General features: G+C 38.3%; 2 pseudogenes; both read left to right on the top strand.

The window, feature by feature from the left end:
- Window positions 1–35,896: 35,896 nt before the first annotated feature.
- On the top strand, window positions 35,897–36,344 carry LOC144294358 (large ribosomal subunit protein eL31 pseudogene; annotated as a pseudogene).
- A 31,129-nt stretch (window positions 36,345–67,473) lies between these two features.
- Window positions 67,474–67,761, top strand: LOC144294357 (large ribosomal subunit protein eL43 pseudogene; annotated as a pseudogene).
- The last annotated feature ends 4,328 nt before the right edge of the window (window positions 67,762–72,089 follow it).

Below are 72,089 nucleotides of genomic sequence, written 5' to 3'. Positions count from 1 at the left end.
GCTGAACATTGAGAACATTACGCTAAGTAAAATAAGTCAGGCAGAGAAAGACAAATATTATATAATCTCACTTATATGTGAGACATTAAAAAAAAAAAAAAGAACTCGTAGTAAAAGAGAGAAGATTGGTGGTTGCCAGGATGGGGAGTTGAGAAGTGAGAGAAATGGGTGAAAATAGTCAACTTCCAGTTATACATGATGAATAAGTTCTGGGGACGTAATGTACAGCATAGTATACAGTATTTATAGTTATTTGTATATATAATTAACAATATTGTATATTTGAAAGTTGCTAAGAGAGTAGATTCAGAAAGTTCTCACTACAAAAATAAAATGTAATTTTCAAGTAATGGATGTTAACTTATCTTATTTTGGTGACCATTTTGCAATATGTACATATATCAAATAATTCCATTGTACACCTTAAACCTACACAATGTTATATGTCAATTTTATCTTAGTAAAAAAAAAATTCCCAACTTCTCCATAAATGAAGAAGAAAGGAGTTTCCTCTTTCTTGAATTGTAGACCTGGCACCCAAGCTACAATCAAATCAATCCAGAGGAATTTCTTAGAGATTCAAATTTAGACTGCCTAGGAAAAACAAGAGCTAAATTGAGCAATTCTCCACTGAATTTGCTAAGTGCAGACAGCAAAGCTGTCATTCACTTTATAAAATGCTTCTTTTTCTTTAAACTATTGTATATTTCCTTGGATATTCTGGTATCCTTTCTATATACTTCATTTTCTCTGCATAAAATAAGCCAAATTAGGCAGTTCTATTTAAAATATAGCAGTAATTGCTACCATGTCTGTAAGTTTTCCCCAGCCATCTTTGCTAAGAAAATGTTCATCTAGCAGCTTCTTAGTGACCAAAATTAAAAAGAATTCAGGTAATTCCAAAGCAATCTTTTAGTACTTGTCAGGGACTGCCAGATTTTTTTTAAGTCTTTATGCCACACACTCATGCCTGCATTAAACTTCCACTAGCCTTGGAGTACCATATAAATTAAAATGGACAAAACTCAGGAATTTTAGTGACTGGCACAGCAAAGTTTCATTTTATTCATATTTCATTCATCTAATGTCTGCTAAAGGGCTACTTTTCTCCATGCAATGACATAGAAATCCAAGATGCTGAAATGTGTGGTTCTACAATCTCAATATATGACCTCTAGAGCCCTTTGGCCAGAACTAGTCATATGTCCAGCCTAATGGCTAAGGAGGCTGTGAATGCCTGAGAAATACCATCTCTGCTACAGATGAAAAAAATAACCAGGTATTATTCATTGGTCTAGCATTTAAAAATAATTATTTTCTTTAGTAGCTGATGTAGGTCTGAAACTTTGTATGCACCAGGGCTATGAACTTGAGCTGTACATGGGTCTTTCCTCCAGAAAATTATAATTTAAGGAAATGGGGAAAGGTGAAAAATAAATCAAACCATTTACAATACTGTATATTAAGTACAGTACACAGGTTACTGTTAAAGCACACACACAAAAAAGAAAACAGGGTAAGATTTTTAGGGGAGGTGATTTTTAAGCTGGGTTTTTAAGGATCTAGTTTAATTTTTTATTTATTTTTTTAGAGAGAGGGAGAGAAAAGAGAGTGTGTGCACAGTGGGGGATGAGGCAGAAAGAGCGGGAAAGAATCTCAAGCAGACTCTCAACTGAGCATGGAGCCTGACATGCGGCTCCATCCCAGTATCCCAAGATCATGACCTGAGCCAAAATCAAGAGTCAGAGGCTTAACAGATGGTTCCACCCAGGGGCCCCAAAGATCTAGTTTAAATTAAGCAGATGAAGGGAAAAGAACATTCTAGGCAGAAAGGCCAAGATGTGAGAACACTTAGAAAATGGTAATAGCATAATGGTTTCAGAGACAAGTTGGATCAGAAAATAGAGGAGACATAGTCACAGAAGTTAAGAGTCCAGTATTCATAAGAATTATGAGTCTCCTGAAATCCTCTGTGATGAAGGGATTCAATGGTTAAATGTGTAAAATGTTTGGAAAATATAGCAGATTATATGCACATTTTAGCATATTGAAAGTTCTGAGAAACCCTACGATATTCAAAGCAACTTGACCTAACTTTTGACTAGTATTTATCAAACTCAATGTGAAATTTTATTAACAGTTCATAAAATTGGTAGTTTATGGAATGGAGAAAATCTGGGACTAGATGGATAGGTGTATGTTGGATCAAAAAGGGTATAATTGAAGGCACTAGAATTTTATCCTGAATATTATAGGGACAGTAAATGTTTCTAAATGGAGGAAAAATTTGAAGATGCTATGGTGTATGGTAATCCAAGCATGTGGTTACATACATTCCAAGCCCAGGACTTTACACATAGTAGAACCTCCACAAGTTGACGAGTGTTTGGGTGCTTTAGACAGCTTCTGAAATGATTCACAATGACCCCTGCTCTCTTGGCCTCCACGGCCTTTCTGTAATCCCCTCCCCTTTAGCTATGCCAGACCTAGTGACTTGCTTCTAACAAACAGAATACAGCATAGGATGCCACTCCTGCAATTAGGTGACAGAAGATTGTGACTCTCCATCTTACTTCCCACTCTCTCTTGCTGGAATTCACTCCTGTACTTTTGCTGGCTCTATGTTCTAATACATTGTACAGAGAGGCTGCCATGGCAGGAAGCTGAGAGAGACCTCCAGCCAACAACTCATGGGGAACATAAGCCTCAATTTAACAGACTACAGGAATTAATTCCTATCAACAACCATGGAAGTAGATTCTTCTCAGTCAAACCTTGATATGACTGCACGATCATATCCAGAGCCAGGAGACCCAGCCAAGTGTGATTCCTGACCTACAAAAACAATGAGATAATAAAGTGTATATTTTGAACTGCTAAGTTTTGGGATAATTTGTTATGCAGCGATACATTACTAGTACAGTAAATGAGCAGATGAATCAATCAATACATGTATTTTTCTCTATTTTATGGCCTTGATATTTATCAAGCCTTTGTTCTTCCTCTTTTATATTTGAATGACAGAAGAATTGTGCACTTGATGGTATAATTAGCCCCAAATGTTTACCTTTTTCTATGTTTCTGCTTTTTCCCATCTGACTTGGCCATTTTTCACATCAAAAAGGTAAAATATATTTTCCAATCTCTTGACATTGGGATTAGCTACATAATTTGCTTTAGCAAACTGAGCAAGGCAGAAGCAACAGAGTGTCAACTATGAGCGTAGGTTTAATAGACTTTGAATTTTTTCATTTCAATTTTCTTGCAATTCTTTTGTTGCTACAAGAAGAATGCATTAAAACTAGTATGTTTATCCCAAAAGGAAGATGAGAGGCATGTGGAACTGAGCCACATGGTCAAGTCTGCTGTCGGTCAACTGACTCCCAGACCATCCACTGAATCATGAGCTAGATAGATGCTAGTTGTGTGTGCTATTGAGATTTTGTGATTTTGTTGTGGTGGTGCTTACACTGTTATACCCATAGTTGACTCGTATATACTATGTTCAGAAAAGGGTGATGGGAAATCACCTACTGAAGAACTGGTCTGATTAAGTAAACCTTAAACCTAGCATGTGCTCAAATAAAAAGAAAAAAGTATACATAGCTAAACTTTCAGGCAATAGGAAATAATTTGAGCAATTTTTCTAAACTCTGAAATTTCTAGATCCTATTATTATTTGTGGCTTGCTAACACCCTCAGCAAGTTGTGGAGAAAAAAAGTAGATTCCAGTTTATCACTTACCTTAATGAGTTACAGAAATATATGGAACACTTTACTTAAGTCTGCCTTTTCCATTACCATGGTTCATAAATCTGATGCTTTTGAAGAACTCATTAGCTCTTTGGGATCATACTTAGATGGAAGCTGTAAGAATGTACAGTGACTTTTATTTTTTCACTTTTTTTTCCCCATTAAAATAGTGAACATAGGGAGGACAAAGTAGTCAATTGAAGGGAAACTTAGTCCATGAATGTTTTAAGTGTAGTCTAAGAAAATTCAACCTTTGGTGGACTGAATCGTATTGGAACTAGACTCCTATTTGAGCTTAATTGCCTTTAAGTTATTTGAAAGAAATCACTATGATTTGCATGTTACTATTTTTCTTTCCAATTTTTATCCCATTACACTTACTTAGTTTGCATTTCCTATTTCTCTGCTCAAATTGCCAGATCCCCTTCCTAAGATAGCTGAATCACACTATAATATTTTATATAGTAAACTAGAGCCTTTCTGGTTGTTTATACTCTGGTCGAATGCATTATCATAAGCTATACATTTTCCAGATTTCTGTAGCACTGACAGTAGAATGTTTTGAAATTCACAATATTGGAAAAAAAGTGTTTACCTCTCAAATCACATGGCAAATTGAACCAATTTTAACAATGATGTGGAAATACTGCTTCCTTGAAATACTAGTCTAGGCTTTAATTGCTGTAATTATCCCTCAGCAGGGGGATGGTATAGATTTCCCAGCTGCACCAGCTGCATGGCATGCTGGGACTTACAGGAAGAAAACACTGAAGGGATCATGGAGTTTTTGGAATAAACAAAAATGCAGCTTCAAGAAGGAGATGGTCCCAAAAAGTCCAAATTTGAACAGAGACAGCAAAATCAAACTATATTTATTACTGAGGATCAGTAGAAATGAAATATGTCATTCAAGAGTACAAAGTACAGATCTTTCATAGCCAGTTGTGAGAGAAAACACACAGTTATCAGTTTGGGTCTTTCCAAGAATTTCATTAAAACAGAACAGAGAAAAGCCTGAACCGTGTGAGCCAGATTCCAGGTGTGATAGAATAATATTATGAAGAATTAGCTCATGTGTCTCATATTCTTTACTCCCCTTAGGAGTAACCTTACCATCCCCTTCTGATGCCCCAGGAATAAGAATTTCTCAAATTAGGCCAGTTAACAGTACATACAATGCTTTGTCCTTAAATATTTAAGTCAATGCAAGACCAAAGTGAATATAGTAGATATGTAATCCAACAGAATGGATCCTTGCTCCTGAGTATTTAAGCAGGGGACAAATAGAAGAAGAAGATGAAGAAGACGAAGATGAAGACGAAGAAGGAGGAGGAGGAGGAGGAGGAGGAGAGAAGAGGGGAAGGAGGGGGAGGAGGAGGAGGAGGGGAAGGAGACTTTAGATAGTGGTCCATCTCTGTGCCACAGCTTCTATTTCCAAGTCCCAGAGCTGATAAAAAGGAGAAGTGATGGAATCTCCTAGATAGATTTGAGGAATACCAGACTAGGAGACCCGTGCTTCTTGTGTCTTTCCTAAAACATGGTAAGTTGGCTGCCTTGCTGATATCCCTCATGAAACAATGGCATGAGTTTAACACAGCAGGGATAGCTGGCAGGGGTGTCTATGTCAAGGTAGGAACCAGGTGACCACACAGGCTTTTCCATGGATGCCCATGAAGAACAGCTGTAACTTCCATATGCCCTTGAAAATAACAAATAAGGGCCAAGCAAGGCCTAACAGAACATGCCCTCTTCCTCCTTCAAAACAAAAACAAAAAAACAAAACCTAGTGTTTGGAATAAGAAGTAAGCCAGGTGATCTATGCTGACCTGATGGCTAGAGACCATGGAAGATTAGACACTTAAATCCTCTATGAGATGATTTCTATATCTTGGTAGGCACCTTGTAGAAGAAGGTCAAACCTAAGGACCAGATTGGATGGGCTCTAAATGGAGCAGGAGGCCAGTAGAAGAATGAAAGAAATGGAGAAAAGAAAGACATCTATTTCCATCATTGGCTCGTTGGCCTTTTAAACCTCATGGAGATACTGGCAAAAGCCAGATCATTAAGATCTTGTTAGAGTTTTAACTTTACTTACGAGCAGTGAAAAGCCTTTGAACATACAATTTTTTTTACAAATGAAAAAAAATTCAACTAATATTGTTATAGACAGGTATCTCTCATTGTTAATGTCCAGAAGTCTATAGAGAGATAATTCTGGGCTGGTACAGCAACTCAAACATGTTGTCAAACACTCAAGTTTTTTCTATCTTCCTGCTACACTGCTCTTTGTATGTTGCTTTCATCCTCATGCATGAAAAGATAGTTGCAATACATCCACTAGCCCAGCCTGCATTCCAGCCACAAAAAAGATAGAAGGCCAAAGGGTAGAAGACAAAAGAGTTTTATCCTGGTAAGATGTTTCATTTTGTTTTATTTTTACATATTGTCATTATAATTGTGGTGTATTTTATTATACTCATCTACTAAAGAACTGGAGAAATTTTTTAACTATTTCATTTTTCCTTCATTATTTTTGACAGCTTTACTGGGATACTACTTATATAACCATTAAATTCACTCTTTTTGGGATACAATTCAATAAGTTTAAAAAATTCACAGAATTGTGCAACTGTCACTAAAATCCAATTTTATAGCATTTTCATTGCCCCAGAAAAATTTCTTACACCCATCTGAAGTCAATCTCAATTCCCATCTCCAGTCACGGGCAACTACTTTCTGTCTCTGCAGATTTGCCTTTTTCAGACATTTCATAAAAATGAAATTATATAATATGTGGCATTTTGTGTTTGATTTCTTTTACTTCACACATTGATTTTGGGATTCATCCATATGATATGTGTGTTACTAGCCCATTCCTTTTTTTTTAAGATTTTATTTATTTATTCATGAGAGACACAGAGAGAGAGAGAGAGAGGCAGAGACACAGGCAGAGGGAGATGCAGGCTCCATGCAGGGAGCAGCCTGACGTGGGACTCGATCCCGGGTCTCCAGGATCACACCCTGGGCTGAAGGCGGCGGCGCTAAACCGCTGAGCCACCCGGGCTGCCCTAGCCCATTCCTTTTTATTGGTAAATGGCATTCTATTATTTGGAAATATTAATTTTATTTATCCTTTCAGCAGTTGGTGGGCATTTAGGTTTTTCAGTATTGAGCTATTATGAATAATACTTCTGTGAACATTTATGTACAAGTCTTTGGGTAGACTGTTTTCATTTCTTTTAGATAGATTACTAGGAGTAAAATAGCTGGGCCATAGGATCAATTTATGATAAACTGTTTAATTTTTAAGAAATTGCCTAAATAAAGATTAAAGGACAAAAAAAATTAAAAATAACTCTAGTTAGGCTGGGAAGATGGTCAAGTAGGAAGACTCTAAGCTCACCTTCTTGCAAGGATACAATTAGATAATGCCCACATCAGTGTATATAACCCAGAAAACAACCCAAAGATTGGCAGAACAAATTCACCAAGTAAAGGTAGAGAAGTAACCACATCAAAGAAGGTAGAAAGGGTGGAGACTCAGTGGAGAGCTGTGGTCATCCTGGGTGGAAGGAGAAGGAGAGAACCATGGCCTGGACAAGGTCAGGAAACAGACTATTAAACTGGGGAGCCCTCACAGCAAGACAAACCTCCATAATATTTTGCTTTGAAAGTGGGAGAGGCTGAATTTTGTGGGTTCTAACAACCAGTGGGACTTAAAGCCTGGAATTTTAAAAATCAGTAGGATTGTCTCTGGGAAAAGCCAGAGGGCAAGAGGAATCCGAGTCCCCACCCTTAAAAAGACAGCATGGTAAACAGCCTGCTGAGATACAGCATAGAAGAAGCAATTTGAAAAATGCCTGGGACATAAGAGACGGAGAGTAGTTTACTCATCTTTGGTGCATGTCCCAGAAGGGCAGGGATCACTGAGGGACTCCTCTAAGAACAAATGAGCTGGCAGACACCATCTCCCTCCTCTGCTCCTCAGCATAAAAGCAGGGCCACCTGCAAGCTTACATCTTCCACCCTCCCAGTCAGTCCTGGCATTACAGGTCCCCTCCCCACAGAAGACCTGCACAAACCTTGTGCATACCTCTCCCAAACCATGCATTCTCCTGGCAGCAGTACCTGAGGCTGCAGTGGACCCTGTGGAAGCCTGAGGCATACATTGTTAAAATTGTGAACCCCACCCACTTTGCAAGCTTTGCGGATCCCGCTTTGCAGTGGCCCCATCCCAGTGTCTGCAGAAGTTATTTCATGCCAAAAGCAGATCAATATGCATCTTATTAAAACTACATGCCCTACTCTGGCCAAGGACCAAACACTGCCCACAACAGCCAAAGAGAGTCTCTGCAGAAGACTAGATCAAAGGAAAAAGTGGCTAAGACACAATAGCAGGGTGCACACAACACACATAGGAGACACCCCCTAAAGCTCCAAGTTATGGTGAATAGGGGACACTGCACTGCAGGGCACTAGAGGACCTCTTCTCCATAAAGCCATTGCTTTCGAGAGCAAGAGACCTAGCTGACTTTCCTAACATGCAGAAACAGACACAGGGAGTTAGGCAAAATGAAGAGACAGAGGAATATGTTACAAATGAAAAAACAGGACAAAACCACTGCAAGAGACCCAAGTGAAATGTATATAAATAATATGCCTGATCAAAAATTTAAAGTAATGATCATAAAGATACTCACTGGACTGGAGAAAAGAATAAAGGACATTAGTGAGATCTTTAGCAAAGAGATAGAAAACATAAAAAAGAACCAATCAGAGATGAAGAACACAATAAATGAAATTTAAAATACACAGGTGGGATAAGTTGCAGGCTGGAAGAAGCTGAGGAATGAATTAATGACCTGGAGGACAGAGTAATGGAAAGTAATCAAGCTAAGCAAGTGAGAGAAAAAAATTATGCAAAAATGAGAATAAACTTAGGGAACTTAGCAATGCCATCAAGCACAATAACATTCACATTATAGAAATCCTGGAAGAGAGAGAAAAGGGAGAAGAAATTTTATTTAAAGAAATAATAGCTGAAAATTTCCCTAATCTGGGGAAGGAAATAGATTCCCAGATCTAGGAAGCAGAGAGATATTTCAACAAAATCAACCCAAGGAAGTCCACACCAAAACACATAGTAATTAAAATGGCAAAAGAAAATAGTGATAGAGAATTTTTAAAACAGGCTATGAGGAAAGTCCATATAAGGCTATGAGGAAAGTCCATAAGACTATGAGTGTATTTTTCAGTAGAAACTTTGCATACCAAAAAGAGAGCAGCATGATATATTCAAAGTGCTAAAAGGGAAAAAAATCAACCAAGAATAGTGTATCCAGCAAGGTTACCATTCAGAAAAGAAGGAGAAATAGTTATTTAGATAAACTAAAGCTAAAGGAGTTCATGACCACTAAACTAGCCCTACAAGAAATGTAAAAGTGGGCTTTTTGAGTGGATATGTAAGACCATAAGTAAGAGTAAGAAAAGTAGGAAACACAAAAGCAGTAAAATAAGTGTATCTGCAAAAATCACTCAAGGATTCACAAAATAAAGGGATGCAAAATATGACACCATATGCCTAAAACATAGGGTAGGGGAGGAAACAATGAGTTCAAACTTAAGCAACCATAAACTTAATATAGATTGCTATGTGCAGAAGATGTTACATACAAACTAATGGTTACTACAAATCAAAAACTGGTAATAGATATGCAAAACATAAAAAGAATGGAATCCAAGTATATCACTAAGAAAAGTTAGCAAACATAAAAGAGGGCAAAAGAAAGAATCAGAAAAGAACTATATAAATAATCACAAAATGGGATCCCTGGGTGGCTCAGTGGTTTAGCACCTGCCTTCAGCCCAGGGAGTGATCCTGGAGTCTCGGGATCAAGTCCCACGTCAGGCTCCCTGCATGGAGCCTGCTTCTCCCTCTGCCTGTGTCTCTGCCTCTCTCTCTCTCTCTCATAAATAAATAAAATCTTAAAAACATAAAAAATAAAAAATAAATCATAAAACAAGTACCAAATGGCAATTAATACATATCTATCAATAATTACTTTGAATGTAACTGGGCTAAATGCTCTAATCAAAAGACATGGCAACAGAATGAATTTTTAAAAATCCATCTATATGCTGTTTAGAAGAGACTCATTTCAGACTAATAAACACACAGGCAGATTGAAAAGGGATGAAGAGGGGCACCTGAGTGGCTCAGTAAGTTTAATGTACAACTCAATTTCAGCTCAGTAATGGTCTCAGGGTTGTGAGATCAAGCCCCATGTCAGCCTCCATACTGGGCTGGGCTTGGAATCTCACCCTCTGCCTTTCTCTCTCTCTCTCTCTCTCTCTCTCTCTCTCTCTCTCCCAAAAATAAAGAAAGAAAGATGTAGGGATCTCCATCCCTATTTTATCATGCAACATTCATCATGCAAATGTATGTCAAAGAAATCTGGGATAGAAATACTTATATCAGACAAATAGACTCAAAACAAAGACTGTAACAAGAAACAAAGACATTACATAATAATAAAAGGAAAAATCCAACAAGAAGCTATAACAATTGAAAATATCTATGCACCCAACATGAGAGCACCAAAATACATAGAACAGTTAATGACAAAGTTAAAAGAACCAATCAACAGTCATATAATAAATAATAGGGGACTTTAACACCGCATTCACATCAATGGATAGATAATCCAAACAGAAAGTCAACAACAAAATAGTGGCTTTGAATGACACACTGGACCAGACGGATTTAACAGATATATTCAGAACATTCCATCCTAAAAGAGCAGAATACACATTTTTTCCAAGTGCACATGGAACATTCTCCAGAATAAATAACATATTAGATCATAAATAAGTCTCCACAGTTCAAAAAGATCAAAGTCATACTATGCATCTTTTCTGACTATAACCCTATAAAATCAGAAACCAACCACAAGAAAAAAACTGGAAAGAGCACAAATACATGGGGGACAAATAACATGCTCCTAAACAATGAATTAGTCAACCAAAAATCAAAGAAGAAATAAAAAATTAAATGGAGAAAAAATGAAAATGAAAACACAAAAGTCAAAATCTTTGGGATATGATAACAGCACTTCTAAGAAGGAACTTTATAACATTACAGGCCTACCTCAAGAAGCAAGAAAAATCTCAAACAATCTAACCTTACACTGAAAGGAGTTAGAAAAAGATGAGCAAACAAACCTCAAAACTAGTAAAGAAAGGAAATAGAAAAGATTAGAACAGAAAAAATAATATAGAAACTAAAAAAAGAAAAAATACAATAGGACAGATCAATGAAATAGGAGAATATTATTTTAAAATTATGTCTGAACAAACTGGACAATGTAGAATAAATGGATAAATTCCCAGAAACATATAAAATACCAAACTGAAGTAGAAAGTATTAGAAAGTTTGAACAGACCAATTACCACAACAACATTGAATCACTAATCAAAAAATTCCCAAAACAAAACAGCCCATGACCAGACATCTTCACAGGTGAACTCTACCAAATAATTAAAGAGTTAATACCTGGGTCCTGGTGGCTTAGTCAGTTGAGCATATGACTCTTGATTTCAGCGCAGGTCATGATCTCAGGGTGGTGAGATTGAGCCCTGTGTCAGGCTTCATGCTCAATATGGAGTCTGTTTCTCTCTCTTCCTCTGATCCTACTCCTGTTTGTATTCTCTCATAAATAAATAAACAAACAAACAAAATCGAAGAGTTAATATCTATTTTTCCCAAACGATTCCAAAAAATACAAGAGGAAGGAAAACTTCCATCTTAATTCTATGAGGCCAGCATTACACTGACTCCAAAACCAGAGAAAGACACCACAACAAAAGGGAATTGTAGACCAATATCCCTGATGAACATAGATGCAAAAATTCTCAACAAAATACTAGAAAACCAAATCCAGCAATACGTTAAAAAAATCATTTACCATGATCAAGTGGGATTCATTCCCAAGAGGCAAGAATAGTTCAATATTTATAAATCAATGTGATACATCATATCAATAAAAGAAAGAATAAGAACCATCTGATCATTTCAATAGATCTAGAAGAAGGATTCAACAAAGTGCAACATCCATTCATGATAAAGCCCTCAACAAAGTAGGTTTAAAAGGAACATAGCTCAACATAACAAAGGCTTCATATGGAAAACCTATAGCTAACATCGTATTCAATGGGGAAAAACTGTGAACTTTTCCCCTAAGGTCAGGAACAAGACAACGATGTCCACTCTCACCACTTTTATTTAAGTCGGAGACACAGCATCAGACAACAAAAAGAAATAAAAGGCATCCAAATTGGTAAGGAAGAAGTAAAACTTGCCTTGTTTGCAGGTGACATGATACTACATATAGAAAACCCAAGGACTCCACAAAAAAAAATTACCAAAACTGATGAATGAATTCAGTTAAGGTGGGAGAATACAAAATCAATGTACAAAAAGTTATTGCACTTCTATACATTAATAATGAAACCGTAGAAAGAGAAATTAAGAAAACAATCCCATTTACAACTTCAGCAAAAATAGGGCAGCCTGGGTGGCTCAGCAGTTTTGTGCCGCCTTCACTGCAAGGCCTGATCCTGGAGACCCGGGATCGAGTCCCACATCGGGCTCCCTGCATGGAGCCTGCTTCTCCCTCTGCCTGTGTCTCTGCCTCTCTCTCTCGTTCTCTCTCTCTCTCTCTTTCTCTCTCTCTCTTTTTCTCTCTCTCTCTGTGTCTCATGAATAAATAAATTAAATCTTTAAGAAAAATTTCAGCAAAAATAATAATATATCTAGGAATAAACTTTAAAAAAGAGGTGAAAGGCATGTACTCGATGTATAAAACATAGATGAATGAAACAGAAGATACTGCAAAAAAAAAAAAAGGAAAGACATTTCATGCTCATGGATTGGAAGAATAAATATTATTAAAATGTCTATACTACCCAAAGTAATCTGTACATTTAAGGCAATCCCTATCAAAATGCCAACAGCATTTTTCACAGAACTAGAACACACAATCCTAAAATTGGCATGGAACCACAAAAAACCCTGAATAGCCAAAGCAATCTTGAAAATGAAAAACAAAACTGAATGTATTGCAATTCCAGACTTCAAGTATATTACGAAACTGTGGTAATCAAAACAGTATAGTAGTAGCACAAAACATAGATACATAGATGAATGGAACTAAATAGAAAGTCCAGAGATAAGCCCACAATTACATGGGCAATTAATCTTTGACAAAGGAAGCAAGAAATTGCAATTGGAAAAAGTCTATTCAAGGATGATGTCTCTGAAAACTGGACACCTATAAGCAAAAGAATGAAACTGGACCACTTTCTTATACCATACACACACACACACACACACACACACACACACAAAACCACCTCAAAATGTATAGAAGACCTAATTGTGAGACCTGAAACCTTAAAAAGCTGTATAAGAGGGGATCCCTGGGTGGCTTGGCAGTTTAGAGCCTGCCTTCGGCCCAGGTCCCAGGATCAAGTCCCACATCGGGCTCCCTGCATGGAGCCTGCTTATCCCTCTGCCTGTGTCCCTGTCTCTGTCTCTGTCTCTCTATATCATAAATAAATAAATCAATCTTAAAAAAAAAAAACTACCCTCTCTCAAAAAAAAAAAATTCTAGGAGAGCAAAAGCAGTAATTTTTCTGACATTGGTCATAGTAACATCTTTCTAGATGTTGTCTCCTGAAGCAAAGGAAATACAAGCAAAAATAAACTATTGGGTTACATCAAAAGGAAAAGCTTTTACACAGTGAAGGAAACAACCAACCAACAAAACTCAACAACCTACTGAATGGGAGAAGATATTTGCAAATGATATACCTAATGAAGAGTTAGTATACAAAATATATAAAGAGCTTATATAACTCAACATCAAAAAAAAACAAATAATTAAACTAAAAAATGAACAGAAGCATGAATGGACATTTCTCCAAAGAAGACATACAGATGGCCAACAGATAGATGAAAAGATGCTCAACATCACTTATCATCAAGAAATGCAAACAAAAACTACAATGATATATCATCTCATATCTGTCAGAGTGGCTGAAATAAAAAAATTCAAGAAACATCAAATGTTGGTGAGGATCTGGAGAAAAAGGAACCCTTTTGCACTGTTTCTGAGAATACAAATTAGTGCAGCCACTGTGGAAGACTATGTAGTGGTTCCTCAAAAAATTAAAAATAGAACTACCCTACCACCCAGGAATTCCACCATAGGGTATTTACCCCCCACAAAAAAAAAAATACAAAAAAAAAAAATTTGAAAATGTGTATATGCACACATATGTTTATTGCAGCATTATTCACAATAGCCAAATTATGAAAGCAACACAAGTGCCTATCAATAGATGAATGGATAAAGATATGGCATATACCATGAAATATTGAATATACCATGAAATACTATTCAGCCATAAAAAAGAATGAAATCTTGCCATTTGTAACAACATGGATGGAGCTAGAGAGTATAATGCTAAGTGAAATAAATCAGAGACAGACAAATACCATATGATTTCAGTTATATATGGAATTTACGAAACAAAACAAATGAGCAAAGGAAAGAAAAAGATGGGTAAAGCAAGAAACAGACTCTTAACTATAGAGAAGATACTGATGGCTAACAGAAGGGAAGTGGTGGGTGATCAGTGAAATATGTGATGGGGATTAAAGAGTATACTATTTATGATGAGCACTGAGAATATAACACTGTATGTCAAGATCAAAAAAAAAAAAAGAATTAATGCCAATCCTTCTCAAACTTTTCCCAAAAAATGAAGAAGGAACACTCCTAAATTCAATTTACAAGATCAGTATTAATTACCCTTTATCAAAACCAGATAGAAAAACTATAAGAAAAGAAAACTATAGGCCAATATCCTTGATAAGTATACAGGCAAAAATTCTCATAATACCAGCAAACTTAATTGAACTGCACATTAAAAGGATCATAGAGCATGATCAAATGAGATTTATCCCTCAGATGCAAAGATGGTTCAACCTATGCAAACCAACTGTAGCTGTGGTACACATTAATAGAATGAAAGATAAAAATCATGACCATGGAAAGCATTTGACAAAACACAACATGTTTTCATGATTAGAACTCAAAAAACTGAATATAGAAGGAATACAGTTCAACATGATAAAGGCCATATGTGACAAAGCCTGAACAATAAAAGATTAAAAGTTTCATCATACTGAAACTTTTAACATCATACTGAAAAATAAAAGATTAAAAGTTTCTCCATTAAGGACAAGGATGCCCACTCTCACCACCACTCCTATTCTACGTAATACTAGAAATCTTAGCCAGAGCAATTAGGCAAGAAAAATAAATGAAAATAATCTAAACCAGAAAGAAAGAAGTAAAATTGTCTGTTTGCAGATGGCAGGATATTAAATATAGAAAATTCTAAATACTCCTTCAAAAACTGTTATAACTATTCAGTGACTTTAATAAATTCCAGGGTACAAAATCAGTTTGCAGAAATCAGTTGAATTTATCTCTGAAAAAGAAATCAAGAAAGCAATCTCACTTGTAATAGCATCAAAAACAATAAACACAGAAAAACAATACAATAAAATAATTAAGTATAAATATAATCAAGGAGGTGACAGATCTATACACTGAACACTATACAAATTTGTTAAAGGAAACTGAAAACATAAATAAATAGAAAGTAAACTCATATTTATGAATAGTAAGAATTCATATTGTTAAAAAGTCCATACTACCCAAAGCTGCCTATAGATTCAATGCAATCCCTATCAAAATTCCATAGGTATTCTTACAGAAATAGAAAAACAATCATAAAATTCATATAGAACCACAAAAAGCTCCAAATAGCTAAAACAATACTGAAAAAGAAAAACAAAGCTGGAAGTCTCACAATTCCTGATGGTAAACTATATACTACAAAGCTATAGTAACCAAAGGATATTATACTGGCATAAAAATAGACAATGATTAATTGAACAGAATCAAGAGCCCAGAAATAAACTCTAATGTATACAGTCAACTATTATTTGGTAAGAGAACCAAGAATATTCAATGAGGAAAGGATAGTCTTTTCAATAAATAGTGCTGGGGAAACTGAATAATCATGCAGAAAAATGAAATTGGATTCCTATCCTGTACTATACACAGAAATTAACTCTAAACAGATTAAGGATTTAAACATAAGACTTGATTGAACCCCTAAAACTTTTAGAAGAAAACATAGGGAGCAAGTTTCTTGATGATGCTCTTAGCAATGATTTCTTGGATATTACACCAAAAATACAAGCAACAAAAGCAAAAATCAATAAATGAGACTAAATCAAACTAAAAAGTTTCTGCACAGCAAAGGAAACCATTAACAAAATGAAAAGGCAATATAAAGAATGTGAGAAAACATTTGCAAACCATCTATCTGATAAGGACTTTTTAAAGAATTTATTTATTTATTCATGACAGACACAGAGAGAGAGGCAGAGACATAGGCAGAGGGAGAAGCAGGCTCCTCTCAGGGAGCCCAATGCGGGACTCAATAGCAGGAGCCATCCAGGGGTCCCTCATAAGGACTTAATAAACAAAATATATAAGGAACTCGTATAACTAAAACAACCAACATGATTAAGAAATCAGCAGAGGAACTAAGCACATATTTCTCCAAAGAAGAATACAAATAGACAATAGGTACAGGTAAGATGTTCAACATCACTAATTTTCAGGGAAGTGTAAATCAATAGCACAATGAGATACCACCTCACAACAATTAGAATGGCTGTCATCAAAAAGTCAAGAGAGAACAAGTGCTGAGAGGATGTGGAATAAAGGGAACCCTCATGCATTGTTGTTGGGAATGTAAATTGGTGTAAATAGTTTGGAGGTTTTTAAAGAAATTAAAGTGGGGCTACTATATGATCCAGCAATCCCACTTCTGGATACATATCAAAAGAAAATTTAATCAGGATTTTGAAGCAATATCTCCACTCCCGTGTTCACTGCAGAATTATTCACAATAGCCAAGTTATGGAAACAACCTAAGTGTTCATGCACCAATAAATGGATAAAGAAAAAGTAATATAAATACACAATGGAACATTATGTGACCATGAGAAAGAAGAAAATCCTGCTATTTGTGACAATATGAATGGATCTAGACAGCACAAATACTGTATAATCTTACTTACATGAGGAATCTAAAAAAGCTGAACTCCTAGAAACAGAATGGTGGTTGCCAAGGGTCAGAGGTTGGGGAAATAGAGATGTTGTCAAAAGATACAAACTCCCAGTTATAAAATAAGTAAGTTTTTGAGATGTAATGTATAGCATGGGTACTTAAGAATGATACACTTGAAAGTTGCTAGAACAGTAGATCTTAAATGTTTTCAACACACATAAGGTAATTAATTATGTGAGGTAATGGAGGTGTTCATTAAAGCTATTATGGTACACACTTTGCAATAGATATGTGTGTCAAATCATCACGTATATATCTTAAACTTACACAATGTTATATGTCAATAAAACTAAAAAAATAAATAAATCTTTTTTAAAATTTTCCAAACTCTTCCCAAGCGGCTGCACTATTTTATATTCCACCTGTGATATAAGGATTCCAAAATCCCCACTTCCTTGCTAACAGTTTTTATTGTTTGTCCTTAATGATAGCCATTCTAGTGGGAATAAAGTGGTATCTCATTATGGTCTGGATTCACATCTTCCTAATGACTAACGATGTAGAGCATCTTTTCACAGGCTTGTTGGCAATTTGTATATCTTCTCTGGTGAAGAGCCTGTTCAGATCTGCATAATTCTTAAATTGGGTTATTTGTCTTACTTTTGAGCTCTAAAACTTTTTATTTTATTATGGATAGAAGTCCTTAATCAGATATGTGATTCAAAAAATATTTTCCCTGGGTCTATGGCTTGTCTTTTCATTTTTTTAACGATGTCTCTTGAGGCACAAAATTTTAAAACTTTAATGAAGTTCAATTCATCACTTCCTTCTTTCATGGATCTTCCTAGGGAAGTTTTTCCTTTTTATTTAAGAAGGAAGTTCCTTCTTGTGATATCCCCCAGATATCACTGACCAAAACTGCATCACATAACCAATCTTAGTGGTAAGGGAGTTTGACTAACAAAATTAGCCGTCAACAAAGTCAGGTTCTGTTATAAAAAGGACAAAACGGCTATTTGGAAGGCAATTAGCATTGTCAGAGATTCTTAAGCAAGATGATTAGATTCTACTTTAGAAAGTCTATTGGTTTTTCTATTGCCACAATAATGCTTCATAACAACAGGCAGAAAACTCTCATAGCATACACAATGATTGCCCATGTGTCCAGGGTCAACTGAACTTTGGCTAGGTGGCTGTGCTAATCTTGGCTGGCTCTCTGTCTCTCTCTGCTACATGCCTAGGACTGGGCTGGCTGTTGGTTGATCCAGGCTGGTTTCAGTGGGCTCACAGTGATAATAGCTCATCTCCATGTGTCCCTTGCCCTCCAGCAGGCTAGCCTGGCCTTGCTCTCCTGGTGATGGCAGAGGTGCAAGAGAGCAAAGTAAACAAGGCCTCTTGAGGCTTAGACTAAGAAAGGACATTCTTCCACTTGTACTACATCCCATTGTCCAATGCAAAGTCATGAAACCAGCCTGGACTTAAGTGGAGAAATAGATCGATTCCTCTCTTTAGTGAGGAGAATTGCAGTGTCATGTCAACTGTATACAAGGGGAATGAAGCTGTGGAGCCTTGAAATCAGTCAATATAACATACAAAACAATCACTGTCAGGCTAGGGCAGTGGGGAAAGGGAATGAACTAGCCTTAAGTAAGAACAAGCAAGACTATTTCAGTAACCCAGATAAGAAAATGGTAGCCCGAGCTGAAAGGGAGCTTGTGAGAATGGAGAGAAACAGACCAATGTCAGAGATATCTAGAAGCTAGTGAAGAAGACTTGGAATTGATTAAATCACAGGAAGAGGAGAACAGGTCGGGAGGCAAGGAGCAGTCAAGTGCTCCCTGCAATATTTTCTCTTTTTGCTTTTCAGTGGGGCTCTAAGTCATCAAATATTTTTGTTATCAAAGAGAATGACAAAAGAGAGAAAATAGCATTATGTAAGAAACAGCATGGGGCATCTGAATTTTATTTATTACCAAAACTGACCCATTTCTATTACAGCTTTACTTTGATTTTACACTGATCTCTTGGGAGTGTTGCAAGGTACGATAACTTATGACACATGTCTATCCCTAGGATCTAGTTTACTGAAGCATTATATTCTAAATGATATACCGTGGGCGAGGTGAGAAGAGAAATGTTTTCCCAGAGCCAAACGGATATGGCTTTTGGTTGATTAGCCCTGAAAATTGTCCAAAATAAATTAGTGCTTAATATAAGCCATGAAGCCAGATGTCAGCTTGAATGGGGAGTCACAAAGTAGCATGATAACAGTGACACATAAGAGCTGAAGGGGCCTGTAAATCAAATGTTGCATTTGCTGATACAAGTTCTGTGCATTCTCAGGGCTACAGACACCTGCTTTATTGAGAGTGAAAATTTCCAAGGTTCATAATCATGGAATATGGTATTCCATGGGGTTCATTTAGCCTTCAAATGCAGAAGTTGCAGCTGGAAAACCAGAGCTGGAAGCAGATATTTTGCTGGGTCTTGATGATTGCATTCTCCAGTGGAAATTTCAAATTGCATTCAAAATAAAAAAATGCCAGTTTTCCATCACCCTTAACCAAAGCCCCACTAATCTCAAGAACAGGAAAGCAACAGGTTTTGACCTGATAAACCTGTCTGGGTGGCATAATCAACACATTGAAAGTTGTGCTTGCTGTTCTAGGGTACCTAGAAGGAGATTGGGAAAAAGGTAAGATTCCCTCTCCAGAGAGACCCCATACACTTCATCATTTGTCCCCCCCCCAAAAAAGCAGAAGTGGGAGTGTGAATATCATACCAACCCCTATGACAAAGTCTCTAGTGGACACCACCTTCTGTTTACTTTCACACTTTCTTTCATACAACGAGTTGTTATCAAACAATTAATATCAGTGACATCATGGATGTTAAGTTCTGCTGAGTGATATGAAAATACAAAAAGTAAGAATATGGAGTGGGAATATGCCCTTCCTGAGTTGAGGTAAAATGATAGCAATCTTTACCGAGATCTATGTAGCAGGCATTTTGCATATTTATCTTATTTGTTTTTCTGAAAATTCCAAAATGTAAGTATTTGTTATCGTTATTTAAATGATAAAGAGAATGAGATTTAGAATGGTCAAGAAATATGTAGCCAAGCTCATGTATTCAACCAGAATTTGATTTTCTTCTATTCTGTTCCCAAATCCCTTCCCCTTAGCTATGCCTACCTTAGAGTCTAAAAGGAGAGATAAAACGTGGAGAAAAGTAAATAATCAGGGTAGATATAATGATCCTTATAATGCTTTCTATATGCCCAACATTTTTCTAAACACTGTACATGTTTTAATTCACTGAATCCCCACAGTGATGTCATAATGTAGGTACTAGTATTATCTCCATTTTAAGAATAGGAAAAACAGAAGCACAGAGCGATTTACTAAAAGTCATGCAACCAATAAATGACCATGCTGAAATTTGAGCACAGGGAAACTGGGGCTCCAAGAATATAATGCTGCCAACACCTTGCTTACACTGTCATTCTCAAAGGAGAAACACAGATTCAAAGCTAGAGGAGGGAATGATTTCTTGAGGCTGTAAAGTAGAATAGTATGTGGGAGAAAATAAGTTTTCAGGGGAAAATGAAACTTTCAAACTGGTTTTTGGAAAACAGGTCGACAGGTGGAAGGAGGGTGAGTTCCAAGGGGAAAATATTTTACCCAAATAGATTTCTCTCCACTACCCTGCCTTTATTCTCTATCTTTGGCATTATTTCCTTCATGGCAGTTTATGGTTTGTAATTATTCAGTTATACTGCCTTATATTAACACTACGAGGGCAGGGACTGGATTCTCTTCATCACTACATGCCTAATGCCAGGCACACAGAAGACACTCAATCATCACCAATGAGTGGGAGAAAGAAGAAAGGAAATTGGAAAAATCAGGTTGCCTGGGTGGCTCAGCAGTAGAATGTCTGCCTTTGGCCCAAGACATGATCCTGGAGTCCCGGGATTGAGTCCCACATCAGTTTCCCTGTATGGAGCCTTCTTCTCTCTCTGCCTACCTCTCTCTCTCTCTCTCTCTCTGTGTGTGTGTGTGTGTGTGTTTCTCATGAATAAATAAGTAAAATCTTTAAAAATAAAATAATTTTTTTTAAAAAGTAAATTGGAAAAGTTAAGAAATTAGTAAGGAATTGATAAATTCTGCAGGAATTCAAGAAATCTGTCCAAGATTGGTCATGGAGAGCTTCATGTGGTTGGTAGAATCTGAACCAAGCAGCAATTTTTAAATGCATTATATTGCATTGATTCTCAGATTTACATATTTCCTATGTGAAGTGAGTGACAGTGAAATTAGAATCCACTTTTAATCAATAGTATATTTTAGCTGAATTGGCATCACTTTTTCTACCTTAAGTGATGGTTTAAGATCATAGTCCATTTTATAGCTGATGACATCTTAGATGTCAATACTTAATGAAATAAAGTATTGATGTAAAAATGGCTTGTCTGCCACCTATAGACAATGCCTATTAGGAAATGAATGTGGAGGACAAATCACACTATGGAGTGTCCTAGAAGCCAGTCTTATTGTAAGCCTGATATGAAAAATAGTCACAAAACAGTCAACAAAACTCAAAGACAACCTACAGAATGGGAGAAGATATTTGCAAATGACATATCAGATAAAGGGCTAGTTTCCAAGATCTATAAAGAACTTCTTAAACTCAACACCAAAGAAACAAACAATCCAATCATGAAATGGGCAAAAGACATGAACAGAAATCTCACAGAGGAAGACATAGACACGGCCAACATGCATATGAGAAAATGCTCTGCATCACTTGCCATCAGGGAAATACAAATCAAAACCACAATGAGATACCACCTCACACCAGTGAGAATGGGGAAAATTAACAAGGTAGGAAACAACAAATGTTGGAGAGGATGCGGAGAAAAGGGGACCCTCTTGCACTGTTGGTGGGAATGTGAGCTGGTGCAGCCACTCTGGAAAACTGTGTGGAGGTTCCTCAAACAGTTAAAAATATACCTGCCCTACGACCCAGCAATTGCACTGCTGAGGATTTACCCCAAAGATACAGATGCAATGAAACGCCGGGACACCTGCACCCCGATGTTTCTAGCAGCAATGGCCACGATAGCCAAACTGTGGAAGAAGCCTCGGTGTCCAACGAAAGATGAATGGATAAAGAAGATGTGGTTTATGTATACAATGGAATATTACTCAGCTATTAGAAATGACAAATACCCACCATTTGCTTCAACGTGGATGGAACTGGAAGGTATTATGCTGAGTGAAGTAAGTCAGTCGGAGAAGGACAAACATTATATGTTCTCATTCATTTGGGGAATATAAATAATAGTGTCAGGGAATATAAGGGAAGGGGGAAGAAATGTGTGGGAAATATCAGAAAGGGAGACAGAATGTAAAGACTGCTAACTCTGGGAAACGAACTAGGGGTGGTAGAAGGGGAGGAGGGCGGGGGGTGGGAGTGAATGGGTGACGGGCACTGGGGGTTATTCTGTATGTTAGTAAATGGAACACCAATAAAAAATAAATTAAAAAAAAAAGAAAAATAATAGGGAGCCATAGTGATTTTCTGGGCACAGGAGTAACTTCACTGAAACAGTGTTTAAGAAAGAAGTGACTGGGACACTTGGGTGGCTCAGTAGTTAAGCAACAGCCTTTGGCTCAGGTCATGATCCCTGGGTCCCAGGATCCAGTCCCACATCAGGCTCTCCACAGGGAGCCTACTTCTCCCTCTGCCTATGTCTCTGTCTCTCTCTGTGTCCCTCATGAATAAATAAATAAAAATCTTTAAAAAGAAAAAAAAGAAAAAAGTGACTGGACTCCACATGAAGAAAAGCCAGGAGATGGAAGAAAATATCATTAACAAATGCCTAGAATTAAGGAAGTAGAGAGTCACGTCCCAAAGTCAGGGGTGTTCCAAAGTCAACTGTGTCACTAATACTGTGAGCTGACATGCATCATTTTGCCCTTTGGTTTTGGTGTCCTCATTAGTATGATGGAAATGTAACACAGAGCAGTTTCCAGGCTGCTGTGAGTTCTAAACCATGATTTTTGTTCCAAGTATGAGATAGTGGGACCCTGCTGTGGACTGCAGATAGGAATCTAAACCATGACTGCTTCAGGGACAATATTTTGAAGGAAGAATAGTGTATGCAAAAGCATGGGGAAAAAAAAAAAGAAAAAAAAAAGCATGGAGATTGGACAAGAGATGGAACTGAACCCAGTACAGTGTGCTAAAGATAAAGTCAGTGATGCCAAAGCGCGCAATAGTACAAGGCTGAGCAGAGCCTTTTGAAAGCCATGTTTGACCTTATTCCAGGAGCAATAGCGAGCCATTGAAGACTTCATAAGCAAGCACAACTATCATAATCAAATATACACTTCAATAGGATGGTCATTCTGTCTGATTTGCTGAGGGAGAATCTGGTAGGGGTAAGCTCAGAGCCCTTCTACTATGAAGAATCACTTGCAAAAAAATGGAAGAGGCTAACATTAGAGAAAGAGAACTAGACAGGTTTCAAGATTCTTAAAAGACAGAAGTGGCAGGATTTACTAAGAGATTAAGTAGTGAAGGAGAAATTAAAAAAATAATTATAACAGAGGTTATATTTGTTTGCTAGGGCTGCCATAAGAAAATACCACAACTGGGTGGCTTAAATGAGAAAGATTTGTTTCTTCATAGTTCTGGAGGCTAGAGGTCCAAAGTCCATGCGTCAGCAGGTGTGGGTTCCTCTGAGGCCTGTCTCTTTGGCTTTCAGATGACCACCTTCTCACCGTGTCTTCACATGGCTGTATATCTGTGTGCATGCTTTCCTAGTGTCCCTGTATGCCCTAATCTCTTGTTATAAGGACTCAAGTCAGGTTGAATTATGACCCATCCCAACAGCCTCCTTTTACTTTAATTAGATCTTTAAAGGCCCCATCTCCAAAAACAAACCTCATATTGTGAGTTCCTAAAGGTTAAGGCTTCAACATAATAATTTGGGGGATACACAATTCAGCCCATAATGGAGTAATAAAAATAGTAATAGCTGATACCTAGAGGGCCTATGAGTTCTATTGTCTCACTTTTCACCATTCTGGACTATCTTTGTTTCCTTTTCCACCTCCCTTCTCTATCCTCAGCTATCCATCTGTTAGCCCATCTACCCTCCTACTTATTTCCCAGGGCTCTGAATTCACCACCATCACATTGGACACCAAATCATGCCTCAGTGCCTCCCCTCCCTAGCTCCCCAGCCATTCATTAAGCCTCTTAGTTCCCATTGCCCTCCTGTGATCTTACCTCCCCTGATCAATAGAAACAAAGAAATAACTACTGAGCCTCCCCCCACCTCTTCAGCAGACACAGGGTACCCTGACCTCAACAACTGGACACACACCCTTAGCCTCCTACTGATATCCCCTGTGACTCTGCCTGAGTAGCAGTGAATGAATGCCCATCCCAGATTAGGTTCTCCAGGAAGCACCATGGAGGTGGTATTTAGTGTGCAGGATGTTTGTTAAAGAGTTGTCTTGGGATTGCTATCCACTGAGCTAGGGAAAGGAAATAGAAGTGGGCAGAGGGAAAATTCAAGTTGGCCCAGTGCACCAGCCCAGTGACAGCCTCCGCCAACCCTGTGGGGAGTTCTCGAAGCAAATTAGAGTTGTCCCAAGTTGAGTTTAGATGGCCAGGCTTTTATATCTCCACTTCAATCAGCCATTGGATATGGGTCACCATGGAAGGACGTGACCTTGGCAAGGCAGGTTTCTGCACCTAAGGCAATTACTGAATGGGTAGCTGGATAGTGGAAGGCTATTCATGGACAGACAACACACACTCACTGAAGCTAGGCAACAAGTCCTTTCCTAAAGGTGAGTCTGGGTGGTACCTCGTGGTGGCCCCCACAAGGTCCCCCAGCCAGCAGCCCTCAGCCAATGACTGATAAGGGTTGGAGAATAAGTGCCCCTTCTTCCTCATCTCTTGGGGTTGGGACTGGTGGGGAGATACCTCTATAGCACATTGCACACTGTCTCCCAGAATTCCCCAGTTGAGTTGAGCCTCAGTTGCCCAAAACAATAATCTGCTTGATAGCACACCATTTATTGGATTTCTTCCTTTCCCCATCGCACTTCCTCACCCTTTACTTGTGCTTCCTAAACAAACTATGTGCATTTAAATCCTTATCTCAGGATAAGCGGATAACCCTATACTTTGGGGATAACTCAACCAAAAATGCCTCCAAGAAGCTTCTTTACTCATTTTCTCTATATGATAAAAATAGACATTTTTTTTAAAAAAAAGGAATGACCTGTATCCCTAGGCTAAATTGCCTCCCTTTCATTGCAATTTACACTTTTTTTTCCCTGACTGAACCAGTTATTTGAAGTAGTCATGAGTGACCTTGGCATATGCTAATGCCTGTAAGGCGCAGACTGTTTGCAGAAAGTGCTGATTTCTCCAGCGTGGTGTTTATTGTTTATCAGAAGGGCCCATGCACTCAACAAGAAAACATCCTTAGCATTCTCTGTGACTTAATCAAAAGCTGGTTGGTGAAGCATATTCCTCAGTCATAAACCTAGCAGACAATAAAATCAATCTTCTCTGAATGGTTGTGTCTGGCACCCACTTATAGCAACTTGTTGGCTGCTCAAGTACCCACATCTGTATTCAGCAGCAGCTGTCCAGGGAAATGCTCTCCATCTACCTCAAGATTACCTGCTGTTAGCCTATTTGCATAGGCAGATATAACCAGAGAATTGCTCTCATGGCAAGGGATGACAGATGGGGCAAAGACCTCCAGAGGGTTTGGATGCTACGCCAGGAGTGGCAGTTCCAGGTGGTAGATGACTACACAAACACTTAACCATGAACAGCTCTCCTTTACGTGGGAAGGTTGTCTTAGATGACAGATAGATGTGGTAAGGGGCATGTTTGTATTCGGTCTTCTTTACTTCCTTTTAACCTGTGGCTCTTAACCATTTGGATCCATTTGAGTTGTCAAGAAAGAAAAGGGGAAAAATGAAAAATCTTTGGCTTTTAAGTTAAAAAGCTACAGTCCACTGTAGATGAAAAAAATAATTATAGTTGAAGGCATTTTAAAGGCGTACAACTTCCTTCGCAGGAAATGTTCAAGAATACAGGCAAAGAGAATTTTGCTCCACCCATCAAAGAAATTTTTATCATCCTGAGACAATGACTTGGGTGCAAGTAGTTTATTTAGGAGGTGGTTCCAGGAAGCACAGGTGAGATGTGAGACAGAGAAGGAGGAAAGTAAATAAATGGTTGTTGATGAGCTGGTGTGCAGTGTGGGCAGTTGGAACAAAAACTGATGAGGGACCCACTGAGAAATTGTGGGAAGCGCCCCCCAGAATCTTCCCACTGAAAGACAAGCAGATGAGGCCTTTTTCTCCCAAATCCTCTCACGCATCTGGCCAACAGCTTCCCACAGAGATGTCAATATTGTATAATTCTGGGCTGTACCTGCTCAGCCAAGCAAGCTCCCATGAGAACTAGAGAGCCCTCAAGCAGAGAAACACAGAGACAGGTGCAGGTACTTTGGGGACCTGGCAATGTGGTGGCAGCGTTCTATCTGCAGCTCAGGTGGGTGAGGGGATCAGAGAAAATGGGTCAAGGCATGAACAGTGTCTGCTTTAATATGCTTGAGGGTTGAAGAGAAGACAGTAAGGGATGGAGAGAGGAAAGTAAGGCCCTGACATACCATGTGACTCTTTGAGAAGGGCCTCAGGGCACCTGAGTGGCTCACTAGTTGAGTGTCTGCCTTTAGCTTAGGGTGTGATCCCAGAGTCCCGGGATCAAGTCCCACATCAGGCTCCCTGCGGAGAGCCTGTTTCTCCCTCTGCCTGTGTCTCTGCCTCTCTCTCTCTCTCTCATGAATAAATAAATAAAATCTTAAAAACGGGGGAAAAAAAGAGAGAAGGGGCTCTCCCCCTTCAGTCCCTCAGCCTCCACTGATCAAATCCAGTGTAGGGAAGACTGATTGAGCCCCCACATAAGTTTTAGAATCTAAGGGTAATGAGAACCTGACTTCAAGTTCCTGGCAGGGCCCCTGAAAGCAAGCAGGGTCCTTGAGGTCCCCTATATCTCACTGGCTTAGAACAGCAACACAGAGTAAAAATGAGGTCAGCAAGGGCAATCTCAGAAAACAAAGAAATATAAGAAGGCTAGAGAGGTAAATCATAAAAGCCTCTAGGCCATGATGAAAAAGAAACAGAGTTCATGAACTGAATAAGTATTTATTACTAAATAAATAAGTCAGGTCAAGGAGAATACGGATATTTCAGCAAAGTCAGGGAGAAGGGTAGTGATGGCTAAGGAGAACACAGTTGAGACTACCGCAGCAGATGCTAGCAAAAAACAGAGACCAGAAACATTCCAGACTCCTCCCTCCAAAACCATGGCACTTTATCAATTCCCTGAAATCTTATCTGCTGCTTCAGGGAGGAGCTAGGGAGGTGATATTTCCCCTCTAAAATGCCTATGTGTCTTAGTCTGGGTTTCCCTAAAAGAAGAGCCTGAATTTGAATGTAGGTGCTTTGAGGGCGGGGGAGGGGTGAAGTGGAAGGGAGATGATTTCAGAGAGCAGGAGTGAGGGACTGAAAGACAGAACCTGGGAAAGCAACAAAGCCAATGCGAGGGAGTGTTACTAAGGTAGCCCTTGTGAGCAAGAGGAACTCATTTACCTTGGGACCTCCTGAGAATCAGTGGAGAACTGTCCACCTGAAGGACAGGAGGCTGAGGCATTTATCCGTTGACTCTCATCCCCAAATGGTCAAGGGACGCCCTCTGTATTAGTCTGATTCACCAGAAAAACAGAAATAGTAGGGTGTGTGTGTGTGTGTGTGTGTGTGTGTAGAAAGAGAGAGATTCATAATAAGGAATTGACCACATGATTATAGAAAGTGACAAGTCACAAATTCTGCGGGGTGAATTGGCAAACTGGAGACCTAGGAGAGCTGAGGATATAGTTCTAGTCTGAAGGACAGGCTCGAGGCTTGGGAAGAGCCATTGATTCCATTTGAGTCTGAAAACAGGAAAAAGACAATGTACCAGTCCACTGGTCATGAGGCAGGAGGAGTTCTCTCTTACTTGAGAGACAATCAGCCTTTTTGTTCTATCCAGGCCTTCAACTGATTGGATGGGGCCCACCCACAGTATCCCAGGCAATCTGCTTTGCTCAGCCTACCAATTTAAACATTAATCTCATCTGAAAACTCTCACAGAAACACCCAGAACAACACTTACTATCCGGGAACCCTGCAGCCCCAGTCAAGTTGATACATAAAATTAACCATCACACCCTCAGAAGTGCTCATTCTTCTTCACTTCCAATCTGCCTGGACACTACAAGCCAAGCTGGCGCCTGCCAACGTTCGTGGGTTTGAACAGATCCATGGGAAAAAAAAAAAAAGACTCAGCACATAGACTTCAGTCCGGAGGCTGACAGTTGGAAGTAAGTCAAAGCCCATACAGAACTGTGCACACAGCCAAGCCTTAAATCAGAAGCAAGGCAAAGATGATGTGATTGGGGGTGCAAGGGCATCTTATCTGTTAGGTTTTTCAGAATTTATTAAGATTATTCTTTTTCTGCCATCGACAGAATAGGGATTCAGGGAAGAGATTAGATTGAGTTACAGAAAGATTTAGAAAGCTATACTTTCTGCGCATCTGCTTTTTGTGGTCTGGGATATTCTTACCCACTTCACATACAGAAGAATCCAACCTCGATCTGATTAATCAAATCTTGGCAATCAATAGATTGCTGCCTGCTTACCTCATATCTAATGTGCCTGTAATGTATTTTTCCACATTAATTCATCCATTGAACATTTATTGAGTATATAAGCCATTTAGCTGTTTGGGAGCACAAAAAGGTGGAAAAGATGAATTTTCTGCTCGCTGATAGCTTCTCTACTACTTGCCTCCAAAGACAAAAGGTTGATTTTGTGAATACTGGCAGCTGTATCAGTTTATGACTTCAAGCCTTATTTGGGCACAGTGTCTCTGAATGGAGATTAAGAGGAGAAACAAATGTTTACCCAAACATTGGAGGTCACAGCAGTTCACATTTGAGTCATTTCCATTCCAAAGCAAATTGTCTGACCTCAAACCTCTAGGCATGCCTGTATCTAAATTTATAAAGATTAAAAAATTCTCTTCAATTCATACCACCACCACTCTGTTTCTTTTTACCATTTGGCAATAAAGAAGTCAAACCAAACCTATAATTTCTTTTTCTTTTTCTCGTTCACAAATAAGTAGAGGTATATGTCTCCACAACGTTGTTCCTCTATGGTCCTTCCTTTTTCCTTCTTATTCATTATCTTTTACCCTTCTTTAGTTTTCCTTCTCCCACTGTCTCCCAAAGTCCAGAGTAGAGGAGTAGAAAGCCAGGGTGGAAGGAAGGAGCAGGAAAAAGGGTCAATATTTAATAAAATGATTTCAGCAATATTTTCCTCCTCTTAAGCCCCAAACAAAAGTGAACTCTAGGGCAGCCCAGGTGGCTCAGCTGTTTAGCACCGCCTTCAGTCCAGGGCCTGATCCTGGAGACCCAGGATTGAGTCCCACATCAGGCTCCCTGCGTGGAGCCTGCTTCTCCCTCTGCCTGTGCCTCTGCCTCTCTCTCTCTCTCTCTCTCTCTCTCTCTCTCTCATAAATAAATAAATAAATCTTTTTTTAAAAAAAAAGATTGAGGATAACAATATCCCCAATTCATTCACTTGAACTAAGGAGATCCACAGTGTGGTCCACATGAAATTGGTAAGCCACAAAGATTATCCTGAGAGGCCACCAAATGATCACCTCTGCAAGTTCTGTGGTTGTTACGTGGGTGATGTACCATGCTGTGTGTATTTCACAGACTTTATTATTTTCATCCTATTCTAGCAATATGTTACCAATAGAAATAATAATAATAGCTAGCATTTGTTGAGGGTTTATTAATGTGCCAGGTACTCTCAGTAATGCTTTCTTTATATATATATTAAGTCATTTATTTTTCACACCAAACCTAAGGGATAGATTCTTTGTCATCCCTATTTACAGGTGGCAAAACAGAAACACAAAGAGAAGTATAATTCATTGCCCAAGATCACATAGTCAGTAACCAGTAGAACCAGTCTGAATCCAGGCATTCTGGCTGGGGCGCTGTGTTACCAAGCCTTTGTTTGAGCTATGGAGCAGTATTAAAATTGTCACTTATGAACTAAAATCAGCAGTTTGCTAGTGTTTACTAGGGACTCTCATTCAATATTCTAGTAGGCTTGTTGTTTACCATGCAACATAGCAAATCTCCTATTAAGCATAAGCATAAACAGTACCTGATTCTAAATTGCTAAGTCCAATGGTCAATTCTCAATCCTGACTGTACTTGATCAGTAGCATTTGACTCAGCCTCCCAGCTCTTCAGTATAATTTCTCTTCTTTTCTTCCAGAGTACCAGTCTCTCCTGAAAGGGGCATCCTTAGCCATTGCTTCTTGGTCTCCGTGGCTTGCTCCTCCTTTTATAGACTTGATAATTCTGTAAAGCACCAGAGCACAGTCCTTCATCCTTCTTTCTTAATGTAATAGCACGTAGTTTTTTGGTTAGATAATCCATTCTCACAACTTAGATACTATCTATTTACATGCCCATAACTCCTAAATGTATAACTCCAGCTCAGCCTTCTTTCTCTTTCCGGAGCTCCAAACTCTCCTACCAACTGCCTACTTCAATGCCTTCATTTAGATATCTAATAAACACTTGAATCTTAATATGACTTGAACAGGGCTTCTGATCTTTCCCCCTTACATGGCCTTCTTCATCTCCAAAAGATATTAACTTCTTTCTTCTACTTGTCCAAGATGAAAAACCTTGGAGCCCTTGACTCTTCTCTTGTTTTCACATGCTGCATAAAGTCCAAGAAGGCTCTACTTCAAAACATACACAATATGGCTGCTTCTCAACACTTCCACTGTTAGGACCCTAATATGAGCCACCATCATCTTCTACCAGGATGACTGTAATAGACTTCTAACTGGAGTCCTTGCTTATATTCTCACCTTCCTACAATCTATTCTCAATATAGCAGCCTAATAGATTATAAGTTCTATCATATTGCTCTGCACAAAACCCGTCAACAACTTCCCATCTCACTCAGACATGAAGAACACCTCCCATCATACCAACACTTCTGACATCATTTTTCCCCTGCTCACCTCCCTCCATGGACACTCTCCTGCCTAAGAGACTGTACATTGGCTGTGCCCTCTCCCTAGATGTCCTTCTCTTAGAAATTTATTTGGCAAACTTCCTCACTTGAAGTCTGTTCAATGACTCTCCTCAATGAGTCTTGCTCTTATCTCCCTATATTTAAAATTGTAACTAATCCCTACACTTAATACTCCTGATCTCTTTACTTGTCTCTCTATTTTTCTTCTTAGATAGTAATTGTCAACTACTGGCAGGTGATACAACTTACTTATTTTATTTACTCTTTCTTTTTAAACATTCTTTTTAAAATATTTAAAAAAAAATTTTTTTTTTTTTAAAGAGATAGGCAGGAGAGGGGCGCGTAGAGGTAGGAGCAGAGGGAGAGGGACAAGCACACTCCATGCTGAGTGCAGAGCTGGATGTGAGGCGCAACACGGGGCTGAGTCCCACAACCCTCAGATTATGACCTGAGCCAAAATAAATAAAATCTTTTATATATATGAGATCACTGATCTTAGAGTCACTGACTGTGTTTGTAGAGTGTATGACTAGGTGATTAAGCACTCTGTCTCCTTAGCTGCCTGGCTGGCTCAGTCAAAGGAACAAATGACTCTTGATTATGAGTTTGAGCCCCATGTCTGGTGTAGAGATTACCTAAATAAATAAAACTTTAAAAAAGAAAAAAAAAGAACTCAGTCCCCAGAATCAGTCATGTTTAGGTATGAATTCCCAAATCACCAATGACTAGTCATATAAACTTGGGCAATTGATGTAACCTCTCAGCATCTCCAGAACCCACCTCTGAAAAATGGAGATAATATTAGTACTATTGAGAGGATTGAGATAATGCACTTGTCTCAGCACTTAGCACATACTTTGTGTTCAATAAGTATTAGTTATTATGAAATTATTGTTTTAAACAACTGTACACAATAAAACTGTAGCATTTACAATGAATCATATCATCAGAAGAGGTGGAACTTTATACAGCTACAGAATCCGGGTTATGCCTTTAGGGAACAACATACACCAAATATTGGTTTCTTAGATTTTAAATGGGAAGATTAAAAAAAAAAAAAAAAAGGACGTGTTCATTTTAACATTTTTTTTCTCAAGGTCAAAATTAATTTTGCTTTGGGCTTTACAAATCCCTCCTTTAATTGTCTAAACATCTTCAATTGAGAGAACTGTGTAAATAAGTTTATTTCCTCCAATGACAAAAAAAAAAAAAATGAGGGCACCAAAATCATTTGCTAGTGCATAATATAAAGACCTAAATGGGGAAAATAAATCTTCAAAGACTTTATATGCAACCCCTTCATGATGGCCTTAAGATATATATTAATTTCCTAAACTAATAGAAAGAAAATTAGATCTCATCTATTCTACCTTTGATTTTTTTTCCTACCTTCTGAAGTTGCAATTTTAAATGGGCTACAAGAATCAATAAACAGTGTACATATAACATAGACAAGTATTGGGATCCCTGGGTGGGGGTGGCGCAGCGGTTTAGCGCCTGCCTTTGGCCCAGGGCGCGATCCTGGAGACCCAGGATCGAATCCCACGTCGGGCTCCCGGTGCATGGAGCCTGCTTCTCCCTCTGCCTGTGTCTCTGCCTCTCTCTCTCACTGTGTGCCTATCATAAATAAATAATAAAAAAATAAAAAATAAAAAATAAAAAAAAACATAGACAAGTATTACAAATTTAGTATTTCTTGATTTAATGAGTACATAATTTTTAAGAACTAATCTTATGCTAACACCTTCCATTTATTCTATTACAACCAAGTGATGCTAGTGAGAACAACTTTCAGCTGAGGGGACATTAACATTGCAGGCAAAGTAAAGCCACAAGTTTGACACTTTGACACTCTTCCCATTAAGAAGTTGTGCCTATATTCTCTCCCTTTGAAAATGGGTGAACTCTTAAATAGACAGTTTTCCAAATAAGACACACAGATGGCCAACACATACATGAAAAGATGTTCAACATCACTAATCATCAGGAAAATGTGAATCAAAACCAAATGAGATATTACTTCACACCAGTCAGATGGCTAGAATCTAAAAGACAAGAAGAAATAACAAGTGTTTGAAAGGATGTGGAGAAAAGACAACCTTTAAACACTGCTGGTGGGATTACACTAGTGCAATCACTGTGGAAATCAGTGTGGAGGTACCTTAAAAAATTAAAAACAGAGCTATCATATGATCTAGTAATTCCTACTGGATATTTACCCTAAGGAAATGAAAACACTAATTTGAAAAGTTATATGCACCCCTATATTTATTGTAGCATTATTTACAATCACCAAGACATGGAAACAACCTTAGTGTCCATCAATAGATGAGTAGATAAAGAAGATATGTTATGGGGGTACCTGGGTGGCTTAGTCAGTTGAGCATCTGCCTTCAGCTCAGATCATGATCTCGGGGTCCTGGGATAGAGCCCTGCATCGGGGCTTCCTGCTCAGCGGGGAGTCTGCTTCTGCCTCTTCCTCTCCCCCTCCCGCCCACTCATTCTCTCTCTCTCTCTCTCTTTCTCTCTCTCTCTCAAATAAATAAATAAATAAAACCTTTAAAGAAAAGAAGAAGACATGGTATATATACACAATGTAATTTTTTAAGGATTTTATTTATTTATTTTCTGAGACACACAAAGAGAGACAGAGACACTCACAGAGAAGCAGGCTCCATGCAGGGAGCCCAATGTGGGACTCAATGCCAAGACTCCAGGATCACGCCCTGGGCCAAAGGCAGGCACTCACCCACGGAGCCACCCAGGTGTCCCTATACAATGGAATATTAATCAGCCAATTTTAAAAAGATATCTTTGGGCAGCCCCAGTGGCTCAGCAGTTTAGTGCTGCCTTCAGCCCAGGGTGTGATCCTGGATACCTAGGATCGAGTCCCACATCGGGCTCCCTGCTTGGGGCCTGCTTCTCCCTCTGCCTGTTTCTCTGCCTCTCTCTCTCTCTGTGTGTGTGTCTCTCATGAATAAATAAAATCCTTAAAAAAAAGATATCTTTCCATTTGCAACAACACAAATGGGCCTAGAGGCCCATTTCACCAAGTGAAATAAGTCAGACAGAGAAAGACAAATACCATATAATTCCACTTACAAAATTGGAATGTGGAATCTGAAAAACAAACAAAGAGAAAATAAAAATAGGCTCATAAATACAGAGAACAAACTGGTGGTTACTAGAGAAAATGGGAGTGGGGAGATGGAGGAAATTGATGGAGGGAATTAACAGGCACTAACTTCCAGTTATAAAATAAATAAGTCACGAAGATGAAAAGTACAGCATAAGAAATATAGTCAACAATATTGCAATAATTTTCTATGGTCATAGATGGTTATTATACTTATCATGGTGAGCATTTCATAATATATATAATGTCAAGTCAATATGTTGTATACCTGAAACTAATATGATATTGTACACCAACTATACTTCAATTAAAAAATAAAAAATTGGGGAAGCCTGGGTTGCTCAGTGGTTGAGCATCTGCCTTTGACTCAGGGCATGATCCTGGGGTTCTGGGATGGAGTCCCGTATAGGGCTCCCCATGGGGAACCTGCTTCTCCCTCAGCCTGTGTCTCTGCCTCTTACTGTGTGTCTTTCATGAATCAAGAAATAAAACTCTTTAAAGAAAATACTGTTAAAAATAAATAAATGAATAAATAAACAAACAAATATATTCCCATACTACCTCCTCTTCATACACCATAGTCAATAGTCAACTCTAGGGTTTGGGTTGGATTGCTGGTAAATAATAGTTTCACTATCCTTTAAGGATTAATACATTCTTTTGTCTAACTAGTTTTGAATAATTCTTTTGTGAAACTTGAGAGTAGACAGTATGATGTGCAGAAACAATACCAGACAGTTTAACATCCATTTAACCTGCAGTGTGGGAAAATTGGAGTGTAATCATACTACTTTGGCTACACTGGTATCAGTTAGCCATTGTGTACTTTTGGTGTGTATCTGAAAGGACACTTGCTGCCCTAAATCTAATTGCATTTATTCATCAATAAATGGAAATTATATTACATTTGACTATTTTCCAAATGGAATAAGAGAGTAGTCTATAAAACGTAGCCACCCATGTTCCTAGTCATGTGCCTTGAATGTATGTACGTCACCTAATCTGGCCCAGGCTACCTGTTTTTCCACTTAAACCTTTTTGATTCATGCTACGTCATTCATTTATTTCACGTATAGTTTAGGCCCACTAGAACTCTTTTCTTGGTGATGACACATAGCACAGATGTTTCTTGGTCTTCTTTATCAAAACTAATGCCTTTTAATTACATCAGTAATTCCTATTGGAAGCACATTTGTTACAGGAAAATATTAGGCATCCCTGAATGATAATTTCCAAATGTCTTTAGTCCCAAGGAAAAGACTTAAAGCTTATTCCCCTTTCTTATATACACCTGAATAAAAACGATGTGCATGTTTTAGAGATAAATTACTTAACCCTCCATTGGTCTATTTATGTATTAGAATGTTTTTAAACCACATATCTTTTTTTATTATTTATGCATTTAAGGAATCTCTACACCCCATGTGGGGCTCAAACTCATGACCCTGAGTCATATGCTTTCCCAACTGAGCCAGCCAGGTGCCCCAGCACATATCTTGTATCTTGTTTTAAATGATATGCAAACTTCGGGCATTAAAAATACGTAAGAGCTTCCTTTCCAACTAGGGCCCGGCAGAATGGCTCCCGCAAAGAAGGGTGGCGAGAAGAAGGGCCGTTCTGCCATCAACAAGGTAGTGACCAGAGAATACACCATCAACATTCACAAACGTATCCATGGAGTGGGTTTCAAGAAGCGTGCCCCTCGGGCACTCAAAGAGATCCGGAAATTTGCCATGAAGGAGATGGGAACTCCAGATGTGCGCATTGACACCAGGCTCAACAAAGCTGTCTGGGCCAAAGGAATAAGGAATGTTCCATACCGTATCCGTGTGTGGTTGTCCAGAAAACGTAACGAGGATGAAGATTCACCAAACAAGCTCTACACGCTGGTTACCTACGTACCTGTCACCACTTTCAAAAATCTACAGACTGTTAATGTGGATGAGAACTAATCGCTGATTGTCAAATAAAGGTATAAAACTGCAAAAAAAAAAATAAATAAATAAAAATAAAAATACATAAGAGTATTTAAAAAAATAAAATAAAAATCCACAAAAAAAAAGAGAAAAGAAAATAGGTGCACGCCGTGACAGTTTTCACATGGAGAACATGGCAGAAGGGACACTGTTTCAATGTCTGGGCCTAGCAGGTAAGAGACCGGTAGCCTCCAGCTCCTGTCTTTTGGATCACTGTCTCTGGCAGAATTTGTTGGTTTGCAAACTTCCATGAAATATGAAACTGTCCCCTGTGCATGGAAGGCAAAGAGACTGAAGGAAGAAGCAGGCCATTCCTGGTCAGGAGGTGGCAGGTTTAATAAGCAAGGACACTTAATAAGGTTTGTCTTATGTGGCCACCCACCAGAATCCTAAGCATTTACAAGGAGGCCTTAGCTGGGCTCAGTCACAGATTCAGTCCAGATGATCCTAACAACATTCCTTGCTTTCAAGGCTGCATCTTTGAAAGTGACTCCCACTATGGGAATGGTGGGTAGAACATACATTCCAAGGATGGGGACAGAGGCAGGAGCTTCCAATTGCCCAGGTCCAGTTTCTTGGTCAACCAGAGATCACAAAATCTTGATGACATCCTCCAACAAAAGTGAGGCTCCATTAAGGCTCCAGCTACCCTGAGACCACCATACAGTGAATAAACCCATGACAGCCACATGGCTAGTTTACAATGAGATACACACACACACACAGACACACACACACACACACACAACCAGCCTGCAGCTATTCCAGGCAGCAAATATGTGAATAACAAGTATTTAAATGACTCCAGCCTGAGCCACCATCTGACTTCAATCCTATGAGGGACCCTAAGCAAGAATCACCCATCTGTATCCCCAATCTCCAGATCAGTAAGAGTTTATTATTATACTGTAGATAACCTGAATAACATTGTCTTTCATTTATTGACAGAAGAGTTAACTGAAAGAAAGATAAAATTTCCTTCTACTCCTGTTTTATGTATTATATAATGGTAGATCTAGAATGAGGGGTCTAATTCCACAAGCTTTATTGCAGATTCTCAAGCCAATGTCTTCCAATTAGAAATTGGTTCTCTGGGCAGCCCGGTGGCTCAGCGGTTTAGCACCATCTTCCGCCGGGGCGTGATCCTGGTGACCTGGAATCGAGTCCCATGTCAGACTCCCTGCATGGAGCCTGTTTTTCCCCCTGCCTGTGTCTCTGCCTCTCTCTGTGTCTCTCGTGAATAAATAAATAAAATCTTTTTTAAAAAAAGAAATTGGTTCTTTTACTTTTAAAAGCATAACCACAGAACTACTTTTTTATACCATCCTCCAGTTTTCTTTATGCAGAAGAAATGTTGTATCTTCCTAGATCAGTTATATCTACCTAGTAGTACTTAAAAGTATTGTAAAAATACACTTTAATATTCTTACTAATGAGCAACAGATTAAATTAACCACTTTCTAAGTTATGGGCTTTCATCTTTATAATTTTATATGCAAAATTCTAGAGGAGGAAAATGAACACTGTCTAGAAGGCTGAGCTGACAATGTATTGGGATGAGGATTGGACATCAGTGAAATGTAAAAAAACAACAACAACACATGAAGTTTTCCAGGTCAAGCACAGTTTCCTAGCTCAGTTCAGCCATGACTTATTGAAGAAGATACAAATTTTTAATAGCTTTAATTAAACTTGTTCACAATTGAAGTATGGAAGGACAATATCTTCTACAATCTATTCTTACTTTCTGAGTGGAGTGTTTCAAATGAGTTGTCCATTTTTCTCATTCATTACATAAATTAGGAATTTAATATTTTCTCAAGGAGTAGCTCATTGATTGGTTGATTCATTCACTCATTCAACAAATTGGGTGCTATACTATTTGTTAGATACTATGTCAGGTCTTAATAATACCAAGGTAAATGAGACAGACTTGGTCACTACCATGGAGTTCATATTCTAGCAAAGAACATATTCAACCAATAGAAGTGTGGTAAGAGCTAAAAGGAGAAAACACAAGGAACTATACAAGCACATAGAAGAGGAATTTAACACAGTATGGAAGGTCTGAGAAGACTGCCTGTACATCATACAACTTGATCCCAATAAACAGCCCCATAGGGATGCCTGGGTGGCTCAGTGGTTAAGCGTCTGCCTTCTGCTCAGGGCGTGATCCTAGAGTCTGGGGATGGAGTCCCACATCAGGCTCCTCGCAGGGAGCCTGCTTCTTCCTCTACCTGTATCTCTACCTCTGTGTGTGTATGTGTGTGTGTGTGTGTGTGTGTCTCATTAATAAATAAAATCTTTATAAATAAACAAACAAGCAAGCAAACAGCAGCATAATGCCCAGCCTTTGCACAATTTAAGGTATAAAGCAATGAAATGACAGAGGAGGCCAAAATAATCATCTTTTTTATTGCTAGAGCCTTAATTGAAGGACATTACTTATCATGAAAGCCAAAGAGACTAGAATTAAATATATTTATGCACCTACCCAGACCAAGTAGTGCTGGACCAGGTTAAGCAAGAAAGGCAGAGCTGGGCTATGCATACCCAGTTATTATTTCCAATTTTACCAACCGAGCAGAGCAAATCATTCATGAACAACATCAAAAAGCAGAGAAGGATCAGAAGTGTTGCCTCAATAGAATTTCTTCCACTTGGAAGAAATCATAATGAATGGTAAGACACAGGAGCTTATTTACATAAGAAAAAGCCATTACTTCCTTCTCTAACTAGTTTCTTCTTATCCTGCTGTTCTCTTTAACAACAAAAGAAAAATTGTTTTGAAAGTCATCTCCAACTTCCTGATGGTTTCTATTAGCAGCAAAAACCCATTGCACAAACAGTTCAAAATGTAATAAATGCCTTTGAAGTATAAAATGATCCTTTTGCTGATTCATCAATAAGAGTGAAAATTCAGTCTGACCAGATTGGACACTTAAAATGCTTTCTATTATTACCGTATGTTTTCCCAAGTGCAAAGCTGAGTGTCTAAGTAATTCCACTTAAAATACAGTAGATCAGTGTAATAAATGCCAATTGAAAAGCTGCCAGCAAAAGCTTCATGCTAATTTTTCTCTGTTCTATCTTCTGAAGAAGAGAATATTTTATTTTAAAAACTCAAGAAAAAAGGGATTAATAAAAATCAAGGATAAGTATTTCCAGATAGCTCACATTTCAGCCCCTGCTCTTTTACCAAACTCAATATTTTATTTTGTCCATCCTTCAGATAAGTAAATTTTTGTTACCAAAATATAAAGAAACTGGGCTGAACACTGGTAACTGGCAAAGTGGAAAAGTGAAATCATGCATCTAAAAGTATAAGTCGATGTAAAAAGATTTGTTGGATCTTGTGAAAGTGATAAGATCCCTTTAATAAACTAATGAGAAAATTTGTATTTCAAAGAAAATCATAAAATAGAAAATGGGGATGATTTTAATATTGTTTCTTTCCAGAAGTTTCCTGAAGACTTGTAGTAGTTATTAAAAAATAAAACAAAAAATATAAAATAAAATAAAATAAAATAAAATAAAATAAAATATAAAACAAAAAACTAGGTTATGGTCGGTGGTGGGCTCAGTGCAGAGAGGGCCCCAAATCTCATCATGCTCCAAGTAATACTGCCTCTTCCCAGTCTCTGCCCGCCATCAGCATGAGTAAAAAGGAGGAGGTGGGGCTTGGGTTCTTGGCAGGTCTCTACCCTACCCGGGATACCATCACCGAACACTCACAGCCTCATCACCACTGGTCTTGGAGACCATCAACACTAGCTCCATTTTCCTCCGAATACAAAGACCCAAATCCCAGACCATCCTTCACAGTCCTTAATCTGACTTAGCCCCAAATTCTTCCATTGCACTCTTTGGAGCTCATGATATAACATCAGTAAAACATTATTCTCCAAATACTTGCTGCTGGATGATATAGCACAGGGATTATGTACACCAAGATTCTGAGGCGGCCTACCTGAGCTCAAGTCCAAGCTCTGTCACTTACTACTACTGATCATAAGCAAGATACTTAACCTATGTTCTAATTTCCCCATCTTTAAAATAAGGCTAAAACTAGTATCCTCCTCAGACACCTTGTTTTGAGGATTAAATAATTAATATATAAACATCATAGAAGAGTTCCTGGCACCACATAGTAAGTACTTTGTAGGTTTTTTTCTCCTTTCTTTCTTTCTTTTTCTTTCTTTCTTTCTTTCTTTCTTTCTTTCTTTCTTTCTTTCTTTCTTTCTTTCTTTTTTTCTTTCTCTTTTCTTTTCTTTCTTTCTTTCTTTCTTTCTCTTTCACCTTTATGCTCCCAATAAGCCCTTATTCTTCCCTGAGACCCTTCTTTCCCCAAATCTCTACTAAGTGGTATCTGTTTTCTCCCCCATATCCCTCATACTAACATGACTGAAGGTTAAATAGAAGTCTTTTTTACCTCTCATTTCCCCTTTCAGGCTGTTATCCTCCTCCCAATGACCCTCTCCAAATCTAAAGTTCATGCATCAAACTACATCACCCATGATTACTCCTTGTAGAATCATTTATAGAGTGGCAGACCACCTCTTTTATTCACTGAGAATTTCAATTCCTGCACCCTTACTACTCTAGCTCTACTGTTGCCATGCTTTCTGGTGATGTAAGTGTTGATCCTTTCAAATCCCTGTTTTTTGTTTTTGTTTTTTACTTTCTTCATCATTTCACCTCCAGTGATTTCTCTCCTTAACTTCAACTCAACAACTCTCTCCCCTGGTTACATCCTGGTTATAGACCTTACCATTGCCAATAAAAACATCCCCCTCCTACAGCTTCATTCTCTGACCATTGTCTCGTATCTTTTAGCTCACGCCCTGACTCCAACAGTTATTTGCCTTACAAGTTATCTTAGTGTTTGGATTCTACAACCTATTCACTCATGTTCAGATTTCCTTGCACATTATTAAATGCCCAGTGCATGGTCTGTTATTATAGTCTCTTCTTTCCATGTGCCCTCAACTCCCTTGTGCCATTACCCTTCATTACACTCATCCGGCAAAACCCAACCCTGGTTAAATCCAGCTCTTGACATCTCTGTGCTTTCTTCCACAGAGCTAATAGGGCCTGTAAAATACCTTCTGTGAAATCTTCACATCAGTAGAAGATTTCAAACTCATGGTGACTTATCTTATTGTACAGTCATAATTACTAACTTGGGAAAGCTCATTTGGGCCCAATAAGCATACTCTTTTTATCTACTCCTTTAACTCTCCTACAGTATTCCAGAGCTGTTGAATACATCTTCTCTCTCCTCAAACCTTCAATATGTCCTCCCTAATCCTTATTTTCAGTTGGGAATGATCCCTTCTATTTCACAAGAAAATAGAAGAGGTCGGAAGCTAACATTTTCACCACCATCATGCTGGACATTTTCAATTTTTCCCTTCACATTCACTCTCCACTCTCATCCAGCCTGCTCTGTGCCTGAGAGGTTTGACCTCTATGGATTGCATCAGCTATGTTACCCTCTAGTTGGCTCAGCCAATGAAAAGACTAGAGAATTGAAAGTAGGAGGAGAGTAAAATCCAAGACTTTATTCCCTTGACTTTCTCCCTTCTGGTCTATGGGTTGACAGTTACTGCATTTCTTTTATTAGAGTCCCCAGCTCCTATCATGAGGCTCTGGCTTCGGTTTATAGGTACAGCTAGAGCTCCACTAGGTTCCAATAACATTCCTTCCACTTGACTCTTCAGGCCTAGGGTGGTTGATACTATGGCTCACATGAGATACTTCAAAAACTCTTATTAGTTGTCCCAAACTTGCCCATTTCTTTGTAAGTAATTACTTTACTAACCTCTCATCAATTACCCCATTCAAATATGCTCTCAATTCCCTGTCAGAGTCCTTCTGACTTATTCTCATCTATTTCATCTGTGCCTTACTCTCTGCCAGCTCTCCTGTTACAAGGATGAACAGTCTGGTTCTTTTCTAGGCCAATCCCTACACTTGTCCCCAGACTCTCTCACTGATTAAAGGATAACTATCTAGCAATTAATCATTTTTGCTCCTGCTTCATCTTATTTTTTCTCTTTTTGCTGGATCATACCAATAAGAATGCAAACATCCCCAAAGAGCTCAGTTATAAATCCTCCCTCTTCCTCATATCTCTTTCCAGCAACTGCCCCATTTATCTGTTCCACTTTATTGGGTTTTTTTTTTGTTTGTTTTTTTTTTGTTTTTTTGTTTTTTTTGTTTTTTATTTATGATAGTCATACAGAGAGAGAGAGAGAGAGGCAGAGACACAGGCAGAGGGAGAAGCAGGCTCCATGCACCGGGAGCCCGACGTGGGACTCGATCCCGGGTCTCCAGGATCGCGCCCTGGGCCAAAGGCAGGCACCAAACCGCTGCGCCACCCAGGGATCCCTCTCTGTTCCACTTTAAAGCAAAACCCTCCAAAGTGTGGTCTATTTTATCTTCCAGGCCTCCTTAACATTCCCTATAGATCTCATTCCAAACAAGCATCCTTCTCTAACACTTAACAAAAACAGTCATCCTCCAGTCACCAATGGCCTCCCCACTGGTAAGTCCAGTGGCTACCAACTAGTCAACACCCACAAGGACACAGCAGCAGCATTTGATGCATGTGATCACTCTCTCCTTGAAATACTTCCTTTCCTTTCTTTCCTTGCCTCTAGGAAAACACTCTTTCTTGGTTATTTGCTACCTCACTATGTGCTCCTTTCTAGTAGATTTTGCTGGTTGACCCCCCAACTAATGATGGAATGCCCTAAGACTCAGGCTTCTACATTTGTGGATTTAAGCAACTTCATCTCACCTCATGTCTTTAAATTCCATTTTTCCCTACCCTAACCTCTCCTTCAAGCTATAGGGTGTCTAATATACCTGTATAGTCAATAAACTTTGAGGCATACGAGGCTCCTCAAATTTAGCATGTCCAAAATCAAACCACTGAACATCCCCACCCACCTGTCTCTGAACCTATTCCACTAACCTGCTCCATCTCAGAAGGTAGCAACTTCATTCTTCCAGCTCCTCAGTCATCTGAGCCATCTTTGGCTTCTCTTTCTTTGCACATCCTGTACCTTATTTTTCAGCAAATCCTGTTGGTGGCACCTTCAGAATATAATCAAAACCTCACCTTTTCTTACCATCTTCACATTACTCCCCTCATCTAAACCAACATCTCTCTTGACTTATTACTCTTTTACTCTTTTTCCCCTGGCATCCAATTTAATAGAGGAATTTCCTTATTCCCTTCACTCAGCTATGTTTTCTCACATAGCACTTATCACCATCTAACATAATCTATATTCACATATTTATTTTCTATCATGCCTTAAACTCTATGAGAGTAAGGATCTCTGTTTCCATTTGTTGCTATATTCCTAGTGCCTGCCAGAGCATGTAACCCACAGTAGTCATTCAACATGTATATTTCAAATATGAAATGAATGGCTGAATAAGAATAAGCCACAATGATATCATGATCTAAATTCATATCACTAGAAGAATGGGAGACCTGGAAGACCTGTATGACTAGGATATCATAGCTTGCACAGCCACTGTTTAATACTCATGTACTGCATGGCCAACCTTAAACCCTTTTAAGGTATCAACTGGTGGATTGCTGTATCTTGCTTTTTCTTAAACCTGTACTACATTATACCATAACAAGCTTGGAAAACCAGTTCTTGAAGCATACACTGTTCCTTGAGGAAAGGAAAAAGACAACCTGTTCCAGCTGAGGTGAAGAGAAAATGAGGAAGAAAATGAAGGCAGAAGGTGCAGGCTGTGATAGACTGTTTGGAAAACAGGGCCACGTTGGAAGCAATGGAAGATAAACTTGTATACAGGGGAACTGACTGTGAAATGATATGCATCAAGCACTTATTAAATGCTTACTCCATGCAAGATACTGTGTTGGGTGCCAACACTGAGCTACATTTAAATATGAGTAAGACAGGTTCTTGTCTCTAGGTGTTCATAATCAAATATAGCAAATAAAACATGTGCTTAAATAACTCTAATATAAGGTACAGCATGAGGTGTCAGAAAGGAAAAGAAGGTGAGAAGAAAAAAGCTACTGGGTGGTATAATGACTGCTAATGGAAATGAAGCAGCAGGTGGAACCAAATATGATTCTAAAACTTTAAGCCTAAAGTTCCAGAAGGATTGAAAGTACATGAACAGAAATGAGGAGAATGAGTTTGGCAAATTTATAGAGGATTCATTTGAAACAACAGTGGACCATTGGTTGAACAATGGTCCAGGGGCTCCCAAACTAGGTGTTCTTGGGATCAAAGTATCTGAGGAATTTTCAAAAAAATACTATACTCTAAGTCCCAGCCCACAACTACTTTATCAGAATCTCTAGGAGTGGGTGTATATTGGCTTATGTGTATTTTGTACATATAGATGTGGGCATTAATGTGATACACGCATGAATGTACGTGTGTGCAATTTTTTAGGTAAATAATTTAATGACGATAGAACTCTGTAATTCTTTTAAACACAATATTTCAAGTTACTATTTTTGCCTGGAGTACACATCTGAAATGGTACAAATTGTGCCTAAATACTGAATCATAAATTAAGCAAATAGAATGAAAAAAAAATCCCCCTGATCTTAGGTAGCTCTGATACAGTCAATCCATGGACGATCATTTGGAATCACAGTTATTGAGAGCTGAAAATAAAGAACTAAAAAGAGGATGAGGAGTCATTATTGGGGAAGTTATAATTCTTTAAACCGATGACCTAATTCATATGCTAGGGATTGGCACCACCTCTAAGAATGGAGGAAAATCTGGATGATTTACAGCTTTACAAGAGGAGAGTTAGATTGGCATGCAAGGGACAAAAGGAAGGCACAAATAGGCATTCTGTAAACAGACTGAAAATAGTTCTTAGGAGAAAAATAATGAATTGCCCCAACGCAATAAGCAAGTATTTCTTGTGCATAATAAAATATGGAGTCACGTCTCAGGTATAACCATCCTCACGTTCATATTTTCCCTTTTTTTTTTTTTTTTTTTTGTATTTTGAAGCCTAGGGATGTAGAATAACAGAGTAATTACTTCCTTCTCCAAATATTTTTGAAAAAGAGAATTGCCGTCTTAAAATAATTAATACTGAACTGAATGTTGCAGAACAGATGCAGCGCCCAAAAAGACAGGTCTTGCTAATTAACTCAGTACTCATTAAAGATGAACAGCTCATGAAGCTAAACATAATTGTGCTCTGGCTTAAAATGTATAATTAATATGAAAGAGACTGTATTATTAAAATAAAATAATTTGTTAATGCAATGGTCAGTCTGTGGCCTTCTTGGAAATGCATGGTGTTAACTTTAACCATGTAACCTAATTTTTTGTTCAACTACGTAACCAGTACTTACATGGCACTTACTGTATGCCAGGTACCCTTCTAAACACATGACAAATTTTAATCCATTTAATAATCTTATCAAACATTGTGATATATACTGTCTATTTCATATAGGAAACAGAGGCATAGTAAGGCTATGGAGCTTGCCCAAGGAACCACAACTAGAAAAGATTCAAATGCAAGCCGTCTATCCCCAGAGTCTATGTTAAGGCAAAGTAGTTGTCATAACACTGGGAATAGTTTTATGAACTTCAACTCCATTTAATTTTTATCTGAAAACAGATAACAGAAGTTAGTTTATGGTATTTTACCATTATGGCTAATGAACATATTAAAAGCTGACTGAAGTAACCAGAGTTACCCATGTATCTGATGTTGGAGTGCCTCTTATCCTATGAAAGTTACCCCCAGAAGCAGATGTTGAGACAAAGATGTGAGAGCAAGCAGTTTGGGAGTGGTCTTGGGAAGCACCAGAAGGAATGCAGGTACGTGAGACAGCAAAGAGAGAAAAGCTAGTACAGTACATTCCTGAACATATGACTCCTGTGGGAAATTGTGGCTGAGTCTCACTAGGGAAATCTGGGTAGCCATATGCAGATGCCTCCCCAGGGCATGAGGGAGCTGGGGTATTTACCTACCAGCTCTTGGCATTGGTGGAAAGCTAATTCTGGGGACTATTAGTATCTGACACTTCTCTGGCAGCCAGAGACAACCCTCAGGCAAAGAGTGGCATGTCTTACAGTTGGGAATCCCGGGGTCAGTTGTCACAGCAATGCTGAGAACTCAGAGGATGTAGAAAGGGCATCAGCAGTATCCTTACACATCTTGATGTGCCTGGCTCTCACTTCAAAGGATAAATGGTTTCCCACAAAGATAGCTGTAATTATATAAAACTGTAGTTCTATAAAGTTAATACTACTTTCCCATTTGTTTAAATCATACAGCCTCAGAATCAAAGCTCCTTTGAAAATATATTGCATAGTTAAGTACAAAGTACTCTGGCCATCATATTGCATTAGTAAAATTTTACCAAAGTTATAGTAAAGATAACAGTAAAGTAAACTTCCATAAAATTATTCAGTGCATGAACAGTTTTACATAGAGGAAAAAATAAGAGTAACATTTTAAAACCAGCTTTTTTGAGCTATGTGATTTAGGACAAGTGGCTTAATCTCTCTCCACCTATTCTATTATGTGGAAAATAGAAATGATGATATTTGACTCATGGATATTTGACTCATGACTCATGGATACTCAAGATGTGTATTCTTTACCTTTGAAGTATTTCTTTCTTTGAAAAAAATAGCCCTCCTTCATTTTGTGTGTCCATGGGGGAGCTATGACCATAGTAGCTGGTCACCCCCCAACAGAGGTGACTCAGGCAGGGCCAACTTGAGTTTTTCCTGAGGTTAAAATAATGATTCTGGTAGAGGAAATTTCTTATCTACTGCTTTGCTAAAATGACAGGATGAAGTTATGGAGAGGCCAGTAGCCATCTCAGCAGATACAAAGAGACAGCCTACCTGCAAAGACACCAAGCTGACACAAGCAATGCTTCAAGAGAGAACCAGATCCCTGGCACCATTGTTTGAGCTCCTGAATATTCATGGGTGAAGTGCACTTTATCTCAGAAAATTCCTGTTAAATTCCCTTTTATTTAAGCTAGTATGGGTTCACTCTCATACTAAAGAAGTCTCACTCCAGGCATATTAAAATCTTGCAACACAGTGTTTAATACATAACACGTGCTTGACAAATACCAGTTCATCCCTAACACTACCACTTCTAGTAGCTTCCTAATTCCTGCCTCTGACTTGAAATTTTGATTCACATATTACTCTTATGATAACAATTCCTCACTTACATTGGTATCACACTAATCCACAATGATATCCTCTAAAGAAGGTTGTATATCCCCCAATTATTAAATAATTAATAATTATAATTGGTAGATTAAATTCTATGTTTAATGTTGCTATGTTAATATGTTTCTTAATGTAATGTGCTCCTTATTACAGTTTAAAATTAAAATTCTGAAGAATTAATCTGTCCATTTTTAACCACTTTTGTTAGGAATTAATTTAAAATAAAAGTGTGCATGTGAGTGGTGGGGCAGGAGAAGGATAAAGAACTAAATATTCATCTTATGAAATAAGGCTATGGGTGTTGTTCAAATGAAGAAAATAAAATAAAAGCCATAAAAGCAAAATATCTATTGCTACTGAGGTAAATAACACACATATATACGCATACTTAACATGTAAAATCTTACACATCTCAATTAAAAGAGATGAAAGTGGTTGTTTCTGGAAAATCAGAAATGGGGAAATAAGCATAAGAAAAACTGCCTTAACAAACATTATATAACAGACTCTTTATGTACATTTATAACTTTGATAAAAATAAAACATAATAGGGATCCCTGGGTGGCGCAGCGGTTTGACGCCTGCCTTTGGCCCAGGGCGCGATCCTGGAGACCCGGGATCGAATCCCACGTCAGGCTCCCGGTGCATGGAGCCTGCTTCTCCCTCTGCCTGTGTCTCTGCCTCTCTCTCTCTCTCTCTCTGTGACTATCATAAATAAATAAAAATTTAAAAAAAAAAATAAAACATAATAAAGTATAATAAAATAAAAGGTAATGGGTTACCAGTACACTCACTTCAAGCTATTACAATACTTTACCTTCACTCACACTGCCTAGAAAATACACCACTTCTCACTCTGTTTTGTTTTTTTTTTCACCAATGATGTCACTTCAATACATATCTGTAACTGAAGTACAATGTAATAGCTTCAGAAGCACAAGCTAGTTTGTGCCCACAGAACTGCACTGGGCTTCCAGGACTAACTATCCATTAGACTTAACGAACACCATATTACTTGTCTATAGAGGAAGAAGAAAATCACAAATGATATCAAAAGCCTAAAACCATAAACGTGCTTAACCATATTTTCTTACATAGTTTTTCATTTAACATATGTTACAACTAAACATTACATTTTATTCTTGATATTTGATATTTGAATATTGAGTTGCTAAATGGTGTTATAATTTTTAAAGAGTTACAACAATGGTTTTACATGCAAATATCAGAATCAGCAGGTAGCTATGTAATATTTGACAAACCACTTGAATATTCTGGACTTAATTAGCTGGTACATAAAAAATGGATATATGGATGGACTAAATAAATTCTTAATTTCCCTTCCAGCAAGACCATTATAAAATTATTTAAAAATTAGTTGCCCTATTTCAAAGAAAGAAATTCTGCTTTCTTGTAATAAAAATATAAATTTTAATATTCTAATAATGAAAGTAATATTGCCCAGATGTCATACCTCTGCAAAATAGAAATTGGTTCCCAGAGGAATGCAAAGCTTCTCACTACCACTCTACCACAACTTCCCACCCCATCTCTATCTCAAAGGTCAGAGTCAAGGAGAAATGACATCCAAAAAAAGAAATGACATCCAACCAAAGAGGAATACCAATCTTAATTGGTTGGATTCTGAAGCATCCATGTTAGATTTTCTAAATGGTTAAAAAATGGAATTGCAGGTTGCTACATGAGATCATAAATTCTTCTCTTTTCTTCTTCCTCTTAGCCTTGCACTCATACAGCTGAAGCAGTCAGTGAATTTAGGCTCCCAGCAAAATTCACACCAGGGTCTGGGACTGAGAATCTCGGCACAAGGCACTGGAAGTAGATGTGCTCTTTCCTGCCAACTGCTTCTCTTATTCCACCTCCTCTACTATTGGCCCTATGGCTTTTTGTTCAAAAGGGGCAGTAAAAACTGGCATTGAGTGTTAAGAGCAAATGAAATACTGGGACTTCAGGATATAAAGCCAGTAAAGGGTAGATCCTGGATCCAAACTCACAATTCTTGACTCAAGAGTCATGTTCCTCCTATTATATCCCAAGAATAGCAAAGGTAATTCAGAGAAAATAGATGCGATCTTGTGGTCCTCTTACAATTAAATGAAGTTAATAAAATCACATGGATCATCCTACTCTATATGTCTAACACAGTATTCATAAGAAATTCAATAATAAGTGTTGTGTCTCAGTTGGAAGCAGCAGCAATAATCTTTCAATAATTCACTGAGGAAAAAGTAGGTGGAAAGAAAATAAATTTGGTTTTAACACTTTTTAATAATGACTTAAAATGGAAAAATTATGAAAGAAGCATGAAAAATAGATGTGCTATTGTTCAGATGACTAATATTTTTGAGAGTGAAAAATCATTATACAAGAATAAAGAAGTTTTTGTTTGGTTTAGGATGGGATTTTTATTCTTGCCAAATACCTTCTAAATAGTTTGTAGAAATAAAATATGCTAAAGACATTTTATATACACCGTGTAATATTTTATACAGCACCAGTGAGTGCTACAGAAATAGGTTTTTATATGAATAATTCAGAAGGAAATTACATATTACCCCAGTAACATTCATCTACAATTACTTTCAACTTATTCAGGTGCTAAAACTCCTCAAAATGAATGCAGGATGACAGTATGGCAGGAGCAGCATGACCAATAACATAGGGATCAAGGAGAAAATAAGGAATCTGTGTTTTGTTCTAAGAAACACAGAATTAGTTCTGGGTGACATGCAGCTTTGTTAAAATTATTCAAGCCTGCTTCAGCTACATCCAAGCAACTACCACTTAAATGTATGGTGACCATAACCCAATCCACCAACTAAATGGCAGACTTTGAGCATTCAGTATAGAAAAATCTGCCTGTCAAGTCAAAAACAAAGCCAGGGAAATTCACAGACGTTAGCTGCCATTAACAGTATTCACGCTGCATGATGATAGGGCAATTACTAATTGAAATGTTGTATCATCATTCAAATTTTATCCAATCAAACTCAAGATATATAGCACCAAGACCAGAATTTTAATCTCTCTTTAACAATAAAAGGATAGGCCCACAGCTAATTTAATACATGGTAAATAACAAGCAACCAACAATTCATTCTAACAATGATAAGGCAGGAAGAGCTGAAAACGACCACTGAAAATTTATTAAATCTGTCCCACGCAGTAGCGTTGGTTAGTACATTTTTTTCTTTTTTTCTTTTATTTAAATTCAATTTGCCAACATATAGTACATCACTAGTTTCAGATGAATACCTACCATTTATATCAGTGTGGATGGAACTGGAGGTTAGTACATTTTTTAAAGTCATGCTCTAAAGTAGTATTGTGGTGGTATGGTATCCCTTGATTTTACACCTGCACTTGCATGACATAATGAGTTCAGTCAAGAAGAGTCAAATCTGAGGGCCAAGAAATTGAATACCCGTTCCAGGTGGGTCTTCAGCATCATAAATTGGCAGTGTGCTGTGAATTGAATGTCTGACTTCATACAACATTAATTCCATGATTAGTTTCTTTCTGACAGCATATTTATTAACTCATTGCCACTCCTACCTACCTCTCTCTTAATTTATAAATTAGAAGATATAACAGAATTATTTCCTGTATCTTTTTTTAAAGATTTTATTTATTTATTCATGAGAGAGACACAGGCAGAGAGAGAACTAAGCTCCCTATGAGGAGCCTGATGCGGGACTTGATCCCGTATCCCAGGATCATGTCCTGAGCCAAAGGCAGATGTTCAACCGCTGAGCCACCCAGGTGTCCCTGATTTCCTGTATCTTAAGTTACTTTACACTTAGATTGCCAAGATTTTACCATACTGTTGGTGTAAGTGTGGTTCACAGTAATAATAATGAAATTAATTTCCTTGGGTCTTTCACTCACCTAATGCAGTATTGCACACTCCTGCAGAAATCCCTCTAAGAGTGTCATGTAGTTTCAAGAGGTATCTCACAAAGGCTTACCACGAATTTTATGGTTTTTCTTCTCTGGACTCTTTTATTAATGGAAACTGTCCATAAAGCCAACTTACAACAGTACTTTACTATTTTTATTCATATTCTGGGAGGTTTTTCTATTAACACCCCCCAGTACTGAAAAGCTGAATAGTCTTAACCAACTGGCAGAAAAAGGGGTCATGTTCTATGGTCAGTTCCAATTACTAAGGTGAACTTGAGGTGTGGAGGAACATAATGAAGCAAAGGGGAATATGTCTGGAACCCAGATGACTCCTTAGGATGCGCCTTAGTATTCTCTCAACCAATGTTCCTTCTTAATAGAAAACTTGAGCACCCAAATAAAAATAGAAGTACCAAGGACTCAAATCCTTCAGGAACAAAAGTTTGATCACCCTCTAGGAAAGAACAGAGGCTAGCCAAGGTACTGGCAGAGGATTAGGAGAACAAGAAATGAGTTATAGAAAATGAAAGCTGAGGGGCAAGGTGGCGGAAGAGTAGGGTCCCCAAATCACCTGTCCCCACCAAATTACCTAGAAAACCTTCAAATTATCCTGAAAATCTATGAATTCGGCCTGAGATTTAAAGAGAGACCAGCTGGAATGCTACAGTGAGAAGAGTTCGCGCATCTATCAAGGTAGGAAGACGGGGAAAAAGAAATAAAGAAACAAAAGGCCTCCAAGGGGGAGGGGCCCCGCGAGGAGCCGGGCTGAGGCCGGGGCGAGTGTCCCCAGGACAGGAGAGCCCCGTCCCGGAGGAGCAGGAGCTGCACCGACCTTCCCGGGGGAAAGGGGCTCGCGGGGAGTTGGGGCAGGACCCAGGAGGGCGGGGATGCCCTCGGGCTCCCGGGGACAGTAACAGCAACTGCGCGCCCAGGAGAGGCGCCGAGCTCCCTAAGGGCTGCAGCGCGCACGGCGGGACCCGGAGCAGCTCGGGGGGCTCGGGGGCGGCTCCGCGGAGGGGGCTGCGGGGCGGGAGCAGCTCGGGGGGCTCGGGGGGGGCTCGGGGGCGGCTCCGCGGAGGCGGCTGCGGGGGGGAGCAGCTCGGGGGGCTCGGGGGCGGCTCCGCGGAGGGGGCTGCGGGGCGGGAGCAGCTTGGGGGGGCTCGGGGGCGGCTCCGCGGAGGGGGCTGCGCGGCCCGGGAGCGCAAATCCAACAGCGCAGGCCCCGGAGCACAGGGCGCCGGGACACAGCCCAGGATCCGGCCTCCCCCGGGACAGGCAGAGGCCGGGAGGGCCCAGGACAGCAAGGACGCTCCTGCCCCAGCTGAGCAGATCAGCGGCCCCGCCCTGGAGCCTCCAGGCCCTGCAGACGGAGAGCTCCAGAGTTACTGCGGGAGCTCACTTCAGGGCTGCAGAGCTGGCAGCTGCCACTGGGATTGTTCCTCCAGGGGCCTCACGGGGTGAACAACCCCCACTGAGCCCTGCACCAGGCAGGGGGCAGAGCAGCTCCCCCAAGTGCTAACACCTGAAAATCAGCACAGCAGCCCCCCGCCCAGAAGACCAGCTAGACGGACAAGTTCCAGGGGAAGCCAAGGAACTTAAAGTACACAGAATCAGAAGATACTCCCCCGTGGGTTTTTTGTTGTTTTGTTTTGTTTTGTTTTCCTTTTTTATTTGTTTGCTTTCCCCACCCTTTTTTTCCCTTTCTTTCTTTTTCTTTCTATTTTTCTTCTTTTTTTTTCTTTTTTCTTCCTTTTTTTTTTCTCTTTCTCTTTTTTTTCCTTCTTTCTCTCCTCTCTTTTTCTCCTTTTCCCAATACAACTTGCTTTTTGGCCTCTCTGCACTGAGCAAAATGCCTAGAAGGAAAACCTCACCTCAAAAGAAAGAATCAGAAACAGTCCTCTCTCCCACAGAGTTACAAAATCTGGATTACAATTCAATGTCAGAAAGCCAATTCAGAAGCACTATTATACAGCTACGGGTGGCTCTAGAAAAAAGTATAAAGGACTCAAGAGACTTCATGACTGCAGAATTTAGAGCTAATCAGGCAGAAATTAAAAATCAATCGAATGAGATGCAATCCAAACTAGAAGTCCTAAGGACGAGGGTTAACGAGGTGGAAGAATGAGTGAGTGACATAGAAGACAAGTTGATGGCAAAGAGGGAAACTGAGGAAAAAAGAGACAAACAATTAAAAGACCATGAAGATAGATTAAGGGAAATAAACGACAGCCTGAGGAAGAAAAACCTACGTTTAATTGGGGTTCCCGAGGGCACCGAAAGGGACAGAGGGCCAGAATATGTATTTGAACAAATTCTAGCTGAAAACTTTCCTAATCTGGGAAGGGAAACAGGCATTCAGATCCAGGAAATAGAGAGATTCCCCCCCTAAAATCAATAAAAACCGTTCAACACCTTGACATTTAATACTGAAGCTTGCAAATTCCAAAGATAAAGAGAAGATCCTTAAAGCAGCAAGAGACAAGAAATCCCTGACTTTTATGGGGAGGAGTGTTAGGGTAACAGCAGACCTCTCCACAGAGACCTGGCAGGCCCGAAAGGGCTGGCAGGATATTTTCAGGGTCCTAAATGAGAAGAACATGCAACCAAGAATACTTTATCCAGCAAGGCTCTCATTCAGAATGGAAGGAGAGATAAAGAGCTTCCAAGACAGGCAGGAACTGAAAGAATATGTGACCTCCAAACCAGCTCTGCAAGAAATTTTAAGGGGGACTCTTAAAATTCCCCTTTAAGAAGAAGTTCACTGGAACAATCCATAAAAACAAGGACTGAATAGATATCATGATGATACTAAACTCATATCTGTCAATAGTAACTCTGAACGTGAACGGGCTTAATGACCCCATCAAAAGGCACAGGGTTTCAGACTGGATAAAAAAGCAGGACCCATCTATTTGCTGTCTACAAGAGACTCATTTTAGACAGAAGGACACCTACAGCCTGAAAATAAAAGGTTGGAGAACCATTTACCATTCGAATGGTCCTCAAAAGAAAGCAGGGGTAGCCATTCTTATATCAGATAAACTAAAATTTACCCCGAGGACTGTAGTGAGAGATGAAGAGGGACACTATCTCATACTTAAAGAATCTATCCAACAAGAGGACTTAACAATCCTCAATATATATGCCTCGAATGTGGGAGCTGCCAAATATATAAATCAATTAATAACCAAAGTGAAGAAATACTTAGATAATAATACACTTATACTTGGTGACTTCAATCTAGCTCTTTCTATACTCGATAGGTCTTCTAAGCACAACATCTCCAAAGAAACAAGAGCTTTAAATGATACACTGGACCAGATGGATTTCACAGATATCTACAGAACTTTACATCCAAACTCAACTGAATACACATTCTTCTCAAGTGCACATGGAACTTTCCCCAGAATAGACCACATACTGGGTCACAAATCGGGTCTGAACCGATACCAAAAGACTGGGATCGTCCCCTGCATACTCTCAGACCATAATGCCTTGAAATTAGAACTAAATCACAACAAGAAGTTTGGAATGACCTCAAACACATGGAGGTTAAGGACCATCCTGCTAAAAGATAAAAGGGTCAACCAGGAAATTAAGGAAGAATTAAAAAGATTCATGGAAACTAATGAGAATGAAGATACAACCGTTCAAAATCATTGGGATGCAGCAAAAGCAGTCCTAAGGGGGAAATACATCACAATACAAGCATCCATTCAAAAACTGGAAAGAACTCAAATACAAAAGCTAACCTTACACACAAAGGAGCTACAGAAAAAAACAGCAGATAGATCCTACACCCAGCAGAAGAAGAGAGTTAATAAAGATTCGAGCAGAACTCAACGAAATCGAGACCAGAAGAACTGTGGAACAGATCAACAGAACCAGGAGTTGGTTCTTTGAAAGAATTAATAAGATAGATAAACCATTAGCCAGCCTTATTAAAAAGAAGAGAGAGAAGACTCAAATTAATAAAATCATGAATGAGAAAGGAGAGATCACTACCAACACCAAGGAAATACAAACGATTTTAAAAACCTATTATGAACAGCTATACGCCAATAAATTAGGCAATCTAGAAGAAATGGACGCATTCCTGGAAAGCCACAAACTACCAAAACTGGAACAGGAAGAAATAGAAAACCTGAACAGGCCAATAACCAGGGAGGAAATTGAAGCAGTCATCAAAAACCTCCCAAGACACAAGAGTCCAGGGCCAGATGGCTTCCCAGGGGAATTCTATCAAACGTTTAAAGAAGAAACCATACCTATTCTCCTAAAGCTGTTTGGAAAGATAGAAAGAGATGGAGTACTTCCAAATTCGTTCTATGAGGCCAGCATCACCTTAATTCCAAAACCAGACAAAGACCCCACCAAAAAAGGAGAATTACAGACCAATATCCCTGATGAACATGGATGCAAAAATTCTCAACAAGATACTGGCCAATAGGATCCAACAGTACATTAAGAAAATTATTCACCATGACCAAGTAGGATTTATCCCTGGGACACAAGGCTGGTTCAACACCCGTAAAACAATCAATGTGATTCATCATATCAGCAAGAGAAAAACCAAGAACCATATGATCCTCTCATTGGATGCAGAGAAAGCATTTGACAAAATACAGCATCCATTCCTGATCAAAACTCTTCAGAGTGTAGGGATAGAGGGAACATTCCTCGGCATCTTAAAAGCCATCTATGAAAAGCCCACAGCAAATATCATTCTCAATGGGGAAGCACTGGGAGCCTTTCCCCTAAGATCAGGAACAAGACAGGGATGTCCACTCTCACCACTGCTGTTCAACATAGTACTGGAAGTCCTAGCCTCAGCAATCAGACAACAAAAAGACATTAAAGGCATTCAAATTGGCAAAGAAGAAGTCAAACTCTTCCTCTTCGCCGATGACATGATACTCTACATAGAAAACCCAAAAGTCTCCACCCCAAGATTGCTAGAACTCATACAGCAATTCGGTAGCGTGGCAGGATACAAAATCAATGCCCAGAAGTCAGTGGCATTTCTATACACTAACAATGAGACTGAAGAAAGAGAAATTAAGGAGTCAATCCCATTTACAATTGCACCCAAAAGCATAAGATACCTAGGAATAAACCTAACCAAAGATGTAAAGGATCTATACCCTCAAAACTATAGAACACTTCTGAAAGAAATTGAGGAAGACACAAAGAGATGGAAAAATATTCCATGCTCATGGATTGGCAGAATTAATATTGTGAAAATGTCAATGTTACCCAGGGCAATATACACGTTTAATGCAATCCCTATCAAAATACCATGGACTTTCTTCAGAGAGTTAGAACAAATTATTTTAAGATTTGTGTGGAATCAGAAAAGACCCCGAATAGCCAGGGGAATTTTAAAAAAAGAAAACCATATCTGGGGGCATCACAATGCCAGATTTCAGGTTGTACTACAAAGCTGTGGTCATCAAGACAGTGTGGTACTGGCACAAAAACAGACACATAGATCAGTGGAACAGAATAGAGAATCCAGAAGTGGACCCTGAACTTTATGGGCAACTAATATTCGATAAAGGAGGAAAGACTATCCATTGGAAGAAAGACAGTCTCTTCAATAAATGGTGCTGGGAAAATTGGACATCCACATGCAGAAGAATGAAACTAGACCACTCTCTTTCACCATACACAAAGATAAACTCAAAATGGATGAAAGATCTAAATGTGAGACAAGATTCCATCAAAATCCTAGAGAAGAACACAGGCAACACCCTTTTTGAACTCGGCCATAGTAACTTCTTGCAAGATACATCCACGAAGGCAAAAGAAACAAAAGCAAAAATGAACTATTGGGACTTCATCAAGATAAGAAGCTTTTGCACAGCAAAGGATACAGTCAACAAAACTCAAAGACAACCTACAGAATGGGAGAAGATATTTGCAAAGGACATATCAGATAAAGGGCTAGTTTCCAAGATCTATAAAGAACTTATTAAACTCAACACCAAAGAAACAAACAATCCAATCATGAAATGGGCAAAAGACATGAACAGAAATCTCACAGAGGAAGACATAGACATGGCCAACATGCATATGAGAAAATGCTCTGCATCACTTGCCATCAGGGAAATACAAATCCAAACCACAATGAGATACCACCTCACACCAGTGAGAATGGGGAAAATTAACAAGGCAGGAAACAACAAATGTTGGAGAGGATGCGGAGAAAAGGGAACTTTCATACACTGTTGGTGGGAATGTGAACTGGTACAGCCACTCTGGAAAACTGTGTGGAGGTTCCTCAAACAGTTAAAAATATACCTGCCCTACGACCCAGCAATTGCACTGTTGGGGATTTACCCCAAAGATACAAATGCAATGAAACGCCGGGACACCTGCACCCCGATGTTTATAGCAGCAATGGCCACGATAGCCAAACTGTGGAAGGAGCCTCGGTGTCCAACGAAAGATGAATGGATAAAGAAGATGTGGTTTATGTATACAATGGAATATTACTCAGCTATTAGAAATGACAAATACCCACCATTTGCTTCAACATGGATGGTATTGGAGGGTATTATGCTTAGTGAAGTAAGTCAATTGGAGAAGGACAAACATTATATGTTCTCATTCATTTGGGGAATATAAATAATAGTGAAAGGGAATACAAGGGAAGGGAGAAGAAATGTGTGGGAAATATCAGAAAGGGAGACAGAACGTCAAGACTCCTAACTCTGGGAAATGAGATAGGGGTAGTAGAAGGGGAGGAGGGCGGGGGGTGGGAGTGAATGGGTGACGGGCACTGGGGGTTATTCTGTATGTTGGTAAATTCAACACCAATAAAAAATAAATTAAAAAAAAAGAAAGAAAATGAAAGCTATGATCATCAAATTATACTTCGTGACCAGATACAGGAGTTTTGGCAACAGTGTTTATGTTCATTCCCTGCTACTTTACATAAAGTATTGGTAATGGCTAATATTTTAGATTTTAGGTGGAAGCGCACCTTAACTGACATTATCTTGTGATAATATGTATCTGATGGCATTTTGTGTGCCCCCATGTAAGAAATATACTTTTTTTTTACTCAAAGAATAGTGGTAATGCTTAGGAGCAAACGTTGGATATTTACTCTGTGCCCTCTCAAATCTACTCTTTACTCTTCTCCACCCATTATGTACTGCAGGAGAGACATTAATGGGATCCCTTGCCCTCTGGCTTCCCATTAAGTTTGACCAACAGGAGACAGTGGCAGAGAATTAGAAGGGAAGACGAGTAAAGTCAAGGGTTTTTTTCTTCCAGCACTTATCTGGTGGGTTGTTGTAATTTAGCTGTCTTTATCAAAAGCCCAGCCCCTGTATGTAGCCCTTTCCTACATTATAGTTCTCACTCCAGATTCCAATAATTACTTCCATTCCTTACTCCTTCAAGTACATGACTCTTAACATTTTAACTATTGTTAGTCCTAGGATGCTATACCATCTTTCATTGGTTTATCTTTACCATATCCACATCTTTATAAATACTTCTTTTATGTGTTCTACCCTAATGGAGAATGTACGTTTTCTTGTCAGGACTGAAACTGGCACACAATGCAATAACCAAAAAAAAAAAAGAGAGAGAGAGAGAGAGAGAGAGCAAAACATTTGAACAAGCCTGTATGGAATAGTCTCCCTATCTATATCATTTAAAAAAATAGTTTTAATAAATTTCAAAGGACTGAAATCCTATTATGGTGTCTTCTCATCATAATACGATTACCTTAAAGGTCTATAACGGAAAGAAATATAGGAAAACTCAAAATGTTTGGAAATTAAACAAAATACTTCTAGATGAATCATGAGCCAAAAATAATGTAAAATACCCTAAAAATAAAATAATGAATGAAAACAAAAATATAGTATACTAAATTTACAGAATGCAGCTAATGTAGTGTTTTGAGGAAAATTTATATCTTAAAGTGCTTATCAAAGAAAAAGAGGGCAGCCCCGGTGGCCTAGCGGTTTAGTGCTGCCTTCGGCCCAGGGCCTGATCCTGGAGACCCAGGATTGAGTCCCACCTCAGGCTCCCTGCATGGAGCCTGCTTCTGCCTCTCTCTCTCTCTCTCTCTCTCTCTCTCTCGAATAAATAAATAAAATCTTAAAAAAAAAAGATATTAGCCCACTTTAATAAACTAGAAACAGAAGAGCAAACCAAACTAATGCAAGTAAATAAAAGATACAGTAATGATTATAATGGAAACCAATGAGAAAGAAAACAAAATAATAGAGAACATCAATGAAACCAAAAGCTTGTTTTTTGAAAAGACTGACAAACCCTTATCTAAACTAGCCAAAGAAAGTAAGAGAAGAAATACAACCTATCAAAATTAGGAATGATTTCTTATTCTACAGAAATTGATAGGATTATATGGTAATGTTATAAACAATGTTATACCAACAAACCATACAACTTTAATGAAATGGACATTTTCCTAAAAAGCCACAATAACCAAAACTGATTCAAGAAGAAATATACAATCTTAATTGACTTAGAAGTAAAGAAACTGAATTAGTAATTTCAGAGAAATTACTACAAAGAAAAGCTCAGGGTCAGAAGGTTTTACTGGTGAATTCTATCAAATATGCAAGAAAGAAATAATACTAATATTTCATATACTCCTTCAGAAAATAGAGGAAACAATTCTCAGCTCATTCTATGAGGCTAACATAAGACAAGATATCTTAAGAGAATAATCCATAAGTTAATATTCCTCATGAACATAAATGCAAATATCATTAGTAAAATAATAGCAAGCTAAATTCAGCAACATATAAAAATGATTATAGGAGCAACTGGGTGGCTCATAAGTTGGGCATCTGACTCTTGATTTCAACTCAGGTCATGATCTCAGGGTCCTGGGATCAAGCCCTGCATCAGGTTCCAAGCTCAGCAAGGAGTCTGCTTAAGATTCTCTCTCCCTCTCCCTTGGCCCCTCCCCCTGCTCTCTCTCTCTCTCTAAAATAAATAAATAAAATCTTTGCAAAATTTTATTATAGACTATGACCAAACAATATTTATTCCAGGAATGCAAGGTTAACCTCTAAAAATTGTTAATGTGACACACTCTATTAGTAAAGGACAAAAACCCCATGATTATCTTATGATAAAAGTCAACACTCTTTCCTGATTTTTAAAAATTTCAGTGCACTGGGACCAGGAGAGCACTTCTTGAACTTCATAAAGGGCATCTAATAAAAGCCTACAAATAACATCATATTTACTGGTGAAAGACTGAGTGGTTTTCCTCTAAGATTGGGAAAAAGACAAAGAAAATAATACAGGATTTTTAAGCCAAGAGAGATAAATAGAATTTTTTTTGGCACAAAAAGAACATCAACTAGAAAGTGAAAAGCCAAAAGAATGGGAGAAAATATTTGCAAATCATACACCTGAAAAATGTACCCAAAATATACAAAAAGAAAACTCGTAATTCAAGAATTATAAGACAAACAACCCAATCTTTAAATAGGCAGAAGACTTGAATAGATAAATCACAAAAAAAGACATATGAATGCAAATGAGCAATGCATTAATGATTCATGCAAATTAGACATTAGAGAAATGAAAATTAAAACCACAATGTGATACTACTACGCACCTACTAGAATGACTGTAATCAAAAAGATAATCTAAAATATTGACAAAAATCTGGAGGAACTGAAGCCCTCATTCATTGCTGGTGGAAAGGTAAAATGATGCAGCCTTGTGGCATACAGTTTGGCAGTTTCTTATGAAGTTAAACACAAATTCACTATATAATCCAACAATCCCACTTCTAAAAACCCACCCAAATTAAGTGAATACCACACACACATGAAGATTTGTAAATGAACATTGATAGTAGTATTAAAATTGAAAACCATCCAAATGTCCATTAACTAATGAATGGATAAATAAAATGTAACATATTCACATACTGAAATGCTATTCATCAGTAAAAATGTCCTGATCCATTCTACAACATAGATACACCATAAAAATAATAAAGTTTACATATATATAAATATATACAATAAATTATATATATACACACACTGTAAAGTATATATAAATAAAGTGTATATATACAATAAAGTATATATGTCTTCAAAGAAGACATATACATATATACAACATATACACAAAAAAGCCAACATATACACAAAAAGATGCTCAACATTTCTAAATCATCAGGAAAATGCAATCAAAATCACAATGAGATAACACTTCATACCTGTTAGGATGGCTATTATCAAAGAGACAAGAAATAACAAGTATTGGTGAGTATATGCAAAATGGGAACCCTGATACTGTGGAGGGAATGTCTATCAGTGCACCCACTATGAAAAACAATATGAAGGTTCTTAGAAAATTAAAAGTAGACTACCACATGATCCAAAAACTTTATATATACTTTGATGTATATATCCAAAGAAAATAAAACCACTATCTCAAAGAGATATCTGTACTCCCATGTTTATTTCAGCATTATTCACAGTAGGCAAGATATGGAAACATTCTTAAGTGTCCATCCACAGATAAATGAATAAAGAAAATATAGCAGATATAGTTAATAATGTATTACATACTTAAAATTTGCTAAGATAATATATCCCAAGTGTTCTCACCACACACACACACACACACACACACACACACGCACGCACGGTAACTATGTGAAGTGATGGATGTGTCAATTAGTTTAATTGTAGCAATCATTTCACAATGTATTAGTATATCAAAACATCACACTGTACATCTTAAATATATACAATTTTGTCAATCATACCTCACTTAAGCTAAAAAAAAGATAAAAGCAAAGTTCAATAAACTAGAAAATAGGAAAAAAAGGAAAAAAAAAAACATACTAAGTAAAAGAAGCCAAATGCAAGAGAATACATATTGCATGTGATTCCTTTTTTTTTAAATGACTACAGTTGACACACAATGTTACATTAGTTTCAGGTGTGCAACATAATGATTCAACATCTACATAGGTTCACCACAAGTGTAGACATGCCATCTCTCACCATACAGTGCTATTACAATACCACTGACTATATTCCCTATGGCTGTACCTTTTATTCCTGTGATTTATTCATTCCATAACTGGAAGCCTGTATCTCCACTCCTTTTCACCCATTTTGCCCATCCCCCTATCCCCTAGCAACCATCAATTTGTTCTCTCCTTTCATAGGTCTGATTCTGCTTTATGTTTGCTTATTTATTCATTTGTTTTGTTTATTAGAATCACATGTAAATGAAATCATATGGTATCAGCTATAGCAACATTTTTCTAGATACATTTCCTACAGCAAGGACAACAAAAGCAAAAATAAATTATTGAAACTGAAACAAAATAGAAAATGTTTGCACAGCAAAGGAAACCATCCATGAATGAAAAAAGCAACCTATTGTATGAGAGAAGATATTTACAAATGATATATCAAATAAGAGCTTAGTATCCAAACTATATACAGAACTCATACAATTCAACACCCAAAAGAGCAAATAACCCAATTTAAAAAATGGGCAGAGGAAATGAAGACATTTTTCCAATGAAGACGTAGAGTTGTCCAACACACATGAAAAGATTATCAACAACACCAATCATCAGGGAGATACAAATCAAAACCACAATGAGATGTCACCTTACACAGGTCAGAATATCTAGTACAAAAATGCAAGAAATAACAAGATTGGCAAGGATATGCAGATTAAGCCTCCTGCACTGTTGGTGGGAATGTAAATTGGTGTAGCCATTTTGGAAAACAGTATGGAATTTCCTTGAAAAATTAAAAAATAGAAATGTCATATGACTCAGTAATTCCACTACTGGGTATTTATCCAAATAAAATGAAAACACTAATCCAAAAGTTACATACACTCCATATTCATCAGAGTATTATTTACAATAGCCAAGATACGAAAACAACCTAAGTGTCTATCAATAAATGAATGTATAAATAAGATATATATATTCCGTATATATATATAAAGATATATATATGGAATTTTATAGAATATTACACAACCATAAAAAAGAATGATATCCTGCCATTTGCAACAGCATGAATGAATCTAAAGGTTATTATGCTAAGTGAAATAAATCAGAGAAAGATATATGATTCCATTTTTATGAAATGATCAGAAAATACATATTTCTAGAGACAGGAAGCAGATTAGTAGTTTCCTGGAGGTAGGAGTGATCACAAAGAATGACTGCACATAAGCTTCACAGAATTTCCTGGAGTTATGGACATGTTCCAAATTTGTATTATAATGATTACGTAATTCCATAAATTTACTTTTAAAAAAATTTAATTGTACATTTACAAGTGGGGAATTTTATTGTACATAAATATGCCTTGTGAAAAATAGGGACAAAATCATGTGACAAGATGTTAATCTTTTTCTTAAAGATGGGCTATGAAGGATGTGGAATTTGTTCATACCCAACTACAAAATTAATTTAAATGGTGGGAGCATATCTTCAAAATACTGAAGAAATTATTAGTGACTACAATAAGGCAGCCTGCTGATAAAACTTTGTTCAATATGCTGATACTGGCACATAAGGTAGGTTGCCCATCCTTATCATAATATCCTTGGACAAACCAGGTATGATAACTGTCAGTCTACTCTAAACAACGTCTGTTTTTTTTCTTTTTACCAGTAGAACAAGCCAAATAAGAATGCTTTCCTGAGAGCACCCTCCTAAAGAGGTCACATTAATTGATCTCTCTGTAAAATATACTGCAACTTTCTGAAAATTACTCCATTTTCTAAGTAATTTTTGGGCTTGCACTTAAGACTAGGATGAAAGCACATTTCCTTTCCTTTGAAACCTCAGAGCAATTTTTCACATATTCCTGCTTTGGAATTATAAAAACATTTCCTTTTTGTTGTACTCAGATGAGCTCTTTCTTCATGAAATATAATACAGATGACTTTGAAATGCATAGCAAAGGATGCCTTCCTCCTCTGTCCCTACATCCTCTTCCTTCCTGTTTCTTCCCCCTCCATTCTACCCCTGGCTCTTATGGAATGATGTTAAGACCTGCCAGAACTATTTCTCCTCAAAGTCTTCAATACATTTTTTAAAAACAATCCCCAAAGGATTTTATTTCCTATTCTGGCTTTCTTTTCAGGATCCATTTATCAAGAGCTTAATGATGATATATGCCCAGTCTGTACTTTTGCCCCTACTTCACACTTAGAGGTAAGTCTAGGGCTCAGCAATGTGCAAAACTCTGCAGATTGACTCTTAGGAGTCATATACCTCAGTTCCAGCTCTGAATGTCATCATGATCAGATTGGGAAAACAGATGCACTTATAAGAAACCACAGAGAATCAAGTTGCTCAATTGAATTGCCAGAGAACAGAAAATGGTCAGTGTCCTTTTTTTTTTTTTAGATTTTATTTATTTATTCATGAAAGATACAGAGAGAGAAGCACAGACATACGCAGAGGGAGATGCAGGCTCCCTGTAGGGAGCCCGATGTGGGACTTGATTCAAGGACACTGGGATCACACCCTGAGCTGAAGGCAGATGCTCAACCACCAAGCCACCCAGATATCCTGAAAATGGCCAGTGTCTTAAATGGTTTCTTGAAAAATATAACTAGAGACAAAGTTTTGAGTACACGGAGTTTATTTGAACAGCAATCCCAGGAAGCACACTACATAAATCAGGAAGTATGAGTAACAGAAAGGCACTCTCAAAGCTGACCATTGAGGGCAACTGACTTGATCTTTCCTGCTTAAGAACTCAGGAGACATCATGAAATATACAAAGTTGTCTCACTCAGCACCCATCCATCTTTGGCTGAGGAAGGGGGGAGGTGTTAATTCCCCAGCACTTTCAGCCTACCTTGTAGAGGAGAGGGAAGAAGCCCGTAGGCAGAGGATGAACTATGCTTGCAATAGGATGCCATCTGCAGGAACTGGAAAGGTGAATGTCAGGGAGATACTAGCAAAGCCAACTCTGCTACAGTCAGTAAAGACTTTGAGGGATGACATTTCAGATTGCTTAAACAATGCACTGTGAATTGGTCGAGAAAAATAGCATGAGTGAGAAGAGAGAAGAGGGAACTGGGAGAAGGTGACAGCAAGAATCCCAAGAAACTGCCTTTTTCAAGTAGCCAGCTATTTATGGGGGGGGACATTACTTTCATCTTAGAATCTTTGTGTTTGTAGGAATCATCTCATTGTACACAGATCAGATTAAACTCTCACCAGAAAATGAACAGCTCTTGGTTCAGAAAGAAAGCAACTTGGGAAAAGAAAACGCAAAATAAAATTCATGTGTTAGAAAGTAAAAACTTGAGCAAAGGCTAACACTTAAAATCTTTATTTTATAGAGCAAAGGAATGAACAACACTGGCCTGAAGTGAAGGCCTATGAGGTACAGGTCTTCCTCAACTTATGATGGGGTTATATCGCAATACACACATCATAAGTTGAAAATACACATAATACACCTAACCTCCTGAACATCCTAGCTTAGCCTCGTCTGCCTCAAACATGCTCAGAATACTTACATTAGCCTACGGTTGGGCAAAACCATCCAACACAAAGTCTATCTGATAATAAAGTGTTGAATATCTCATTTAACTGGCTGAAGATTGTACTGAAAGTGAAACCAAGAATGGCTGCATGGGTCTAGAGTGGTTGTCGGTGTATCAGTCATTTACCCTCATGACTGGGGCTGACTGGCAGCTGTGGCTGCCATTGATCATCAGCACAAGAGAGGATGAGCTGCATAGTCCCAGCCCGGGGAAAGATCAAAATTCAAAATCTGAAGTATGGTTTCTATTGAATGCCTATTGCTTTCACACCATCGTAAAGTTGAAAAATCGTAAATCCAGGACCATCTGCACAATGTACATAAAGCTTCATTGAAAAATACGTTTTCAGGTTGTCTCAGACAGTGGCCTTCAAAGGGGCTTGTATACAAGGATCACCTATGACTTGTCTTTAAAAACACAGATGCCTGAGCCAAATACCCAAATGTTTTGATTTAGCATTTCCTGGGTAGATCCTAACTACCTGCATTTTCAAGATCCATAGATAATCCTAATATGCAGCCTGGGTCATGAACCCAGATGGAAAACAGAATAAACTATGAGTCCTGTATTTATGCAATTGGACTTTAGGGGATACCTGGGGAAAGAGAGTGAGAGACTTGGAGAGCAACTAGATATTACCTCTGGCCAGCAAATAAAATGTTATAGAGGGAAAAAGAAAAAGATATGACAACACTAAAGGAAAAGAAGCCTCCCGACCCCCCACGTATGATGCCACAGGGGAGTTCAGCATGTATCCTCCTAGTTCTGTATAGCAGGCCTGGCTCCCATAAGCCTAAATTATCAGGTGAGAAATGCCCCCATAGAATCTAAGGAAGTGGGATCTGTTCAGGGTGAGTGTTAAAAAAGCAGGTCACAGAGTTGAGGAAGACTTAATGGGAGAACTTCCCATTTCTTTATCTTAAATAAAACAAATATAATCAGAAAGCAACAACTTGGTGGCATGCACGATGAGGAAAGAGGATTTATCAGGTTCATGCACCAGCAACTGATTGAATGTGGAATATTGAGAGGTTTGTTGATTAAATTTATTAATATAATTCTGTGCTAGTAGTACTCATAAGAAATGTGTTAAGGGAAAGAGCAGCACTTGATTTAGTGGGTTCCAGCTATAAAGCATACTAAATAAAGAGGATTTATAAAAATCCTAATCCTTCAGGCCAACAATATGCTGTGCTGCAGCTGTATTTATATGCTCCAACAATATATATGGTAGTTTTATGGGAAAAGGTAATCTAGATGCTTCCTACTCCACCCTGAAAAACAACAGAACACAAGAAACATCTTGTGATGAAAGCTTAAAATTATTTAGTTTAATTGTGCACAAGTTCCAAGGTATTAAACACTAACATGGATTAAAATGTATATCGTGCTCTCTGGGCTCAGATGTAGTTTGTGGTGACATGGCCAAAAGCACCAAGAAGGTTGGAATTGTAGGTAAATGCAGACCCATTATGTGCCTCACACAGGAAAATGGTGAAGAAGATTGAAATAAGCCAGCACAGCCAAGTACACTTGCTCCTTCTGTGGCAAAACCAAGATGAAAAGATGCGCTGTGGGGATCTGGTACCGTGCATCCTGCATATACACTATAGCTGGTGGCACCTATACCTACATCACCATCGCCTCTTCTACCACCACAGGAAAGTTGGCCATCAGAAGACTGAAGGAGTTGAAAGACCAATAGAAGCCCCACCATTTGAAACACTGCTAAGCTATAATAAATGGATTAATTTATGTAACAACAACAACAAAAGTATATTGTGGAAAGCCCTACAATCCTCTCTCTAGAATTTTGCAAATGGATTATAAATCTTTCCCAGCCTCATGGATCTCTATCTGTTGAGTAATAAAAAGTAGAAAAGAGTGTCCAATCATATGCAAGTATTTGTTGAGCTTAAATGTTGGCATTGTCCTAGATGTTTGGGGGAAGAGAAAAATAGCAAAACACTTGATCCTTGTCCTCAATGATCTTATATTCTAACAAACAGGATGAAAGTAACACATCCCATACAACAGCAACAAGTGAAAACAGCTTATGCTGTGTCTTCCATTCTGAGATGTCACTAATTATCTTACATCAATTTAGCTCACATCAATTTCTTAGATAAATTCTTAGAGAAAAAAGATGTATTTCAATTCTAAAAATGCTAAATCATAAAAATACATATGCTTTGTAACAACAGCAATGTTGTAATTAAGAAATACACCATATAATACAGGCTATAATTTTATGGAAAAGAAAAATCAAAATAAAGGAAACCACCATGTGCCTTTCCCTATCTGGTTCACATTTAATACTGTTCATCTCTGCACTGGATGTTCTGTAGAACCTTACTTATCTTTTTACATGAAACCCTGTCTCCTCAGACTACATGCCTCCAAGGACAGTAATGGTGTTTCATACCAGTGTTTCTCAAACTTTGCTGCAAATGAGACTCACCTGGGAAGGTCTGAAAATCAACATGTCCAGGACACACTCCAACTAAACCAGTACTTCAGGGGTTCGGGGAAGGGGGATGAGCTTCCACATTTTTTAAGCTTCCTGGACCTTTCAAAGATGAAGTCAAGGTTGACACTCATCATTTTACACCTTTTTTTAAATATTTTTATTTATTTGAGAGCAAGAGAGAGAGCATGAGCAGGGGGAGGGGCAGAGGGAAAGAGAGAAGCAGACTCCCCTCAGAGCAGGGAGCCTGACATGGGACTTGATATCAGGACCCTGGATCATGACATGAGCGGAAGGCAGATGCTTAACTGAATGAGCCACGCATGCGCCCCTACACCTTTTTTCTATCACCAATATTTAACATCATATTTTTTTCAGGAAATGTTTATTATCAATGATACTTTTTGAAGGATCTGGATGGAATTTTAATCATCTTTAAAACATACCACACACACACAACAACATGCATGAAATTCACAACATTGGGAAAATTTCAGAAACAAAAGAAAATATACAATATGATCTGTATTCCTATAAATTTCAAAATAGGCTAAAGAAATCAATGATGTTGTAAGTCAGTTCTCTTGAAAGTGGGTACTGACCAGAGGGGCCGTGAAATTTGGGAGTGCTCCAACATCCTGCTTCTTGATCTGGTAAATGTGTTCATGTTGTGAAAATTCATTGAGCTATATGCTTATAAGCTCCTAAATGTATGTTACACTTCAATTCAAAAATTTAATTAAAATAACAAATGAGGCTATTTTAAAAGCTGGCTTTGAACTTCTCAGTAAAAATGATGACATGATCTAAATCACTTAGGCTCTATCTCTAATATGAATGAGATGAACAACAAACAATAGAACCCAACTTCCCTCAAAAAAATTCATCAGCAGAAATCAATTAGAAAAGTTCTTGATTTAATGGCACAAAATGCAAAAGTAGAAATGGCTGCAAGCTGAATGTGGAAAATGATCTGTGTATGCATCCCCCAGGGGTGATATGCATATTTAACAGAATTATCAGGAGACCAAAGCCTAGTTTTCTATAAATGATTCTTTTCATGTCCCAACTCCCAAAATCTCAAGCCAGAGAAAAGTAGTTGAGACACAATACCAAAGTTTAAAAATCTGGTTCAGGAAAAATAAGTGTGTTTATGATCCAAAATAATAATAATAATAATGTCAACAAGAATTCATCAATACTATAACTAAAGATTAATTCTGCAAAAAAAAAAATAAATAAAGATTAATTCTGGTTATGGCACACACTAGGAGCTAGATGAAGCATCATGAGAATCATATTAGCAGACTAGAGATCAATAAATAAAAGTAAGAGGAAAGAAAATACAAAGAAATAGGGAGAATGAATGGGGGGAGAGAGAAAGGAAGGAAAAGGGAAGGGGATAAAGAAGTAAATACAAGGAAGGAAGGAAGGAAGGAAGGAAGGAAGGAAGGAAGGAAGGAAGGAAGGAAGGAAGGAGAAAGGGAGGGAAGGAGAGAAGAAGAGAAGAAAAAGAGAGACAGAGGAAAGAAAGATATCAACTCCAAAGTCGAGAATCTCTAACTGATACCTGATTTCCAGATGTGGCACCTCTTCTTGATCCAGAGACCCAGGTAGTAAAAGGACAAATTATCCGTGTTACCATACATCTAAAAGACAACAGTTAAACAAGAATGACAAAATTGCAATAAATAATTCATTCAGAAATAAACCTTTTCATTTGCAAAGAAGAAGGATGGGAGCACACAGCAGTCTCTGGTCCATTGCGAGACTGAAATCCAGCCAGGAAGATGTAGTGAGCGACCAAGACTCTGGAGTGGGGAATATTTCTTCATCTGGCTCTGATTTTGTAATCTCTGAATAGCTCGCCTGTCCACTGTTCTCCACGGATCTTGCCCCAGACCTTGAAAAGTGTCATCCTTTTCAGTTAAACTTCTTTGTTGTATCTGAAGAAGGATTTAAAGCAAGTACTGAGGCAAAAGCATCAAGGCATTTGAGCAGTGAACCAAAGAGGTTGGTAAATCTCTACAAAGTAGATGTAGACACAGCTTAGTCAAATATCTTTAAGGAGATTCATTTAGCCAAAGTGAAAAGTTGATGCAGAGTAATGGCAGCAAAAGATTTAAGGAATCCTTTGATTTGTCTTCCATTGTCTACAGGATAAAGTCCTAACTCTTAAGCTAAGAGCTAAGACCCTTCAGAGACCAGCACCAACCTGACTTTCTAGTCTCATTTTCTTTTATTTCTTTTTGATTCTATAGAATCAAAATAATGTGGTAAATTATTCAGAATTAGTAAGCTATTAAGAATGTCACCTTCAAATTAAGTGTGTATATTTCTTGAGACTTTAGTAACAATACTAAATAATAAAGGGTCCTTGGAACATTTCTGCATTCTGAGCATTTCTGCATATGGAGGACATTAAGAGTCTGATGAAAGAATGTGGAAGGTTTTGTGCTTCAGACAGCAGGGTAACAATGCTCCATGTTCAGTCTTTGAAAAGGATGAATTGCTTCATAGCTCTTTAGCAGTGGTTCTCAAAATGCGTAATTTTGCCCCCTCAGAAAAAAAATGTGTTAATGTCTGGAGACATTTTTGGTTATCATAAATCAGAGGAGGGGAGGTTAGAAGGAACAGGGGCTCCTCATCTAGTGGGTAGAGGCCAGAGATGCCATTGAACATGCTACAATGCACAGAACAGCCCCCTACCATCCCTATATAGAATTATCTGATCCAAAATGTCCATAGTGCTACTGTTGATAAACCTTGCACTATAGTTTGGCCTACAAGCCCAAGAAAGGGCCCCAAAGAAAAATGGAAATAGGAAAAAAACAGTCCTCATCACTAGAGGGGAGGAGGGGTGTGCTTTTGGCAGAGAGCCCAAGAGAATAACTACACCTGCCTCCATTTCTTCAGCCCCCACATTCTACCCACGCTCTTTCCCATATGTCCCCATAGGCTCTCCGGATCCTGAAGGGAGCCGTGCACAGAAGCCAGATGGCCTTGCCTCTCACCCTCTGCTTGTCCACTCCTCTGGACTTGTTGACGCGACACAAATAATCCTAATTACCATTGCTATTTCAACGTAAAGACAGACATTTCTTAAACGAGCAGAATATTCAGAAAGAAAGAAAAGGAAAGAAAAAAGAAAGAAAGAAAGAAAGAAAGAAAGAAAGAAAGAAAGAAAGAAAGAAAACAAAAAACAAACAAACTTGAAAAATCCCCAAACTTTAAGCCCTTGGCATCGAGTGCTTCAATTTCATGTCAGGGAGTCTGGACTTGGCCTAAAGGGAAAATGCAACAGAGCGTGCCATCAAAATAACTAGGTCAATTTTCAGCTTCTTCTTGGAAGGCTTTCTGCTCCTTCTCTGCCCTCCCTGCTGGGCCCTTAGCCTGTCTGTGCCAACCACCTTCATTTCAAATAACTGGTTCCCTCAGCCTACATCTCAAGGCCCAAAGGCCCCTGGGATTGAACAAATTGCCCACCTACTTCGAATCAAAGAATATAGTCCTGCTCCTTCAATTTGGGTATCTGGAATTAGTAACACCTATAGTGTGCAAGCACTAGAC

This window comes from Canis aureus, chromosome 22, assembly GCF_053574225.1.
Source record: "Canis aureus isolate CA01 chromosome 22, VMU_Caureus_v.1.0, whole genome shotgun sequence".
Lineage (NCBI taxonomy): Eukaryota > Metazoa > Chordata > Mammalia > Carnivora > Canidae > Canis > Canis aureus.
The sequence above is the reverse complement of the archived record's forward strand: the minus strand, read 5'-3'. Positions and strand labels throughout refer to the sequence as shown.